At 33.5% G+C, this 63,184-nt stretch overlaps 1 pseudogene; it reads left to right on the top strand.

Moving 5' to 3' along the window:
• Nucleotides 1-24,531: 24,531 nt before the first annotated feature.
• LOC104852022 lies at nt 24,532-42,300 on the top strand (annotated as a pseudogene).
• The last annotated feature ends 20,884 nt before the right edge of the window (nt 42,301-63,184 follow it).

Below are 63,184 nucleotides of genomic sequence, written 5' to 3'. Positions count from 1 at the left end.
GGCAGAGGTAAGGGGAAAAAAATGAGAATCAAGACTTGCCATGTAAAGGTACATGATCCCAACAATGAATGTAACTGTACTGTATCCCTAAATGTACCAATAAACTCAATAAAAAAAAAATAAATAAAATAAAATAAATAAATAAAATCAATTCTTCTTAGAAATACAATATTTACATTACCCTAAATTTTTCCAGTTATAAAAATAAGTCACCCTATATCTGTATTTTGCCAAATTTTTGGCTCTCGGGATTAGCTCTGTACTGTATCCCTAAATGTACCAATAAACTCAATAAAAAAAAAATAAATAAAATAAAATAAATAAATAAAATCAATTCTTCTTAGAAATACAATATTTACATTACCCTAAATTTTTCCAGTTATAAAAATAAGTCACCCTATATCTGTATTTTGCCAAATTTTTGGCCCTTCCGGGATTAGCATTATTAATTAAATTGATATTTTTCTTTCAATTACAATGGCAGAAAATATAATTCCTTAGTTACTAAAATTATTTGTGCTTTTTTCCAGAGCTCCCTGAGTAGATATCAGATGGCAAGGTACACTACATAAACCTACTTTAAATTGTCTTTCCAGATTATGACTCACAATAGACCAAGTAGAGCTTCTTTTCACTTCATGGTTATTGGAAATTTCCAAAGAAAAATCACCGCAATATGGGCACCACCAGGCAGGAAGGTGAAAACTGTAGGCTTGTGTCTGCCCTTCAAAGTTATCTTCTAGTAGGCACAGGCAAATAGGAGGTAAAAAGGACACCTAAGAAATCAATTTCTACCAAATGAAAACACTAACACGACAGTTTATTGGAATGTTTGTAATTATCATTTATGAGAAATTAGAAAGTAGTACAGAAAACATCATTCAATCCCATTATCACTTCAGGCAAATAATTACGCAGAATTATGTTTTTCAAACCTAGGCTATATATTTCAGCAAAATGAGGTTTTGTAAAGAGTAGTGGCTCAGATATTTAGCATAAAATAACTTTGATAAAGTGTTCTTTTGTGCTATGACTTATGTCTAGATGCCTCCATAACTCCTCATGAAGGCACAGGTTGGACCTTTGGAAGCTAACTGGATTATAAGTGCATTGTAGCTGCTTTACTGGAAGGAAGTGCCAGCTGGCTGTAAATGGGGTTTCCATGTCCGTGACCCTTCCCAGCTCCTCCCTTGACTGCTTTCCTCACATTGTGACAGGAACAGCTTCTGGATGATGTCTCTCTGCCATCCTGTGCTGCCTTTGAAACAGCTGACCTGTGACTGAGACTTCTACAAACCAAGAAGCTATTAAACCTCCTTTAATCTGCAGGTGTCAGGCACTGTATCTTAGTCATGAGATAAACAATATGTATCTTCCTCTCCAGGATGACTGTCCTCAAGCCTTTTTGCTTTAAATACCTTACCACTTGGGCTCCCACCTCTCTGGTGTGATGGATTCAGCATACAGAGCCAGACCTAAAATCTCTTCAGTGAGCTCAGCAAAGGCTTGTGTCCCTGCCCACCCCCACTTGTTTGTTGTGAATTATATACTAATTGCTCAGTCTTTTCAACCTGCCTTATACCTTAAAAAATATAATAAACTGAAACATGCCTCAAAATGCAGTTTATTTTTGATGTAAGTCATACAGTGAATTTTAACCCATCAGACTCTGGATGGTATATACATGCATAGCTAAAATTTTTATGTTCTGTTGCCCTGCACTAGCTCACAAGATCTCACCAGACTCCTATTTTACTATTTCCAGGTTGGCTTTTATTGTGTCCATAAGGACAAAGAGGTTAACCATGTTTTATTTACCTGTGCTTTAGATTGGAAAAAAATATTTTGCCCAGTTGGATCACCTGTGTGTAAAGAGCACAGCGGTATATTCCTGGAATCTAAAAATAAACTGAATAGTCAAACTGTTACCCTGATACCGAAACCAGAGAAAAACACAATGGAAAAATAGAACTATGGGCCAATGTCTCTAATGAACATAAATGTAAAATTCCTCAGTAAGATATTCGTGAACAGAATGAAGATCATCAAGAAGTTGATGCACCTTCATCAAGTAGAATTCATACCAGGGATGCAGGGATGGTTCAACATATAGAAATCAATAAATGTAATCTACTCTAGTAACAGAATCGAGGACAAAAACCATATGATCCCCTCAGTACATGCACACACAAAACAAGCACTCAGCAAAATCCAACACCCACTCATTGTAAAAAGCCTACATGAATTTGAATTGGATCATCTTTATCTCAGTCTGATAAAAGCTATCTGCTACAAACCCAACAGCCAACACCATATGAAATGGTCAAAAACAGAAAGCTTTCACTCTGGAATTAGGAATGAGACAAGGCTGCCCACTATCACCACTCCTATTCGATATAGCTCTGGAGACATTAGCTGGAGCAATTAGACAACAGAAAGAAACAAAAGGAATAAAGATAGAAGAAGAAGATGTTTCTTTTTTGTTTGTTTTTTTTGTTTTGTTTTTAAAAAATAGAGGGCTACTCAGCCAAAAAGAACGAGAAACTAGAGATATTCATAGCTAAATGGATGCACATTGAGGCCATACTCATAAGCGAAATTAATAAGTCGCACACGTGTAAATACAAATAGTTTCTCTGGTGTGAAGTACTAACATTTTAAAGATCCAAATGTTATTTAAAGATGTTGTGTAATAGAAAGAAAAGGCCTAAAATAGTAGAGAAGGGATACAGGAAAGGTAAAAAAGGTAAAGGAAAAAATATGTGAAAAGGAAAAACATGGAAACAATGTCTTTGTAAAAAGGGAAGGGTGGAGGGTGTGAAGAGAGGGCTGAGGAATTGGGAAAAAATAAGAACCAAGATACATCATGTAAAGGTACAAGATCCCGATGATGAATGTAACTGTACTGTATACTGAAAATGTACCAATAAACTCAAAAAAGATAAAAACAAAACAAACTAACCAAGTGGGTATGCACAGTGGCACTCTATCACCCAAAGGAAATCATGAATCTGAAACCAAACGGAGCAGATGGAGAAGGAGCAAGCAAATTAACGAGCAAATGGCCCCAAAGCCCAGCTCCCACACCTGCAGCTCGGCCTTCCTCTCTTGTTCCACAACTAGGTGCTCAAGAGGAACTTTCTACAATCAGATGGCTGAGAGAAAGCATAAAAAATTAATAGCACTTCTGTACACCAATAACAAATTCACCGAGAAGTTAGAGAAACCACATCTTTCACAACCATATCCAAAAAAGGAAATAGATATGAATCTAATGATGGAACGAAAAGATGTTTGCATTGAAAGCTACAATACTCTGAATGGAGTTTGAGCAGAATATAGAAATTGGAAAGATATTCCTTGCTCTTGGGTAGGAGGAATCAACATAATGAAAATGGCCTTACTTCCAAAATCATCATACAGATTTAGTGCAATCCTAATCAAAACAACAATAACATACCTCACAGATTTAAAGAAAGCAATCTTAAAATTCATTTATAACCATAAGAGATAGAATAGCAAAAACAACACTGAGCAACAAAGGCAAGGCAGGGGAAGTCAAAATCCTTAACTTAAAATTATACTACAAAGCTACCATGATAAAAACATGGTACTGGCAAAAAAAAGATGGGAGGACCAATGGGACAGATTAGAAGATGAAGAAACAAATCCAAACACAATCAGCAACTTTACTGTTCACAAAGGGGCCAAATACATTCACTGGAAGAAGGGTAGCTTCCTTCAAAAATGGTGCCCATAAAATTGGCTTTCCACATGCTAATTATTAAAACTAGTCCTGTATCTCTCACCATGTACTAAATGAAAATAAAAATGGATGAAATATGTGATATCTAATGTTAAAAGAGAAACAAAACACTAAATCTGTTGGAGTATAGAATTCTTGAACACATAGGTGTAGGCAAGGTCTTTATAGATAACATTCCAATCACAAAGGAAATACAAAGAATCAACTGGTATCTCATTGTAATAAAAAGCTTTTGCACAATGAAAGGTAAACCACCAACAGAATAAGAAGACAACTAATGGAGTGGGGAAACTTTTGCCATCTATTTCTCAGACAAAGGACAAATATCTAGAGTATATAGAGAACTCAAAAACAACAAAAAAGTCAAACCTCCCAAATGTAAGGACCAAAACTAAAAAATGAGGATCTTAAATGAATGAATACTTCTCAGATGAAGAAGTAAAGATAGCAAATGAAAAAATCTTCTACATCACTGGTCAGTCAGGAGATGCAAATTAAAATAACACTGAGATTCTATCTCGCTCCGGAAAGAATGGGTATTACCAAGAAATCAACCCATAAGTGATGTTGGCTGGCAGTAAAAAAAAAAAGAGAGAGAGAGAGAATTTTTCTCCACTGTTGGTGAGAGTGTAGACTGGTGAACCACTATAGAAATCAGTGTGAAGAATTCTCAAAATATTAAAACTACAGCTTCCATTAGACCTAGCTATTTTCCTACTTGATATTGTCCTGAAAGAATTAAAAGCACCATACCACAGAAATAGATGCATCTCCATATTTACAGCAGCACAATTTATAATATCTCAAGCTTGTAAACAGCCCTAATACCCATCAACTTATGAATGGATTAAGATACTGTGGTTTTTTTTTTGATACAATGGAGAACTACTGCGCCACAAAGGATAAATATGATTCTTCTAGCTAAATGAATGCATCCTGAGACTGTCCTCTTCAGTAGAATAAATCAAACACATATGTCTAAATACGGCATTGTTTCTCTGATGTAAGAAATTGAAAGGATAAATGAGGACCAAAATGCACCATACATATATGAAATAGAAAGAAAATGTTCAAACTGGAGCCAGAAGAAGGGGACAGAGAAGGAGATTAGAAGAGAATAGAAAGAAAAAAATGGAAACGACGCTTTTGTAAATGAGGAGAAGAGGGGTTGAAAGGAGAGGAACAGGATGGAGAAAAGCAAGAATCAAGATACATCATATACAGGTACATAAATTCTCTATAGTAAATGGTATCACACATTTAAATGCATCGATAAATTTTAAAGAAAACTCAAATATTTTATATCGGTAATTTTTGTTATAATAAATCTAGTAGCATACTAAACACTGGATTTTTTTCACTATGAAGTTTTTACTTTGTAACTGCATCATTGTGATATGTGAGAATAGATTATGGTAATAATGTTTATCACATGAAATTCCTTTATTAACATTATTGTGAAAACATTATGATCACTTTTTCAATGTAAAGTGTGTGAAGACTGATTTTGCTTATCCACTTGAATATGAAATCCTTTTGAGATCAGCAAAGCACACTTCTAGATGTGCCTGTGGAGTGATCGCACAGATGGCAGGTAAGCCGCAAAGCAGGAGAAAGACTCACCCTGACTGTGAGGCACCAGTAGCCTTGAAGTACAAAGAGAGTGAAAGGAGAAGAGGGAGAAGGTTTTCCTGCCTTTGAACGACTCCATTCTGCTTGAGCAAGAGTGTCTTGTGTCATCGCCATCACCTATGGACTTTGCACTTCTGTGCCTCAGGCTTTTCATGCAGATTTAGACCAGCAGCTCTCCAGGAAGGTTGGGCCTTCACTTTGGGCCTGGGATGTGTCTTTGAGCTCTTGTTCTTCAGAGTCCTCGTCAAAATGTTACTGAATCCTATGGCTGTCAAGCAAAAGCATGCAGAAGGCCATGGTACACCAGCCTGACTCTGGTCCTGTGAGTCTATCAGATCGAAACTCCTCATTCTTTCTCATTATGTTCTATTCTAAATATTTCTTTTCTATTCACCTAGACATCCCTAAGTAATATAACGGGTTTATTATTTTACTTACTTAGAGTTAGTTAGTTGTTGTTAATGTATTTTATATAGCCTTGCAGTCTTACAAAATTTTGATTCCTATGTTATTCATTATATAGTATATTTTTCTAGAATAACATGTTTGTGCTTATTTTAGTTACTGGGCTTTTCCTCAGTTAGGAGTATATTTATGTGACAGGACACTTACTATGTAGAATGAATACAATTAATCTTATCATATTCATAAGCAAGCCTCATGGATACAAGGGAGGGACTAAGGCAGAGGCAGCAATATCCATTGAGGAAGAAACATCTGCATTTGTTCTGCAGGAGGAGAATAGAGTTGGATTCTTCTGAGAGCATGCTAGATTACAGAAGCCGTTAAAGGAAATAGCAATAATTTTATAAGTATAATTAGAAGTTAGCTATAGAGGCACAAGTTGCTTATATTTTAATTTTAATTTTTCTAGATTCATTTTTAAATTTTTTTTAATCCTAGCATTAATCCAAGCATAATTCAACAGATATTCTTACTTTTAGTGCCACTGTGCTTCTCAAGGAACTCTCCTGGGTTGTGAAAATTAAAACGTTTTTAAAAATGTATTTCTTCATTTAAGGTATTTAGAAGTAGGATGCAAATTACATCCCCAAACAAACAAATGAACAAAAACTATCCTGTGGCATATCAAAGAGTACAAAGTATAATCTAGAGAGAGCATAAGAATGTGGGAAAGAGGCGAAGAGGAAAATCAAGACAAATTTCAAATAGAAGTGGTATTTATATTGCATCTCAAGGCATAAAACAGATTTAGATGTGCAGATAGAGAAGGGCATATTCAAAGACATAAATCAAAATGTTTAAAATGACCTACTCGTTGTGCACTATGTGTGCACCTTAGAATATAGTGATAAAATAGCAGTGGTTTTGCATTCATGAAGCATTTAGTCAGTAGCAGCTGAGGCAGGTAACATCCATGCGGATCCAAGCCATCATCCACATTCTGTGCTCCATTCAGCATCAGCAGAATTTACTTCTATAGGCACCATCATTCTAGGCACCCACGCCCTCTGATTTCAGTAAGATTTAATTAATAAGAAGTCCTCAGGCGAGGAGTCTTAGGTATAGCTGAAAGTAAAGAGCAAGATATTCATGGTCTAAATCACCAAATTTCATTTCCTTTTACAAAGTAGATATTTTCCTAGAAAGAGATGTACTAACATGGCAGCCATGGAAAGGGTAGTTCCTGCCTTTGAAAGCATTCTACTTACAAGGCAGCCATGGGAAACAGCTTCTGCCTGAGCCTGACTGGTACTGTATTTCTACACTCAGAAAATGTTCTGAGATAATAAATGCAATTATTCCTTCTCTGGAAACAAACAGATACACAAAAAACAAAGTGACAAACAAAGACAAAAAAAATCAGTAAATGTTTTCATATAAATCAAATTGTGATAATCCTGATCAAAAGTGCTCAGCTGGTACTGATTTGACTCAGAGTAAAGATAGAAATATTCACAATGGTCAAAACTAGGCCCTCTGCTTCTCTGTCTTTCCCTGTCTTTCCCTGCTGTGCACCCACCACCCATGACACATCATTACATCCTGTGAAACACCAATGACTGATCTTTATTGCTTACCTGGTATTCTATGAGAAGTAGATTTAAGCAATCATAGAACTCATAGGATTTTTTTTTTTTGCCCCCTCTATGTTGCCTGCTATCATTCCATGCTTTGTTTAGTATTTTAGTTTTATCAGTGGGAAGGTAAGGCAATTACCTCTTACTGTGTCTTGTATAGAACTGGAAATTTTAAGACAGTAAGAAAAAGTATATAAACTGTATAATAGTTCATTGCTTAATATTAGAAATTTCACAAATAAAAATTTAAAATGCTTTCAGGCAACTTCATAAATGTTGTGTTAATGAGCATAGAGTTCTCTAAAATTGATGTCATCTATGGTGCTATGAAAACCATCATGCATTGCTCACAGTTGTGGAGGCTGCTTTTCCAAACAAAGGTGCTGGAAGATTCAGTACCTGAGGATGACCTTCATTCTGGTTTGCAGATGGTCAACTTAATGCCATAATGAGAAGGGAAGATCTATCTGTTATCTTCTGATGAGGATCCCATCATGGGGCTCCAAACTCATCGCTTTATCTAAACTGAATTAATTTTCAAAGACCTCACCTGCCAAAATGGACATGCAATGGGCTAAGACATCTAGACACTGACTTTGAGACTGAAAGATACAAAAACATTCAATCCACAACAAATGTACATTCTCCATTGAGAGATGATAGATGTATACAATTGCCTCAGAAATCCATAGATTTATCTGAAAATTGCTGATTGTATTTATGAGAGTTTTGAACAAAGATTGAGAAACATATATTATTGAATATCATAAGTCTTTACAATTAGCAAATTGGAACAGACTTATTTTTATTTTTTTATTATTATTATTATTTTTTTTTTTGGTACCTGGGATTGAACTCGGGTCCTTGCGCTTACAAGGCAGGCCACTGAGCTAAATCCCCGGCCCCAGACTTATTTTTAAACTCTCAACCTATATATGTTGATACAATTATGTTGTATTACAAAAGGATAGCCAAAAATAATTTAAAAAGAACTATCCTATAGAATGCATGACTACAAAATAACAGAAAAAAGTCAATAATATATATTGTTTTGGAAGAAATATATTATATTCTACACCCTGACTTGAGAAAGAGTAAGGAAAAACATTTACAGGGTTTTCTCTAGTGGAATGATATAAAATATTTATTACAAAAATTAAAATTAAAATAATGCATTATTTATATGCTTTAATTTCAAGTTTTTCATTTTTTAATCTGGGTTGAACTTTTTTTTCAACTATTTTTTTCTTTTATTGAGTTTATTGGTACATTTTAGGTACACAATACAGTCACATTCATTATTGGGATCCTGTACCTTTACATGACCGGTCTTGGTTCTCATTTTTTTCCCCTTGTCCCTGCCCTCCCTTCCCATTTCCAATTCCCATTTTTCCTACACCTTTAGCCCTTTTCTTCCTATTTTACATGGTCAATTATCTCATTAGGATCTTATGTACTATTATGGGTAGAACTTTTTTAAATGTTTTGATTTTCAGGCCATACATTCATTTGTATTGTTTTATTTAAATACAGCTATCAAGTTATCACAGCACAATTTCATTGTTGAGTCTTATTCATTCATTCATTCATTCATTTATTTTGGTACCAGGGATTGAACTCGGGTCCTTGTGCTTGCAAGGCAAGCCACCGAACCGCTGAGCTAAATCCCTGGCCCTTGTTGAGTCTTATTTAAACTTCCAAAATATAATATTTTTAAAGTCTCATAAAACAATCAAGCAGCCATATGCACCAGAACATCAAAATTATTTTGTGCAAAAATTAAAACATTTTAAATTGTAGATTTCATTTAATGAGCATGTTTGTCCTGATTCCCAATATATGATGTATTTTCACTCAAAAGCCAAGTGACATTAGGCTTTTCCCTATATCTTTCAAATCTCCAAAAAACGTATCCCTAGATATAGATTCATTACAAAATAATTATATTTTTGTAGGCTAGATTATTTAAATTCATTTGTTTGGAGTTGGTTTTCTGGCACCATGTTAGCAGTTAAACAGATTTTATACTTGGACAAGGATATAAGTACAATAGGAGTAGGCTATTACTAAATTTCTTTAAAAACATTGTAAAATAATTATCTTGTAGGCTTTACTAACTTTAGCTTAATTATACTGTCTTATCTATAATAAGATGAGGTATTAACCAACCATCAATAGGGAATGTGCTTTGAGCTATTTTCTTCTAGTAATTAGTAAAGTGATTGAATATCCACTAAATAAAGTTGGGGATTTTGAGAAGACCACTTGGGAGAAAGTGCACATTAAACAAACATAGTCCTTCTATAATCATTATGCTGTAAACCTAATTAAACTCAAGAGAGTCCAATTAAATTAAGGGAAAACAATAAGGAAGTAAAATGATTTGAAGAAGAGTTTGATACTTGTAATCCCAAATTCTTTAAGAATAAAACCTATGATTAAAGTTTTAAGAAAGGGTAAACGGATGGTTTGTGAAATGGTAAACTTTGCATTTCAATTGAATTCTGAATTTTACCAACTTTATATCACTGAAGAGAGACTTAAAAAGAATCCTGGGCTAAAGATGAGTTCACAGGGTAAAACGTATGATTAGCATGTCCAAGGCCCTGGGTTCCAACTCCAGCACTACATAGAAGAAAGACGGTCCTGAGTGATTGCTGTCAGTGGCTCAAGGACAAATACAGTATTTTCCTTTTCTCATATTAGTGTATATTAACTTGTAAATATAGGTGATGTAGTTTAGAGTATGACACTGAGCAATGTCTCCTGAAGGGGAGACATAAGGTTCCACTGAAAATGACGTGAAAAAGAGTACAGGAGTGAAAATTATTGAAAGGGAATAAAATTTTGCCAAGCATTCACTGTAAATCTTGCACAATTGAGGAAATCGTCATCTACTAAACAATAAGGTAGACTGATGTTTTCTAAAAACAAACACCGAGAGCTCTGAAAAATGACAGTGTCAATATAAACAGGAATGATATATCCTTGAAATGTGGCCAAATTCTCTACAATATCAAAAAAACAAACAAACAAACAAACAAAAAATTCAGGGCCTGGTGGTGCACGTCTGTAATCCTAGCACTAGGGAGGCTGAGGCAGGAGGATCGCTGTGAGTTCAAGAACAGCCTGGTTTATGTAGTGAGTTCCAGGTCAGTCTCAACTACATAGTGAGATCCTGTTTAAAAAAAAAAAGAAAAAAAAGAAAAAAAGGTCTCTGCTATGTTTTGAAGATGATTCGTTCCTTAAAAGTTCTTGTGCACAAATGTGACCCCCAGTGTGGAGATGCTCAGAGATGCAGACCTGTTAGAAATGGGACCTGTGGAAGGTAACTAGGTCATCCTAGGTAACTAGGATTAGGCATTGCCCTAGACAGGAACTGATGCTGATCTTTCCAGGGACTTAGGGTTCACACGAGTAGGTTGTTATAAGTGAGGCCAGCCCTATAGAATCTGTCCTTTCTCTATGTGGCCAATTCCCCGTTTGTTCATTGTGTTGTGATTCCTTTCAGAGGCTAAGCAGAGGAGGCCTTCTGATCTTGGAATCCAACTCTTCAAAACTGGGAGCTAAGTAACTCATTTTTATAAGTAGACAGATTCAGGTATCTTAAAAATGATAATAGATAACAGACATGCTTCTTCTTACCTTATTCAAGGCTTGAACTTGGTAGGCAAGAATTTGGAAGTTCTTCTTAATAACAATTCCGTGTTTAATTTTACCTGTGTAAGTTATTATGTATTGATTCTGATCTTGTAGACTTAAAAAGAAAACATTTCCCAGATGGCCTTGTAGATAGGATTACAAATTAAAATTTAATTTAAAACTTTACTAAAATTCATAAAGTAGAAATGAGATGGAATTTATCTGTACATAGTGATGTTACAAAGAAATATTAGTTAGAAAGCATAATTACTGAGTAAAAGTTGTGAGAGTAGAGTGGTCCAATCATTCCCATAATGGACCTGAAATTTGGTTTCAATGGAAGCACTGATTTCCTGATATTACAAAGTACCTAATCTCTTAAAATTCCTTCAAAATTGGTGTTTATTACACTCTGATCTTGCCTGATAGAATAACTATATGCTTTATATTTTATGCCAACAATGTTTTTCCAATAATATCTGCCAAGAACACAGGGGCACAGATTCCAGGTGGAGCTTTTGTGCCTCCTAATTTAATACAAATGAAAGGAAGTTGACTTATGCTATTTGAGCTACAATCCTCCCTGCCATAAGAATAAGAAAAGTATATGTACAGGTGACTCATGAAGACAGAAAAATTTAGAACTATGAAGATAAATACAAAAATTAAAGCAGCTGCTTCTTGTTGGAAGAAGCAATAGAAGAATGTGTAGGTTATTTACATAATGTACTATACAAATAATAAAATGTAAACATTTTTTTAAATAGATAAATACAGTAGCAACATTATCCTCTCAAACTTGTACATAGTTGGATAAGTTATTGATAAATATTAGTTATCGAAGTAAGGCTATGTATTGATACATTTATGAATAAATTCTAAATCAAGGATATATGTAATTTCATATATTGTGTGTATCTAGGCATAAAGTGTTTGCTGACTTTCTAATCGATTGGTACTTTGCTAAAGTTGTACACAATTAGTTCAGTACAAATTATTGTTCTATAAACCTAGACTTGAAAATGTGAAATTTATGGTAGATTTTATACCATACAGAAGAAAAGTGTGTCAGCTGAGACAAAATGGTTTTAAAAAACATGACCTTTTCTATTTTCCACATTGTGGGCTTGGAGTTCCATAATGTTTTATGAACTAAAAAGATTAAAATGAAAGGGCTTAATATTGAAAGTAAAGGAACAATAGTTTATTGATTTTCATTTTAAAATGAAAACTTGAGCCTTAAAGACATCAGCCAGTTCCTTTATTCTGTCTTCTTTAGATTTCTCACATAGTAATTGGAAAAAGTTTGTGTCCATTGGGGACGTAACAAAGAAAATCATCAATTTTCTCATTTTTAATAGAACTTTATGTCTTTTATTAAAATGAATGACTACACAAATCAGAAGCACCTTTAATTTTCCCATGTAACTCCAATCACAATTGACTAAAGTTATCCTTTGTGAGCAACATTAAATAAATCTTTGTTTATTCAGAGTCTTTATGTTCTGTCACATGCATCATCAGTGTTTTTTCCAGGTAGAAGACTGGAAACAGGAAGATAGATTAAGTGATGGAGGAAAGGCATAGGGTGAGGAGGGTATAGAGACCTAAAAAGTACCAAGATCTGTCACATATATATGTGTCTCTAACAAGCATGTTGCTCTTAAAATATAATAATAACCCATGTTGATGAGTAGACAATAAGGGGCTTATGGAACTACATTAATATGGGTAAATGCTAGATATTTGGAATTATACATTTAAGATTTTAACTTGTCTTGATTTTCCAAGGCATCCTGTATGCCACAGCTTGAATTTTTTTGAATTAATAGTAAGAAAGTAAAAAGTATGCTGTGCTTAGACATGAAGAAGATAAATATAATCATGGCATCTGGATGCTCATGGGAAGTCATCTATTGTGAAGCCCCACTGAGAATAATTGACATAACAAGTGAGTTGGGGGGTAGTAAAAGCATTAAGTTCCTGGGGATGGGAGAACTTTGTTACCTTTGTTACCTATTGGTGATGGTTTTCTTATAAAGAAAGTCTACAAGTCTAAAAACTGTTGAAAATCTAGTTGGCAGTTGTTATATACTGTAGAATTTTGGTATGCTTTTGTTTGTCCAACTCTTTATAAATGTTTCATTATTTTTACAATATAGGTTTAAAGAGACCATTAAAATAATGATGATGGGGGCCGGGGATTTAGCTCAGTGGTTCTACCTCCTGACTCTCAAGTGCAAGGGCCCAAGTTCAATCCTCGATACCAAAAATAAATAAATAAATCATGATGATGATGATGATGATGATGATGATGATGATGATGATGAATTTTCTACTCATAAATAGTTCACATTGGTTAAATATGTTTATGTAATTATGTTTAAAATGACTAATTTGCTAATAAAATCTGATATTTAACTAATTTATAGTCTTCACAGGTCTGACCACATTCAACACAATCAATAACTTTTATAGAAACTAATGGAAATTTCCTGGAGATGGGGGATAAAGTGAATCAATGACCATTCTTCCAAAAACAAAGAAAAATATATGATAAATGTATATTTGAAGAACCTGAAAGAGATCAGAGGCAGGGGAATATTTAATCTGTCAGGTAGAAAAGCATACTCTTCAGTTGTGGTACTACCAAGTAGAATGGCTGTAGGTAATCATTATGCACTATCCATCTCAGAAATGAGAAGAAAGGCAACTGAATGCTTTCCTCATGAAGGAATTATCAATGATCAAGGAGATAAACATGGTTCACCTTGATATATGTATCAAAATACCATATGATACCCTATTAATATGGACAATTTTATGATTTCATGTATGACTTAAACCATGAATAAATAATATATTGTCATATTATCATGTGTACTTTTTGATGTTTTATCTATCAATTAAAAAGTAAAATGAAAATATACATTACAAACTTCAGGGCAGATAACAGACTGCAGAGCAGCAGAGTCATTGTACACTTAGAGTCATCCTGGAAGAGCATACATTTTATTTCTATCTCTGGGGGACTATGATGTTTTGCATGTTGTGTGAGACCTAAGGAGGCATGTGCAAAAGTAGACATATTTCAATGCACAGCTCAAATGACAAGCAAAAGGCTTCCTGAACTCAAATGGCAAAGGACTTAAAGACCTAGAATGCAGAGATAACCCAGCAGAAAGGAAATTTTAAAAGGACCGATCTAAATACTTGAGTTTGCCCACATCATTAATTAGTAGATTGAAAGTAGATTGAAAAGGTGCAGAGATCACTTCCTGAAATTGACATCTAAAAAAGGAGTCAAGTGAGCTGAGTGGAGATACTAGCATTTGCATAGGACAGAGGAAGTATATTTTGTAGGTTGGGACCATTCAAACCCACTGGCCCTCACAGTGGTTGCTCAACTAAAAAAAGATTCTGGAGTCACTGACATGATATGTATGATGTCTTGTTTGGAACTAAAAATCTATTGGACACAAAAAAATGCAGAAAGTACCATCTTGCGTTTAGGATTTCACAGATGAATATTTATAAAAGTTTGAAACAATTAAGTGAAACGATACAAATAAGAAAAAATTCAAGGACATAAAGCTTGCATTAGCTTTCTATCACAGCTATAACAAATTATCACCAATTCAATGTCATAAAATATTACAAATTTATTGTCTTACAGTTCGGGAGAAAAACAAACTATAATCATTCTCGCCAACCAAAAATCAAGGAGCCAATAGGGCCAAATCTTGTTGCATGCATAGAAGAAAAATGTCTATTGTCTCTTTAACTTCTGGAGGCTGCCCACATTCCTTATTTGTTGGTGTATCAATCAAATCACCCTTTCTGAGTTCATAAAAACTTTTCTCCCTTTTATGAGGAGGTCCATGATTATATTTAGGGCCTACAAAGATAAGCCAGATTAAATCTTCATCTCAAAATCTTACCTAAAATAATCTTTAAAATTTCCCTTTTCCCATATAAAATCATATTTCTACATTTCTTAGATTAAGGCATAGCATTTGTAGAGACCTCTGTACAAGCTAATTTTCAGGAGAATATATAGTAGCCAAGTAAAAGTTCTAGTGTTAAAATTAAAAATGTATTTTAGTTTTAATAGCACCTGGTGTAACTATATGTAATATGGTAGATTCTACCTTTTTTTTTGACATATAGTTCTACATAAGTGATTACTCTCTAGTGTTTGTGGATAAATAGATGTTACATTTTTAGAGGAAATATTGTGCCACAGCAACTCTGGGCAGAAAGCATAGATAAATCCCGTTTGCCACCTACCCCTGCGCACACACAGATTCTGTCATAATCTGTGCGCCACATGAACATAGGACAACTGTGAAGATCAGCAAAACCGTGTCAATGTCGCATTAGCACTGGAAGTCTAAGGTATACACACGGGTCACTCTTAGGGTTACATAATCTCATTTGAGTCTAAAAACACATGCAGTCGGTAATCATCACTCTTAGTTTCTCGGTCCTGAAAAGTCTCTGTAGTGTCACGGAATCCCTCTCTACCACCCCTGACCATCATCAATCACTTAACTCTTTCTGCGATTTTTCACCTTTTCCAAAATGCCCTAGAAATGAAAATAACTTGTAGTCTTTTCAAATTGCCTTTCTTTTTCTATTATTAATTTGCATTTAAATTCTTTTGAGTCTTTCCATGGCGTCAGAGCTTATTTATTTTAGCACTTAATAGTGTCCCAATATCTGCATGTATCATATTCACCTACGAAAAAGGCATCTTAGTTATTGCCAAATTCTATCAATTATGAATTAAGATGCTATAAACTTCTCTGTGCTGGATTTTATGTGTATCTTACATTTCACATAACTTGGTACATATAAAAAAACCACAAATCCTTAAGTAAATGTTTAGTTTGTAAGAAATAGACAAATTACCTGCCAAATGGCTGTGTTATTTTGCATTTTCATCAGTAATGGATGGGTGTTTCCATTATTCTACTATCTTGCAATAATTTGGTGCTTTTAGTGTTTTGAATGTTAGTCATGATCATAGGTGCTAGTCCTGTCTGAATGAAAAAAATAATTTTAATATCCTCAACTTTAAATTTTCAAAAAATACAGAAACCTGCAGAACAGATTTATCTTCAGATGAATGAGTTTTAGACTTTTATGTCTGAAGAAAAATGCTTGGAATTTTGGCCATATGTTCACCTGTCTGGAAGCCCTACCTCATTTCTTGTATAAAGTTTGCTTTTATACTTTTCCAGTTTTGTTACTTCCCATTCTTTCTCTTCCTGTTCTTCTTTCACTACCACATGGTATTTTAGCTCTGCCAAATTTATGTATATTTGCAAAGGAAGCTTATAACTTCATTCTACACAAAGTAGAACTCTCAATGTATGTGTACCAGAATTTTGAAATCTCACAACTTCGAATATATGCAATTTTCTTTTCCTGCAATCGCTTGTCATCCATCTTCACATTTTTGTTATCTGAAGCCCAGGAGTATGAAAATCTTTTTCAATAAGAGATAAAGAGGGACAACTCCTAACCGTACAGATACCATCCACTTGTTTCGATTTTCAAATCAAATTCGTAATTATTTCTTCCTTAGCTGGCATGCATTTCTCCCTGCCGTTCTCCCAGATCTCAGGAGTATTCAATCTTACTTTCCACTTTTGTCCATAACAACCCTGCTCATCTCTGGGTACTGGAAAGAAACCTTCTTGTTGTTCCATTTATTTATCTCCAGATATTTCTTCTCACTTTTCAGGTTCCCTGAGATAGAATTCCTAGTCTTAATTTGCTTTAGACACAGTCTACAACTTTTTTATTCAGTTGTTTTCTTTTTGCTTTTTCTCATTTTCCATTTTCTGTATCACTTATGTATGGCTCACTTTTAATTAATGGATATACCAGACTCCTCCTCTCCTCATTCCAAATCACTTATCTAGATTTGTTATTCCCTAAATACATTAGATTTGATATATCCAGAATTGCACTTCTTATTTGTAATAACCAAATTTGTTCTTTATTCCCCTTTTTCCCACTTCATCAAATGTCATCACCCTCAACAAATTTGCTCATGTAGAAATGTCCCCCTTACTAGCTATTTAATTATTTTTATAGAAAACAACTTTATGAATTAGATGCCATCATTCTCATTTGAAAAAAATTAGAACTTATTAAGAAGGCTTTAATAAGCTTTACAAAGTCACTTAAATTTGAGCCCCGTATAACTTATCATTTTCATGCTGCTTTCCATAAGTAATTATATAAAAATTAAATGTAATCTATTTTAAAAGAAATATATTACTGTTTTCAGAATTGTTTTCTTTTCAAGCAAGGCAGCTGTGTGTCTGGACGTTTATTCTAGTGATGATTCGATTGTTGAAAATATGTCTTAGCATTTGAGTATGTTTACCATTGTCCTTTCAAAAGTCAAAATAGTAGAAAATATATTAAGAATTTTTCTGCCATAGCAAAAGAAAAAAATTTCAAAATTAAATGAAACAAATGCAAGTGATCAAATATAATTGTAGACTTGTCTTTAAAATTAGTGTAAAAAGATAATTCATACAATTTGATGTGTTAAAATGTTGGCTTATGGTTACATTTTTATATTTAAATAAATTTTCTTTCAATGTAGTCACTTTCAGAGGCAAGTGAATATTCTATTGATGTGTTTTGCTTAAGTATGTTTAGAAACATTTTTGGGATTGTTGACTCTGATAGTTTATGACATATAAAATCGATCATAAATTTGTATTTATATTTCAGTTTTGATTACAAATATATTTGTTCTAATTTATAAAAAACACTGTGCTAAATAATAAAGCATTTTATCTATGCATTAAGTTGTGCAGGGCAAAATATATCCCAACTGGGTATGGGAAACTATTGGTTTTAATTACTAATTTAGGCCTAGTAAACTACTATCCTCCTATGTGCCATTAGGAAAATGAGTTCCTACTTGGCTAATCTTTTGGAAGGACTGGTAAGAATATTCTTATGGTGTTTAGATTATTTCTTTTGCTCAACTACTACCTATAGATATATTTTAAGGAGAGGGAATATCATTTGTTCTTAGGAAGGTACTCTTCTTCCCCCTCTTAGAAAGCTGTCTGATCATTCCTGGAAAAGATGAAGAAAAATAAATCTCTCTTAAATGCTAACCATCATAATGTTAATAAATACTGAAAAGATATCACACTCTAGATTTTCTATGCAGTTCAGGGACTTCAGGTCATCAATTCCTTTATGGCCAATCCATTTCTATAGTTCCTTCTTCCCTGTTTTAAGGTCAAAGGAGGAATTTAAAAAGCTAAAAAGTTAGACAAGTTAATCCAGCTATTAGTGGAGAGCCAGTAACCAAAACAAATCTCTTTATCTTCAAGTTCAAACATTAAAAAAAAAAACCCTTAATCTAATTAAATTTATCATTCCAAAATTGCTTAACTATGTAAAACTTTGTTTCATTTTACCCCAATAATCTATATCAACACTGTGTTCATTTACTGTTCTATGGATGACACCCTAGAAATGAAAATTGTTTTTTATTTGTTCATTTTAGTATAAATATGCCTCATTTAGGCTCTATTAGATTATTTGTCCATGGTCATAAAGGAAGTTAGAACCAGAACATCATAGCACATGCCTGGGATATAGTAAGCATTCAGAATATTTTTTTCTGGTCTCTTGAATTATTCTGATCTTCAGTCTTACCACTTTCTACTATAGACTGCATGTTTCTCAAGCACAATACTGATAAAATGTTCATTAACTTAAAGAATTTTCATGCCACTAAAAGGAAATTACTATTTGTGATTCAATTGTTCTCTATAATGCCACTTGTCCATGTCTTTTCATGAGGATTTTGTCACTTCAGTTCTGTTTCTTTGTCTGGTGTGACAAAGCTCTGCTATCCTGCCCAGGCTGACTCAAATCCCAAGGTTCAAGGAATCTTCCTGCTGCACATAGCAGATCATTTGGAACAATAAAGAAGTACTAGGCTTGGCTTCATTTACTTCTTAAAATTCTTGTAGGTCAGTATTACCCCCCCTTTTTTTTCCATGTTCAAGAAAACTGATTCCAGCCAATGTCATTTGCCACAAGAAATAATTTATATGTGACATTTTCTTCATAATAGACTTGACTAAATTCATATTCTGTAGTCAAAGAAACTTTTAAGAGACAGAAAATGAGTTTGTGATTAAAAATTCAGAAGACAGAGAAACAGCAGGATTTTGCCATAGTTGAGTAATTTCCTTTCTTTAGGCATTAAGCAAATTAAGACCCATGAACTTTTAAGCCAATACAGACATGTGTACTATGGACTGTTACCACAGAGAGTCCCAGACCAATATATTTAAGACTTAGATGGCTTTAAGCCATTAGAATGGGAATAATAATTTTTTCTAATTTTGTGAAGATGTTATTATGTGATCATTATGCAAGTGAGGCACTCTTGTGCAGTAATCAGGTCACTAAATCATTTCCTCAGTCCTCACCATAATGTCCAGGACTTCATAGGCAGGAAAATATTTATCTTTTTAAATATCTTTTCTCATGCATCAAAATTTTTTTTGCTGATAGATATGTTGTCCAGTAATGCAGGAGCAACATAACAACAATTCAGTTATACTTAAATAATACCAAAAATAGTCATGGAATTTATATATGAATGCATTATGCATATAGGTTGTAAATTAAGTCCCCCTTGTTAAAGAAAAAAAATATTATGATAGTTACTGATAATTCTGAGATTATGAGGAGGCTTTTATTCAGGACTATGGTCATAGATTTCACAAATATCACAATAGGGAAGAGAGATTGCACTCCACAGTGAATACAATCAGGACACAGATGATTTATTAAGGTGAAGTAGCCTATGGGAACTGGTAAAAGGAATATTTCTAAGAAGACATCAAAGTTCAAGGGATCTGTGTTACTCTACTTACAGGGATTTTTGTTGAAAGCAGGACATAATAATCAGGTCCAAAGGTGAGAGGCAAGGAATTGCATCAGATATTTAGAATACTTAGCCATTCTGTGGGAGCCCGCTGGCATTTGACATTGGAAAAGTAACTTCTGCTACCATTGAGGCATTGACACAATCTATGACTCTATTTGGCTTTTCTGAGATAAGGGTCTCAGCTATGCAGATGAGATTGACCTGGAGCTCATTGTGTAATTCAGGCTGGGTTTTGACCTGGAGCTCACTGTAATCCAGACTGGTTTTATGGGATTACGGGTGTGCACCACCTTGCCCGGCTCAAGGACTTTGTTAAATTTGACCTTGTGATGGGAGGAACTCCGGATAGCCAAAGATCTGATCTCCTCCCTAATAGTTGCTTGGTGCTTCCTGTTGGCCTGCCTTTAAAAGGAGCTGTTTCTGTGTAATAAATGGGACCTCTTATCTCCACACTATTGAGTGTGCTGACCTTTCTCAATCCTCACTCCCCAACTCAGGTACGTTCGTGCTGTGATGGCCGGACTACCACACCATTCCTCAGGATTTTTTTGGTATAACTGGTTTATACTGAGTCCAACAAGGAGGCAAGGATGTGGGTAATACTAAGGCCTAGTCAAGAAAATTTCTTAGAGAAGCCTCTCTAAAGTTAGGTAAAGGAGAGCATGTTTTTATGTGAATTTTAATTTTTTATTTTATTATTTATTTATTTGTTTATTTATTTATTTATTTTGGTACTGGGGATTGAACTCGAGTCCTTGCGCTTGCAAGGCAGGCCACTGAACTGCTGAGCTAAATCCCCAGCCCTGTGAATTTTAATTTTTTAAATTTTTCAAATGGAGGAAAAAATATCTTTCCAAGAGGTATTTTATAGTTTTCCTTTTCTGTTTTAATTTGAGGACTGATAGACCTAGGTTTCATTACAAGCTGCCACATATTCTTTAGTCAGTAGGCAGACTTTGAATTCTGATTGTCAAACCAAAGGAAAGGCAGTCTTTCTAGAAAAGCACAAGTTGACACAGAATTCTACATCACAAATGAGATAGTAAAAGGGTATGTCAATATAATTGAACTATATTTCCACCCAGTGGTTGATCAGGAAAAGTAGATATCCTAAACGAAAGTGTTTCGCGCAACACATACATTATTTTATTTCAGGGTTATTTCTAAATTTGCTTTTTTGGAACTTAGAAAAATTTAATTCATAAGGATATTATAATTGCTGTGGATGCTATCAGAGAGCCACAAATATGGTGGCTGCAAATTTCACAAAGTAATTAGGTATGTTCTATAATGGTGTTCAAGTTTACATGGAAGGAAAAATACTGAAATGACAACTAAATTTGAATATGCTCAAAATGAATACAGTAGGGGTATGTGTGCCACTGTAGATGAAACCAGAATTTATGGGCAGGTAAAGATAATAAGTGACAGAAAATATCAGCCCCTGTATTTTTTTCAGTAAATATAAAATCAAAGGAAGGAGTGCATGGGCCATAAAATAGATGGTTTGGTTGAAGTAGGGTTACTGAATTTTAAAAATTAATAAATGATACTTAAAGCAAAAGAATTAAAAATAAATTATTTTAAGATGCCACTGTTTTTGCCTCCCTGATTCACTTTTTTTTGTCAATTGCTTCATAGAATTTCAGATTACTGTGACAATATTCATTTTTTATGCTCAGTGTGAATTATCAGACAACTGTACTCTTTGAGATTAAATTATTAATAACTTCCATAGATATTAGAAGTTAACACTAGCAATTTTATGTTTTATTTTCTTGTATATTTTCAAAATGATTTTCATTCACTCAATATTTGTGTATGGTATTTTTGTAACATTTACAATAATGTGATCTTTTTGTCATGGAGTGGAGATGTAACATTCTAGTTTAATAATACACATACTGGTATGTGTATACCTGTGTTGAAAAAGAGAAAACAATTTATAGTCTGATCAATTTTTTTGAAAATGTGCAAGTGTAAATTTGGATAGCCTTCAAAGAAAAAATGTTTTTCATATTATAAAAAATGCAATTCAATAAACTTCTAAAAAAATCTAATGAATTATATTTCCTTCAATATTAAATAAGTTTAAATGTATTTAAAATCAAGAAAAGAAAAGGATATTATCATACTCCATTTAGAAGTGAATTATTTTTTTCTCAAAATTCAGGAAAGTACATTTCTTTTGTAGAAGAATAAACAAGTCACGCACATATTTCTCTGCAAAAACAACAAGATCCTTGTATATGTTTTATTTCCAATCACAAGATGTCAAATTTCTAAAAAAATTGCATTTTTATACTAAAAATACACAGACTGAATACATTTTCTGAGATTTCCTTCACATTAATTCCTTTGTAGGACGAGTGTTGTCACTGCAGGTATAAAAATAAGATTGACTATGAGCTAAAAATTGTTGAAACTAGATGGCGGATGTGTGGTGTGTTTTAAAAATATATATTATTTTTTCCATTTATGCACTTTTTGACAAAGTAAAAATGATTTCAATGTTATTTGATATTTTCCCGTAATGAGTAGTTAACTCTGATAAATCAAATTGTCAAATTGAAAAAGTCATGTCAAAAATGAATTTTTTCACCAGCTATATTTCTAATATTGTCATTTCTTCATGCTCAATCACCGCTCTGGTACAGAGCCACAGTCCTCTCATCTAACCTTAATATGGCCTCTATACTCAGGCAGAAATATCTTCTTTTCAAAACAATGTCATCTCCTCGGGGATAGTGGGATGAGACTATTTCTCTTTTGGTCCACAAAGACCTCCACCTCTGACCTCTGCATGATGTGCTGTATCCTCTCCTCACTGTACTCAGTTTCTGGGCCTTGATGTTGTCCCCGGAAGACGCCCCGATCTCGGACTCAGCTCCTGTCCGCAGCACTGGCACAATTCCCTTTATCTACATTTTTCCCTTTGTTTAATGTATTTTACCCCTCATGTGACAAAAAAAATCATTGCTCTCATATATTTCCCCTTAAAATAGTAATAAGGGTACATCTTCAATTGCTTTTTCACGGTAATGTCAATATTTCTCGGATTAATGTTAGGGTTTTCCATAATTTGTAACGATATGATTGTGCAATCATTTGGATAAACTGACTAGTCTGTTCAATACCACATCTCACAGGAATTACTGGAGTATAGGCATTCGGTATTAACAAACATGGGCCGAGGATTTAGCTTAGTAGTACTGGGTCTGCCTCGCAAGCACAAGGTTTTGAGTTCAATCCCCATATTTTTTTTTGACAAACACAAAAAAAAAAAAAAAAAAAAAAAAAAAAAAAAAAAAACACAAAAGGAAAAACAATTAACAAATATATCTTTAATTAAAATATTAGTGAAAGTCCTTCAATGAATCTTTTGAACCAAGAATATACTGTAGGAGAAAAATATAATTTTAATTATGGAATGATCAGATTGTTTTTTTTTAAATCTGACTTGTATATACCTAAGCATTATTTACTAAAATAGAATTACTAAAATAGATTAGGTACACATCCTATTACTTATCCATCAATTCAAAAATGTGTCTCCTAAGAATATATCATAATGGAGTATGTAATCAGAAACTTGCATTGTAGTTGAAGATAGTCAAGTAAAATCTAAACTAGTTTAATATGGTACATATGCCAGAATTCTGGAGCTAAAACTATTAATAACTGGCATTCTGGTACTATAATGCCAGCATTCTGGAGGCAGAACATAAGCTTAAGGACTGTACGGTCTACATAGTGAGTTCAAAGCCATCCTGGACTAGAGAGAAAGATGCCTCACTTTTGTGTATCTCCCTGAAAGAACTAAAGTCATCTTATCAGAGTGATACATGCATACTTTTTTTTTTAAGTGACCACAACTCACAAAAGCTAAATATTGTGAGCAGTCTATATAACCATCAATGATGAATGGATAAAGCAAATGTACTATTTATACACAATAGAATAATACTCAGCTTCCGAGAAAGATAAATTTGAGGGATTTGTAGGAAAAAATGAGGGCTCTTAAGACTGTAATATTACATGATATAAGTGAGATACAGAGCATTAAATGTTGCATGATTTCTCTATGATGAGAGATTAAAAATATAAATAAAGAGTAAAATAGAAGATATATGTTAGAAACAATAAGGAAGATTCTGTAGAGATTGTAAGGGGACAGGTAAAGTAGGGGAAAGGGGCACTTTTGGAGCAGAGGAAGTAAACATCAAAATGCAATGAGTATAAGTATCAGTCCTCCACTGTATATGTATGCATTGCCCAAGCTGAAGGGAAATATGTATAACAAACATGTACAAGTAAAATTACAACCTCATAAATAAAAATACAAATCAATCTCTGAGATAGATTCGCTGGGATAAAAGAAGTGCGTAGGATTGAAGTTAAAGAGTACAAACAAGTGGGACATTTTAGTAAAAATGTGTGTTCGTGTATGAAATTGTTATGAAGGGCCCTTTTGAGCAGAGCCACGGTGTGAAGACATGGGCCATGCTGCTATCAAGGAAAGAGTCGAGACCAGGTGAGATTCTATGGCCAAGGACCCAGGCAGGAGGGCGACACCATGATGGGGCAAACGGGGAGGAGCTGAGTGTGGCGGAAATGGTAACAAGGACTTTACTGTGAAAGCTTCCAGTTTTCATGAATTGAGTTTAAATAAAAACATATTCCTCCAAACTAGGTGAAGGAATTATATTCTCATTCTATGTCATTTCCACAAACAAATTTGATGTTTTTAGTCTTATTAATTATTTCTAAGTATAAGCTCTACACAAGGCAGAAATACTTTATTTCTCCATTGGGAAGACACCATGAACAGCCTTAGTGACTTTGCTTGCTGGAATTAAATGCTACTTGCTGTGTATGACCTTTTAGTTGGGCGAACATTTGGTAGATGTCTAAATTGACTGCTAAGATTTATCTTACAACTATTTCTTTATTGATTTTATTGGTACATTTTAGGTATACAATATAATGACGTTCATTATTAGACATTTGTACCTTTACATGATATGTTTTGGTTCATATTTTTCCCCATTCCCCTGCCTTCCCTTCAACCCCTCTACACAATTCCTATTTACAAAGATTTTGTTTCCATTTTTTCATTTTCTCATATGAATTCCACTCCCTTCTTTACTTTCCCCACCCCTTACAACTTCCCCTTCCCCTTTTCTATTTTTAATGAGTATTAGTTTAATTGTGACCTTTTTTGAATATTCACATAATTATGATCAATCTGAATAGAAGTGTTTCTAAGAAACACACAAGTATTGCACAGATTCAGAACCCAGGAGAAATAAACCCATATTTAAAAAAAAAAAATCACAAGATCAAATAGTATAGAAACTAAATGTGAATTTAGGCCATGGCAGGGGAATGGTGTAATACAAATACTTAACAAAATTGTTTTAAATAACAGCAAATTAAATAATTGTATATCCTTGCTGTTTTACTCGTGCCCTGAAATAATTGACTGTGAAGAGTATAAATCACTTTAAATTTGGCATTTTCTTATGTAGTTTTACACATACCTAAAAGAGTAACTAGCAATGTCACTCCTGAAAGTCTACCTGAGTTCACCTCAAATTTGTTATGTGACTGTTTGTTCATGATACTGCTATATTATTCATTGTTACCAATATTTTCATTGGCTATGTCAGCAACCAAATTGGGACATATCTTTGGAATGGAATACCAACCAGCAATGCAAAATGATGAAATCCAGGTACACCCAAAAACAGGATAACACTTAAAAAGAGAATTATACAAAAAGAAGGCAGACACAAAATATTACATCTTGTATGATTCCATTTCTATGGATTTTTGCAAAAGGAAAGTATACGAATGGGAATACCACGTGAAAAGTATAGAAATGTTAGCAAATATATCGCAGTGGGCAATGTACTAAGACTTATGATAGAGTACAACTCTCAGATCCACTCAAATTTGATCTGGTCAGGTTTGGAGCTGTGCCCAAAGTACCAGGCATTGGGAAATGTGTGGGATCACAAGGCTTGGCCGGCTTCGGTGCTCGCTGTTATGAACCTGTTGGAGAACACCAAGAGACTCTGAAAACTATAGAAGACACTGACAGAGAACTTTTTATACCTGGAAGACAAAAAGCACCTCTCCCGACAAAATTTGATACAGGAACTTTAATTAAAGTAACCATTCTGACTAGTTCTGTGTGAACTGCACACTTACTGCTTTCAAAAAGAAAATCAAAATAAATTTAGCTTCTAAACATTTTAGGTGTAAAAGAAAATTTGGGCAGAAGTTCTCTATATCACTGTGAATCATATATCACTCCACAATTCCTTAAATACTCTGCTCTTGACAGCAGATATTGTTTCAATCTTGATACTTCCTATATACAACCGATTACACTCATGTAATACCCAGGGTGTTTTCAGATTCCTTCAATTGCTGCATGAAATGTATCACCTTGGAATGCAACTCCATTCTCCCTGAGATGCTTGCTAAACTATGGCAGATGAGCTTGTCCTGCCTCCTAAGCTTCTGTCTGTCTGTCTGCTCTTGCTGCTTATCAGTGTATAAGGAAGTTGCTTGCTTATAATGAACTATTCTGTCTTATTTCACTCATGAATATATTAGCATAGCTGTTGCATAGTGAACCAAATGAATGGCAAGAATCAAGCTCAAAATAATGTGATCTCAACAAGGAGGCTACAAATGGTCAAATCAGTCTGTATGTTTGGAAAGGTGCGGACTGGTCTCCATTCAATTGTCCAGAGCTTATCTACATGTCTTTTTTTCCTAGTAAATTCCAACCACACATCCTTTGGTGGTATGGACATTTAGTGGTTAAGTGAGAAAATTTTCCAAAGGTTAAGATAAAAGTATACAGGGCATCGAATCAGTGAAATTAGGAATGTTAGGCCCCTGGTAATCATTCTAAGAAGGGAGGAAAACCACATTTCTGTTTGGGCATCAGAAACAGCGTTCTTCTTGTCTCCTCATTTTTGTCTGACAACTCTGCATTTGGTACCTGTGCCAAGCACCTGGTGTCCTGTAGGTGTGATTCAACAGTTGGTAACACTTGACGAAAATGACTAATGAGATGAAAGTGACAGCAACAAGTGCGGAGAAGTAAATGCACACTGAATTTACAAATAAAAAACATCTTCTCAACTCTATGCTTCTTATGGTGCCAATGGCACACTTCCTTTTTGTAATAACTTTTTTATTTTTGTAATGTTTTTATGATCTACCAAGAGGAGATCTTTATGACTTTGTCTTAATACATTTTCATTTGCAGGCTTGAACTCCAGTATTTTAAACATTAATAATTTTGGAACACCGATAAAGTAAAATCTCACTGAATTTGGATGAGATAGACAAATTCATAAAATCAGTGAAAGTAAAATCAGTATTTAACTGCACGGGAGTGTTGAGGGTGAGCTGATGAGCGTTTCAAGAGACTGTGTTGAGTTGTTTCTGTAAGTTTAGTTGTTATATTTTGATCGATATCTTAAGAGCAAAATATAAGACAGTTTATTTTTTAAGACCGATACACGCTAGCAGTTGAGGGCAGCAGTGTTGTAGGAAAAACACACACTAGAGATATACATTATATAGCCACCTACCATGAAGTAATCCTGCAGGACTGCACTAGGAAATGACACAGAGCACATACTTTTAATGCATTATGGTTGGGAGAATGGAGACTGAAAATAATCAGTAACCCCCATACCCATCAAGCGCTGCTGGGAGGCTATCTTTTGAGCAGATGTAATTTTTCCCTTCATTTCTAGTATTACCTATCAGCACACAGTGTGTGTCTCTGCAAACCAAGGATACACTACATACTGGTATGTGGTGACTATTGGAAATATGGCTAGAAATCTTAATGGTATTATTTTAGCCAGCTCAAACTGTTTTAACAAAATATAGGCACTGTGTGCCTGAGACAATAGACATTTAGTTCTCACACTTGTGTAGGCTGGCTCTAGTGGCAGATTGAAAGAGAGCTCAGATCTCTCTTTTTATTATTAAAAGAACAAGGTAGCCCATATTTTGCTGGTTGCAAGTTACAGACTAAATAAGTGTGTTTCATTTATTCTACTGTGTAGGCTGGCTCTAGTGGCAGATTGAAAGAGAGCTCAGATCTCTCTTTTTATTATTAAAAGACAAGGTAGCCCATATTTTGCTGGTTGCAAGTTACAGACTAAATAAGTGTGTTTCTTTTTTTCTATATGGTGATCAGAAAGAAAGCCATAACATAAATAAACAGAAGAAAAAGGAAATCAGAAAATATTTCTCTGTCTTTCTTTGTTGACAGAGACTCGCTTTTGTTTTTATTTGTTAATTATTGCAAAGTGCTCCAAATTTATATCCTGAAGCGATGGATGTACAGTTTATGTGTGTCTCAGGAAAAAGATCCAGAGTTTGTTCAGTACAGTCATGGGCTCACGTTTGTTTACTTCTTTGTATAGGTGGGTGAGAAATGTTCATATTTAAAAGACAGATAAGTCCTCTCTGCAGTCAGAGTCAGTCCTTACATGATATGGGGAATAATCAATTCCACAGGGAAAATTTGAGGAAGTCTTGTTTGAGGAGTGACATCTGAGCTGGTTTTGGAAAGATGGAATAACTCAGTGCACCTCAACATGTATCATGGACTTATTAAATGCAAGATACTATGCTAAGGTGCCGCAAAGCACAGAGAAGTGAACAAAATACAACTCCTTCGATACAGGGACTTATGATCTAATGAAGGAGACTGACACACACACACACTAGCCTCCCCGGACGTTTCCTTGACATCATTAAGTTTAATCCCCAAACCTGCTGAAGTGCCTGGCATTTGTAAATGTCTTAGCAATTTCAACACATGCTGTTGCTACTTGGGATATATGCTGAATAAACATGAGAATGAGGAGGATGGAGTTAGCTATAAATTGGCAGTGGGTCAATTCAGTAAATAGTTACTGACTACCTTCTGATCAGAAAATGATGAGATCTTGTGGGTACAGTGGTAAACATCTAGTTTTATATATATATAAAACATCTAGTATATTGTATATATTATAGGCTTCTTTGGTTTCTTTGGGGAATCCTAATCTATTAGCTAATGATGCCAACACAGATAAACACCTAATGTCACATGACAACTTCTTCATTGTTTCATCCTGGTGCTCAGGCATCAAGGTGTGCTTTTCTGTAAAATTTGCCTTACACATCATTTTTTCACTCTTCCTTTTAAAATATCAGTGTTGTAACTCTTTATTGTGTAAAAAAATTCTCTCTATTTCATATTGTAAAATTATGCTTCCTAAACACTTTTCCAGAGAAGAAATATTTCATTCTTTGGATTTGAACTCTCTCTTGTAGTCATCCACTGTTTGGTCTACAGAGTTCGGTTCGGAAGCTCAGACTAGGAGGGTAAGGTGTGGAATCACTAGGCAACCTCAGGGGAGGTTTCTGGAACATTTCCACTTTATTCAGAAATGAACAGGATTATATAGGGACAGCATGGGGGCGGAGCATGGGAGGAGCATTTAACATTTGGCGATATCTTATTGGAAGCACGGTGGAGTGATTTTTCTCTGGCAAGGCACGGACTGGGAGTGGTGGTGTAGCCTGTTAGACCCAGCATCTACGGACTTAGTTGTCTAAGCTCAAGAGACAGGAGTGAGGCGCACCTGGCCCAGCCAGGATTGAACTTCTCTCACACTCTCTAATTAATCTTACTCTCAGGGTTCATGTTGCACATTATATATACTGCATTCTTCAAGTCTATGTGAGCATACGCAGTGTTTGTTTCTCTAGTGTTCAAGGACTTATAGATTTTTGGAAATTTTACCATACTATCAATTAGATGAGATAATTTAGTTCTGCACAAATATTCTTTTATGCTTGTTTCTTTTAAATGTGAAGATAAATCAATAGCTTGTTTTTTTTTACTCCTGACACCATACTGTGCTTACATTTTTTCCTTCCACATAAATTCCATAGATCAGCAGAGGTATTACATTTTCAAACACACAAAGTCACATCAGCCTCCTGGGAAGCCTGCAAGATGCTAACATTCACTTGAGAATATCTCAACCTTCCTCAGAATGAGTGATATTTACTAGTGATATTTCAAAGAACTGATAGCCAGGGAAGTCTGTCTTCATGACTTCAGGCTTTATGCTGTGCTCACTGCATGCATTTTTATTTGTAATTTAGAACCATTTCTATTTCTCTATTCAGAGAGTATATGGTTGTGAATCCCAAGAGTTTTTATGAGGAGTAAATGTGCAATTATTTCTAAGGAAATTGTTTAAGTAGGATAATGAGCCTTGAGCTAAGTTATGAAGGATGAGTGAAAATAGATTCATAGAACTTGGGTCAAGGAAGGTCCATGAAGGCAGAGAAAAAGTTCATTTTATGCAAATATATGAAGACAAGAGAATAGACCACACACAGGGAGCTGCATATTAAAATGTATCATTGTCAATAAAATTAACCTTTCTTTTTAAACCATTTTAAGTTTTGTGTTCAAATAAATGTTGATTTTCATTTTTCTATATCATATGGTCTGTTGTGCCTGAATGTAGGATTTTTTTTTATTCATTAACTTTGTTGGTACATTTTAGGTATACCATATGATGATAATCATCAATGGGAATGTGTACCTTTACATGGTACAACTTGGTTCTTATTTTTTTAAACTCCTTACTCCTTGCATTCATTAATTATTGATCTTTTTGCCAAAAGTTCCTCCCACAAACTTCTAGAAAAATAAGTGTGCTGCTTTAAATAAAAATATCTTTTTCTCAACTATATACTTACAAAATGCATGCTCATTGCCAAGATAAAAAGATATGTATTTCCTGGTGAACGTTACTATGATTCTCTTCCGTTAATAATTGCCTTCTGTCTTCCAATTTGAGTCTTTGTGTGCTCAGGAACATATCAATTTCAGGAAGTCCATCAGAAGAGAAATGAAAGCCCTAGTAATTATCTGAGGAATTCTATGAGGTAACATGTGAGCATCTGCTATTGAAATTTTGCTCCCTGATCACTGCTTTTTTTTTTTTAACTGATACATTTTAGGTATACAATTCACTGCAGAGCTACCAATATGAGTCTCTACCAGAAAATGAAGAGTCTGCATTGGAAAGTTGAACATTCTGTGCTGGAAGCCTGACTGAAAAGCAAAGTCTCAAAGCAATAGCAAATCCTGGCGCTCCCAAATGTAGTGAGTCTTACCTCTCTCAGTTTGTGGCCTACCTATTAATTATGGGCAGACACACCCAGAACTTACTCATCCTGTTGGGTGATTCTTCCTCAAGTCAAGTTGACACCTCACGATTAATGATCACAATCTATCCCCTGTCATTTGACAATCAGCTACATCTCTTTAAACTGTACTTAATCTCCAAATACAATTGCAAGTTCATGATTGTGCCTAATATGATAAAGCTATCCTGCCTAAAAATAGAAACCGTCTACAAATTCCTTACAAGAAGCAGAAGGCAAATTTTCTTCAGGTGATACTTACTTTTCACCTGATATCCCTTAATTTAAATAATATAATGTAGATTTAACAGTATATAAGTACCAATTTAAGTTGATCAATATTATGCTGTAATGAAAGAAAACATATCTGCTTAATATATGTGTGTGTGTGTGTGTGTGTGTGTGTGTGTGTGTGTGTGTGTGGAGAAACGTAGTACTGAGAGAAAGGAAGTTCTCTGGGCAGTTAGAATCTCCTTTCTATAACTACTCATGCTATAGTAGCTGAACTGCTTCCACTACCTGTTCTTTTTATAAAGAGCCCAACAATGACAATGAGGACGTCCTAGCTTCTAATTCATGTAATCATTGTGGTGCTTCCTCCCACAAACCTTCCCTCTGGAACCGAGACATCCAGCCCCACAGATCCTACACTACTAAGAACAGGAAGCAAAAGCTTTGCTAGTGGATCACTAGGTAATGATGAACACTGCCACTTCTACCTCTTGATTTCTGGACCTATGACTCCTGATTATGGGAGAAACAGTGATGTATACTGGACACTGATTCAAAGTGTATACAGCCTTCTGGAGAAGCTTGCTCCAGTCTAGAGTCTCTTTTTATCATAACAAGAAGACACACTGAAGAAGGCAGGAGAAGGCAAGAGTTATGTAGGCCACATCAATACTCCTTCTACTCTAAGCAGCCTATCTGGAGATACCTCCTCCTTTGGAGAGTGAGAAAGGATTAAGTAGAGGCATTAGATTTGAAACCCTGTGCCAGGTGATTCATAGTAAAATTCAACTTGATTTCTCTTTTGGGGGATCAAGACAAAAAAATCAGCATGAGACATGATCTTAAAACTATGTACCCAGCGAAACTTTATTAGAAATGGAGAATGGACAAAGGCATTACCTACCATACAAAAAAGCCTAAAAGAATGTATCTCCAATTTGCTAGTATAAAATAAAAATGTACTTTGTTGACTTTATAAAACAATTTTTATAAGTAAGTGTTAGACAAAACTTTAAATTAAGTATAGATACTTCAAATTTTGTATATAAATATAATCATATATATATATATATATATAAATGCAATTAAGCAGTGTCATGATTTTTAGAAGTAATGCATTTTATAACACTTTTTTTTACCTTAATTTTTAATGAAATAAAGGTTGAGAAAGTAGAATGAAGCTTGCCAACATACAAATAAATATGGTACATAAGATTTACCTTTTCATAACTTTGTTTCAGGACAATGGTGAAAAGAACAATTAGTCGGTACTGCTGCTTTTTCAGATGGATCAGGAAAGATCTGTTTTTCTCTATGTCTCCAGTTAATGCCCTGAAGTAGACCATTAGCTTGATTTTGAGTTTTTAAGGCAAATTTATTAGGTTTGATATTCTAATGATGCTGACATTCGGAAACCACAACACAATGTCATGGTAGGAAAATTGTGCCTTACTAAGATTATCATCAATTTTTCAACCAAAATGTCACCACCTATTTCAGTTTCTCATAAACCTCACTGTGTGCAATAATTTTCCAGTAGCCATTATTAAAACATTCAGGATTTAATATTATGGTAATTTAGGGAGTTTTATTTCTAAGATAAGTATTTCTATGCTTATTAACAGAAAAAAAAATTACCCTGTTAAAGACTGTTGCAGGAGAAGAAATTTCTTTTCAAAATTTTATGTAATTGAAATTTCAAAATGGATTCAATGCAATTGTAAAATACAATGCTATTGGAATAAATAGATTGCAGGGGGTTTCTACATTTCAAAATCAAAGTTTCATACTTTTCGGTCTCTGTATTTTGCCGAGTATATAAACCACAGAAGTATAAATTTGAAATTAGTAGAGCATCTGAATGTTCAATTCACTGTAAACAATGAAATGTTATCGCTATATGGGTTTGTGACACCAGTAATTATAATTCAAGTTTTGCAACAACAAATCTGTAACCAATATGCTGTGCTAAATATTAAATGTTCTCTTGTATTTTGAAATAGCTTACTACCATCTGTATTTATGTAATTTTTCTGCCAAATTTTCCCATTTATTTGTGAAAAATTTTAAATATATTTCATAGGAATACCGAGTGAAGTTTAAATTGTGGTACAAATGATTGTGTACAGTCTTATTGAATATCTGGTGTTTTAGCTATGTCTTTGGAGGATAAATGAATATACATATATGTTAGCAAATTTAAAATTGTTCCATATTTCTCTGCCTTTGCATGTTTATAATTCCATAACCTCATCTAGTCTGACATTAGTTATCAACTATTCCTTAAAAATTATTACTTTTAAAAGCTATAAAATATGGTATATGTACTTTCCATACATGTAGTTAATGTTTATTAAACTGATATAGTCATTCATCATTTAATTAATGGGATAGGTTTTAAGGAATGTATAATTCAGCAGCTTTATTATTTTGTTGCTGTTCTGGACAAAATTGAGATAGCTATGATATCACTAGGCAGCCGGATCTTACTGACACCACGATCTCACACGCAGTCCATTGTTAAATAAAATAATATTATGAAGCACTGGATTGTATTACTGTTAACCACCATACCTTATGATGTTTGACATGTTTTATGTATGTTAAGGCATTTAATTCTTGGAAAAACAATAAGCTACAAGATAAAGATATTTAATATGTTGATAAATAGGTAAGAAAACAGATGTAGAGCAGTTCTATAATTTGCATGAGGTCAGTAAAACTGAGAATGCAAAACACGTACACCAACCTAAATCCCATCCAGAAATTCCAAGACTTCCTTACTTCACAGAGCTCTTAATTTGTTTTCTTGTTAAAAAGACTCAAAGTGTTCTTAGTTCTAAAGTGTTTTAAGTTCTTAAATTCAAAATCCTTTACAGAAACTTAGCATTATGACAGCCATTTCATATAATAATATATGCAATTTTAAAAAAGGAATAAATTTTCACAGATTATTCACACCAGAGAAACTATTCGGTATTTACACATGTGTGACTTATTCATTTCACTTAGGAGTATAGCATAAGATTACTGACATTTAGAAATGGGAAGAAAGGAGCTAAAGGGAAGGTGAGATGGATAGGGGAAGGGTAATAAGGGAAAAGAAAAAAATGTGAGATAATGATAAGATGGAAATAAAGTGTTTGTAGATGGGGAGGGGAGGAGGGGGTGAAGGGAGGGCAGAGGTAAGGGGAAAAAATGAGAATCAAGACTTGTCATGTAGGGGTACAAGATCCCAACAATGAATGTAACTGTACTGTATCCCTAAAATGTACCAATAAACTCAATTAAAGCTGAAATAATACCATATTTATTTTTATGTTGGCAAGCTTCATTCTACTTTCTCAGAAATGGTTGTGCATGCCAGTAATCCCAGCACTCTGGAGGCTGAGGCAGGAGGATCACTGTGAGTTCAAGACCAGCCTGGGCTACATAGTGAGTTCCAGGTCAGTCTCAACTACATAATGAGACCCTGTCTCAAAAAACAACAACAACAACAACAACAACAATAATAATAATAATAATAATGGGAAAGATGAGAACCAAGACCTGTCATATAAAGGTACAAGATCCCAATGATGAATGTAACTGTACTCTATACTTAAAAACACCAATAAATGCAATAAGAGTAAAAGATAAAAAGTTATTATTTAAAAATAATACTATGAAAAATAATTTGGATTTTAGTAATCATACAGTGTTTTTTTTTTACTTTAGAAGAGTTATTAGCTATTAGCCGGGGATTTAGCTCAGTGGTTCCGTGGTCTGCCTCGCAAGTACAAGGACCGGAGTTTAATACCCAGTCCCCCCCAAAAAAACAGAAGAAGAGTTATTAGCTATTCCTAAATCAACTAAACTAACAAAATGTTTTAAAATTTGATGGATTTTAAAACTTGTTTGGAGCTGTTTTTTGTCTTCTAGAAGATTTCTAGCTATTTCCAGACTTTGTAATTTGAAAATAGCAGTCATATTTTCCGACTTTAATCACATCAATTATCAGTGTAAAGGAACTTCCAATGGTCAATATGATTTTTTCTCAAAAATAAATTTTATCAAAAAAGAGGAAGGGTTTATAAATTACAGACCATGATCACTTTATATTTATGAAATACCTAAAATAATGTCTATGTTTTTCTGAACATTAGTGGTGAACACTTTTTTTCATAAATCAGTGTGATCTATGAATAGACTTTCTAAAGAACTGATTTAGATCTAACTAAAGAGGAAATAATTGCCAGCATATATTATTCAATATTCCAAAATGAAGACTATCAGTGAAACCTATTTTAATTTTATGAGTTGCTAACACAAAACATTCCCAACTAAGAGCATGTAGGCTTTATGGTAATACAGTATAATAAATATACACATGGTAAAAACATTTAATCCACTTTTTAGCTTCATTCTTTAGTATCTACCTACAATTATAAAAGATCTCTCAAAATCACTTTTTTATTATTTGCTTTCAGTCCTAGAATGCAAGAAGTATTAGAACATAGTTATTTGGTTTGTTTCTGCATCCTCAAGGAAAGAAAAGAACTTAGTAATTATTCAGCATTGAGTGATTATTTTTTAAATTGAATGAATTCTTTAAATTACCTGCTCACATTACACATCTCACTTTAATTGATTGAACTTTATAATAATTATATATGCTTTACTGATAATAAAAGGCACTTTCTGTGACAATGTCTGTACATCATAGCTTTTTTATATATCTTTCTGTGTCAAGCATGTTAAAGTACCTCTGTGTGTAAAACTGATAATCAAACAGACTTAACATATTCCAAGATTCTGTGCATGGAAAACCTCTAAGCTTCAGGTGCAGCCCAAAAAAGCAATAGCTAGAGGTTTTATCCATAGCTGTTATCTAGGAACTGTCATAAAATCTGTTCTTACTCAACTGAGAATAGACTTCATATAAAATGAATAGAGTAAAAAGCAAAACCAACCAGTATTTTATATCAAAGATTCACAGAGCAATCACAGAAAACAGATATGAGGCAAAGGAAAACTAAACTTTAATATTTGTGTCATAGTAAGCATTTTTAGGATGTATTTGAAGGAAATGAAGTCTACCATTAATGCTTTTAATAAAAGCTATAAACAAACAAATAAGTAGTCAGGAACAAATTGATACAGGTGCAATAATTTGAACTCTCTCTCTCTCTCTCTCTCTCTCTCCCCCTTCACTTCCACTCCCTTTTCCTCTCTCTTTCTATATCCATTGATGTTTGTGCTTTACTTTATTTGTGGTCTGATAAACAAGCTACTATGCTGTGAGCTGAACTAGCGGAGGACATGTGGCAAAAAACTGAACATGAACTCTGACCATTAGGAAACTGATGTTCTCGGTTCAAAAGCCTCAACAAAATGAATATCATGAAGAAAAATGAACACACTTGAAAACTGATCTTTTCTCAAAAAAGACTTCAGATGAGAACATGCCTGTAGCCTTAGCTCTACCTTGTGAAAGAACCCAATATACAAGTCCAAACAAAACTCCCTGACTAGATGGAAGACAAATGGACTGTGAGGTAATAACTGTCAGTTATTTAAAGCCATTGAATTTGTAGACACTTTAGTATGCAACAGATAACTAATAAACAATATGCTATGGGAGAGAAAAATTAAAATATAGGATAAAAGAAGTCATTAAATCTGAATCACATAATGATATGTAGACGTTGGTAGCTAATATTATATTTTACTCTGATTTGCAGCTCTTGTAGAGTCTGGGCACACAATTGTCCTGCCATAATGTATCTTTAAAAATGTTATATCAGACTTAAATGCTAGCTAAACAATACAAATTTGAATGCAAGTTATTATATAGAAGAATTTTCATTATATTCAGTGCATAGAGATAGGATTTCCCAGGTGATAAACTTAGATGAGGAAAATCAGTGAGATTCTGGATTCATTTTGAAGGGAAGTCAAAATTAATGCACTTGCTCTCAGATGCAGTTGAAAAGAGGATGTAGGGCCAGGGATTTAGCTCAGTAGTGCCTCCGCCTGCCTCGCAAGACCGAGGTCCTGAGTTCCATTCCCTGGTACCAAACAAAACTAAAATAAAAGAGGAGTCAGAGACAACTCCGAAGAATGCTACTGAATTTGGCCAGAAGGAAAAAAAAAATAGCCGTTTCAAGAGATTGAAGGAACAATGATTTCAAAAGATTCATTCAGGATAAAATAATTTGGGCTAGAAAGAGTGATTACAAGGAATCGCAGGTGAATACATGATGTATTATGAAAAGAATAGTTTGAGATTTCACAATTTAGAATATTAATCTTTCCCTATGTCATGTAAGAAATGGAATTCAGGGGTTATGTGTAAATAGGTAGATGGAAAATAACCATTTCTGTTAAATATTTCAGATGGAACGAGGGAAGAAGATAACAGAATTTTATTTTCAAACAGACGCTTAAAGTATTACATAAAATAGTTCCTGAAGAATGTTAATTTAAGAAATCCTTCTCTACTCATTTTCCAGATGGAAAGAAAATGTTCAAATGAGAAGGGGGGTAAGGGAGGGGCGAGGTGGACAGGAAAGAAGGAACAAGAAAACAAAAGAAAAAATAGAAGGAAAAATCGGAACAAAGCTTTCGTATATAAGCAGGGCTAGAACAGTTAGCAGGGATGGGAAGAAGGAGAAGCAAGATATGTGATGTCGAAGTCCACGTTCCCTATGGTGACTATCATTACTACGTATAACTAAAAGGTACCGCTAAATGTTTTGCTTTAAAAAAGAAAGAAAAATAAATAAGTATTTCTCTAAAGATTAAATTCTGTGCAATAAGTACTGGTTTACAGAACAGTTACGGCTGAAAAATTGTTGATGTTTGGCACATGGATAAAAAAAGAAGTGAGCAAGTACACATTGTTTTAATAGTCATCCCGCCTTACTTTGTTGTTGAGTTGTAATCCAAAGTACAGGAATTTATGAACTATCAATTTACAGAGTGTCAGAACAACCTTCGTTAGGGGACTGAATCCACCACTATAATTAGTTTGTCATTGTTAATTTACAGAGCTTTGTAATGTTGAAAATTTTCTTGTTACCTTTACAGCTACACTATCTTGAAAGTAAATATGTCAAGCAAGAAATTCTCTCTCTAATATAGAGTAAAATTTAGTTTAGACAGTTTTATTACATGAGAATTATGAACACTATAAAGATAAGAGTTATATGTTAGACATAATTGCCCATTACAGAGAGTAGGAAACATACTGTTCATCTTAAGTAATTCAATTGGCCGAATCTAATCTTAAAATATATGCTAAGGTAGGATTAATGCCAGTGAAATTTGAAATGACATAATTTACCTTCTTATCATTAATTTTACAAGGTTAATAATCTCTTGACAATGCTTTGATGGGGTTTTCTTTTGTCTAATAGTCACTATTAATTTATCAAATAAGAGTAAAATTTTATTATTTTTATTATTTATTTTTGCATGTGTTCTTCAAAGTTTTTATTATTTTCTTAAATCTTTGAATAGTCCTTGAAGGAAGATTTTATTATCATCACCCTGCCTAAATAAGTAAATAAACGGAGGCAAATAGCAGTTAATTTATCCCAAGTATAATAGCAAATTAATTTTAAAATCTGACTGCATTAATTGACTTTTTTCAGAGTCTACTTCTTAATATACTTCAAGTTTTTTAAATTAAATCAAGTAAATTCGTATTTGCTCAGATGATTCTAAAACTTTTTTTTTTTTTTTTTGAAACCGGGGATCAAACTTGACACCTGGCGCTTGTTGGGCAGGTGGCAGCACCACTGGACTAACATATGTAGGCCTAAAAATAACTTTTTTTTTTTATACCAGGAATCAAAGTCAGGACCTTCCGCTTGTGAGGTAGGCGGTGGTGCTGCTGAGCTAAATCCCCGGCTCCCCAAATCTAATTTTAAAAGAAAGAAATATGTCCAACGAAAGTAAATTTTGTCTATTAACTCTGATTTAAGAGTAAACAGAGAAAGCCTGATTATTTTAAATGTAATTTTATAAAATAGCCATTAATATTAGTTACAAATGCATTTAAAACCTTATAATAGTTAATTAAAATGCCCTTCCAAAATTAAGTATCATTTGGCATATTGCACATATTCAATATCTAGAAGGCATAGAGAAAAGGAAAGAAGGGAAAGGAATAATTATGAGAAAAGGAGAAAGTGGAAACAAACTCTTTGTAAATAGGGAGGTATGGAGGGGTTGAAAGGAGGGCAGGAGAATGGAGAAAAAAATTAGGAACCAAGATATATCATGAAAAGTTACAATTTCCCAGTGATGAGTGGCATCATATTGTATACCTAAAATGTACCGATATACTTAATGAATAAGAAATGAATGAGATAAAACTGTTCAAAATTTTGAAATCATATTCAGATTTGATAGTGTATCACATCTGTAAATTTGTATTCTGTGAAATGTCACTTTAGTATCAATTTATTTTAAATAAAATGATTATTACACTGTAAACTACTGTTAAGAGGAAATTTTATTGTTATTTTTTAAATGCAGGTGTATGGGCAAAAATAAGAACACAGATCTGTCACGTAAAGGTACAACATCCCAATGATGAATGTAACTGTAGTGTATACGTAAAAAGTGACAATAAACAACAAAGTAATTAATGAAATGAAATGAAATAGTGCCCAATAACTTTTTCAAACTCAGGTCCGTGTGCCTGTGAGGCAGGCAGCGGAACCACTGAGCCAAATCCCCAGGCCAGTGCCCATTAACTTACTAATCACTGACAAGATATTCTAAAGATGCTCTAAATAAAATAATTATAGATCTTTGTTAGTTTTATATTCCAAATAGCAATTATTTCTCCAATTCAAAATTCTTCTAATTTGTATAGCAATAAATTAAAATATAATGGAAATGGATTCAATTAAAATCAAAATAGTACAGTCATATTGCACATATGTAATTTTATAGACTTTTGGAAAAGACTAAATGGAAATGTTTTACAGGAAGTTACATATTAGCAATACCAACCCTGAGAGGTTCCCAGGGAATTAAATGTTTTCATGACTAATATCCTCTTTTAATATGGCTTAATTACCCCCAAAAAATGAAAATCATTTTGGTTAATTGGTAAATACAGAGAATAATTAAGGATTATGCTTGGCTGTTATAAAATTGAGGTTACCTATTGAAAAGTTGGTTTATTGATGTTATTAATATTTTACATATTAATTTATATGTTATATATGTTTTATGTATATGTTAAATATTTAGTCATTTTAATAACTATGTCCTCACACCATTTCATTTTAACAATTTACCCTTACAAGTTTGAAAGCAAGTGTGGCTTTGTGTTATACTTTTTGGCTTTGTAAGAACCAGTACCATTATTTTTTGTGTTTGGGGTATTCTAATATAAATGCTTATCGAGTTAGAAAGTGTAGCCAACCAGATGAAAATACTCAAATACCCAAAGCACATTAAGATAAGGATGTCTGAGTTTGGAAACAAGCCCTAGATCCCTTTTTTGCCTTTAATTTTTTAATGATATTTTAGAAATAAGTGAGGCACACAATATACAAGCATGGTGAGTCTGTTAGTTTTACACAGGTGTATTTTTTGAAAGAAAATTGTACAAATAACAGTAAATGAATATGCAAAGCAACCTGTATTAAAGGGTTAGCAGATATTTGCACATGTGATGCATGCTATTGCTCTTCTCAGAACTAAAGCAGTTTCAAGTGATTTCCTTGACAATTCAGTAAACAATCTATAAATAAATACAAGTATGTTTACAAAAAAGACTTTTACCCTACAGATATAAATTTCACTTCATATACATTTATATTTCATCCTTCGCCAAGGAATACAAGGGTATTTGTACTTTTTCCCATCTCAATTGGACTAAATATTTATTACTACTGTGAGTTGGCCAAATTATACAAAATTGTATTCATTAAAACTTAATAGTACCTCTTGTATTGATGAATCTCTCTCTGTTATTTGTGCCTCCAGAAACAGATGAAAGGTTGGTAATTTATTATTGAAAGGATTATAACCCATGCTGTCCGTTTCTAATAAGATGTTTCCGAAGCAGAGCTTAGATAACAGAGAATGCAGCTTCAAAAAGGGATTGCTACCATTAAGGACACTTCATAAACACGAAAACTAGTTACCAAATTATTATTATAGTTATTATTATTATTGTCTCCTATATATATTTTTTTATTTATTTAAAATTTAGATTCGTTGTAATTAGATGATTTAAAAGTGAAAATATGTACAAATTCATTAAAACAATTAGGAATGTTAAATTTAGTGTTTGTTTTGTTTGGTTTTTAGACAGGGTCTCACTATGTAGTTGAGACTGAAGTGCAACTCACTATGTAGTCCAGGCTGGTCTCAAACTCACAGTGATCCTCCTGCCTCAGCCTCCCGAGTGCTGGGATTACAGGCGTGCGCCACCACGCCTGGCTCAGGAATGTTAAATTTAAATTGGCAATATTGCCTTCCCGGCGGTGACGATCTCCCCACAAGAACATACCTCTCGCAAGATATCTCCTTCACCGCTCTCCAGAGGAGAAAAAGAGAAAGCACAAGAAGAAGAAGCCCTGGTGCAGAGCCCCAATTCCTATTTCATGGATATGAAGTGCCTAGGATGCGATAGAATCGCCACGGTCTTTAGCCATGCACAGACGGTAGTGCTGTGTGTCGGCTGCTCCACTGTCCTCTGTCCTAGGGGAGGAAAAGCAAGGCTCACAGAAGGATGCGCCTTCAGGAGGAAGCAGCACTAACAGTACGCTGAGTAGCGATGAATGGGAAGCCATCCCAATAAACACATTTTGTGTCTTTAGCCATGCACAGACGGTAGTGCTGTGTGTCGGCTGCTCCACTGTCCTCTGTCCTAGGGGAGGAAAAGCAAGGCTCACAGAAGGATGCACCTTCAGGAGGAAGCAGCACTAACAGTACCCTGAGTAGCGATGAATGGGAAGCCATCCCAATAAACACATTTTGGATAGGAAAGAAAGAAAAAGAAAGAAAGAAAGAAAGAAAGAAAGAAAGAAAGAAAGAAAGAAAGAAAGAAAGAAAGAAAGAAAGAAAGGGAAGAAAGAAAAAATTGGCAATATTTTGTGTTTTATTATAAATCAAGTCAAATTTTTGCAAAGCACTGTAAGTGAGTTTCTTTTATTTACAGTCTTATACTGGGCATGAGCAAGAATATTTCAAATCCATCAGCTCTACCATCTTATTAACTAACCGTATAGTTATTTTTAAAAAAGAAAATTGGTTGGGCAGTATTTAGCTGAGTGGTTCTGCTGCCTGCCTTCGATTCCCTATACCAAAAAAATAAAAAAAGAAAAAGAAAAAAGAAAAGAAAAGAAAAGAAAATTGGCCATTTCTGCTCACATCAACTCTAATAATGTTATTATGAAAAACTTTTCTCCATAATGATTCTGCGTTAAGTATGAAAAAGATCCTATGTAAATATATGCATTTAAATCTGCATATGTTGAAAGAATGATTTACGTCTGGGTGAATCTTGTGCAGTAACAGTGGGTTGGTAAAGAAACATTAGGTACAGACAGGTCGGTGCTATCATGGATGAATGAATGTCTTGCTCAACAGACTGTGAACACAAATTAAAAGTTACATTTTACAGTTTTAGTTATCACATTGATCTTTTCCGGCTGGCAGCTTGCAATACCCAGAGGAGTCAGACCTTCTCATGTTCCTTTTGTGTTAAGTGTGGCCCTTTCAGTAACCTGATCCAAAATGGGTAAATTCTAATAAATTTTGAAAGCAAATGAATTTGAAAAGTTCTCCATGATTTTTAAAATTTTTGATAAACTCTTAAGAATTGTAAATAAAGTAAGGTAATTTGTTTCACAATTCATGATTGAGATGACACCATCTGTGCTTGACTGTCTCACAAACAAAACGCACTGTTGTATTTAGCAGGGAACTCATCAGCTGTGGCACACATGTACAGTGGCTAAGATTCAAGCTCTATTACCGCATACATATGGACTTTGTATTCACCTGACTGCATTAAACTGGACAATCTACTTCATTTTTCATCTATAACAGAAATAAATCTATCTATTGTTACTAAATGGAATTCAGGATGAAGATTTAAATATGTTGAAATATGTAATATAGTGGCTGCAATACTAAAAGCATTACATATTTATTAAGTTAGTTGATTCTTTAGGAACTATTGAGGGTTATCACATAGTTCTTTTCAATATTTTTCAAAGTGCTAATCCATTTATTCTTCAGAGATTCTACTGAGTTAGTTACAATGTTCATCCATATTTTACAAATTAGAGTGAAGAAAAATCAGTGCCTAAGGCATTTGAGCTCAGTAGGCTCTCTTTTCAATCACTAAAAATAAGTTTTATTCCCTCAAATTTCCCTAAACATTTACTTTTGATGACAGTTAAATTGTTGTTCATGCAAGGTCATAAATTTGCCTATTAATGTTCAAATTAGTTGCATACAAGTAACTATTATGTACTTAGAATAGACAATCTACTTGTAGATCGTTTTGTTTATAATTTTTAGATTATTTTAATTTTTTTTCTTTTTGGTACTGGGGATCAAACTCAGGACCTTGCACTTGCAAGACAGTTAAATCCCCGGTACTATTTTTAGATTATTTTAAAAGCTACTACTAAAGTACTAAATTTGAAATGTAGTTTTCATACACATAGGTAAAGCAAGCCAACACATTCAGAGTACATTGCTGACAAGAACTTATTAATCTCTGTGTCAGCTTTTCCAAATATGGATCTCTCTTATTCTCAATTAAAGCTTAAAAATTTTTTAGAAAATATTTATTAGTATTTGGTGTAACAAATAAATTTCATTATAATTTGTCAGTGCCACCACTCTTCCTGAGGTTCACATTGTCCCAAGTTTGGCCAAAGCCAGACTCTTCTAGCTGGTGCCGAAGTTCTGCCGCATTCCCATATGGTATTTGCAGAATACTTACCAGGCTAAATTTGAAGCTGCACAGAAAAAAAAAAAATGATATTTTGCAACACATTTAATATAGCAAAGAATTGAAAATGTCCAAAATTATTGGCACAAGATACTTTAAATATAATTGCTTCATCATTTTATATTCTTATATTGCTGAAATATTTTGAAGAGACCAGTGCTGATGGGAACACCAGAAAGCCACAAATTCAAGTTTAGTTTTTAACCTATCTTTCCCTTTTCTATTGGAAATAACAATTAATATTTCTGGCTGACAAAATAGAAACAGTAGCAATGTATTGGTATGACCCTTTTAGTTTATAGAATGTGTATTGTTTCATTTAAACATTTCCTAAAGTAAATATGTTAATGAAATTCATTAAATTAAAAGTTGTATCAGATAGATTTCCATATAGGCATCCATACGTACTTTAAAAGTATACTATTGAAATTTAACTTGTCCACTTTATATTATACAAAGCACTAATTTCTACTCTAGTTTAGTCAAAAACAAATCGAAGTTTCAGTGTATTTCCAGATATGAGAGGAAAATTTTCTCCATAAAGATACCGGAAATAAGGGCCGGGGATATAGCTCAGCGGTTCTGTGGCCTGCCTTGCCAGTACAAGGACCCGAGTTCAATCCCTGGTACCAAAAAAAAGAGAAAAAAAGAAAGAAAAAAGAAAAAAAGAAACCAGAAATGAAACCTTGTTAGTAGTAACCTGCTTATTTTTAAGTGTCTTAAGCTTCTGGGCAGTGTGTCACTGTCAGACTTCACATTTGCTCATATGTGCTTCCGCATTCATCTCTTGGATGAACTGCAGGGTCTAACAGAACCAGCTTCACACAGAAGTATCATGTAACAGTGTGTGAGGTGTCCGGAACAAACTGACAAGATCATCCCACTGCACACTTACCGATTTCCTGTAGACATTGCTGCAACATGTGTAGTTCTACAAAGGATACATCAAATTCAGTTTTATTTTATCTTCTAGTGCTCTCTTTTGTATTATAGTCTGTCTCCTACATTAAGTTCTATCCATGTGCATTCTTAATTTTTTAATTAATAAGTTTTTGATGCACTCTGAGAATTGGCATTTCTCTTTCCTAACACGAAACAGAAATCAGTTTGAGGAACACTAATATGAAGGAGTTGTACACACTTAACATTCTTTCATAAAAATAATATTTTCATAATAGAAATATACTATTTTTAAAAATCCATGTAGGCATATAGGTATACAGAGGCATTCAAAGAGAAAACAAAATACAATCAAATCAATAAGGCAAAGTAGAAACTAAGAGGAAAATAAAGAAAGGATGGAAGTAGACAAAGGGATGGTTCTCTTGCTAATAGAAAGAAAGGGGTCCAGGAAACAAGGCCAAGGAGAGGGGAGGGCATGCAGAAGTAGACAGAGTGAAGATGTTCCAGGAACAAGGTCCCAGTAACAGCCACGGCTGTGGACACCGTACGCCATAATCATGAACTAAGAGTAATAATACCAACACGAAGGAAAGGGGGATCGGAGGACTAGAGGAACAGGAGAGAAGGGAAAGGCGAAGGGATTCAAATATCAAATGAGCTGATTTATGTGCGTGTGCCAACTCCCCAGAATGATTATAAAATGCATATGCTGCAAGCATGTAAACAAATACAACATACATAATAAATTAAAAATCAAATGAGGTAATGTTATATCAATTCAATGTCATTCTGTCTGAAAAGAGTTCAGATTTATATTTTGTTTTGAAATCTCTGTGCAGTATCTGTATAGTCTAGAAAACCATCTCCAATATCTTCATATATGTGTTCCTTTTCTCCCTGTTGTGGAGGGCCCAACAGCTGCTGGACTCTGATCTGGTTTCCTCTTAAGAGACCCGTGAAGGACCATAACTCACCCCATGATTCCTCCTTGCCCTTCTCCCTTTCAGGCTCTGGAGGCATATTTCTTTATTAAATGAGCTTTATTTTGATTGAGGCAGTATTTTTATTTCTTTACCATGTACACTGTGGCAGTTTAATACATGTATATAGTTAGTAATGTTCAAAACAGGTAATAAATATCTCCTACTCAAAAATTAATAATTTTATGTGTTTTTCATTTTTAAATCATGTTGATTTTATATTTTGCATTTTCTTTACTTTTTATATTATATGCTAGTTTATATAGTTAGTAATGTTCAAAACAGGTAATAAATATCTCCTACTCAAAAATTAATAATTTTATATGTTTTTCATTTTTAAATCATGTTGATTTTATATTTTGCATTTTCTTTACTGTTTTATATTATATGCTAGCATTATAAGCATTTTATATGAATATCTTGGGAATGTGGAAAGTAGGTATATATTTCTATAGGAGCATTTCATTGCTATGTGAGGAGGCACCTTGGGTCTCTGTCAACTGTTTTATGCTTTTTTGAGTCTTTGATAATACCCATAATGCCTATTGCTTTTATTTCAAGTGGGGAAACCATCTTATGTGTACTTTGAAAGTCATGGTGATGTAAAAATATAATATATCTTATAAGTTAATTACTTGCTAAATGTTTTTGTATATTTGGTTCCATATTTTACTGGGATTAATTATTGTAAAAGTAACTAAAGTTACTTTTGTTTAATTTTTACCACCCACTAAATAATAACTACTCTTTATTTTTGTACTTGGGATTAAACTCAAGGTCTTCACACTGAGTTCCATCCCTATTTTATTTTATTTCATTTTATTTTTGAGCACAGGTATCCCTAAATCACTAATTTACCTAGACTGGGCTCCAAATGGTAATCCTCCTGCCTCAGCCTCAGAGAGTTCTGGGATTACAGATAAAGTTGGCAATAGCTATTCATTTTTTAAATGTAGATTCTACATCTAAAACAGAGTATAACACTTCAAATATAATATTGATGCAAATCATGTGTGATTTTTTTACAGATGGTAGATGTTAAAGGAATTTCCTCCACGAAGCACTTTAAAATGGCCAAGATATATCAAATTAAAAACACCCTTGAGTACATGATGGGAGAAAATCAATGAATGACAACTTTGTGTACTTTATGCATCTTTTAAGATCGAACTTGGGTCCTTGAGTTGCAAGGCAGGCAGCAAAACCACTGAGCTAAACCCCCGGCCCCTTTGTACTTCTTTTTGAGAGTCTACTTAAAACAATGAATCATAAATTTTTGTTAAAAAAGTATTTAATTTGCCTTTTCTTGTCAATTTTTCCATAAAGGCAATTTCTGACACTGTGGTAGCAAGAAGTGCTGGAGTTCTTCTGCCCTGCTTCTGTCCTTACTTCCTTCCACGCATACACACAGAAACTGATGCATGGGTCTGCGGAAAAACTGACACCAGTTAGGCACTTGGACAGTCAGTGAGGAAAACAGGAAAACGCAAAAGCTAATTAATCCTTCTTTCACAAGTTCGTGTCATTGTTTTTTTTCACTTTATGTTCACAGATACACAAGCATATTTATAAACTCACACAAATACAGGTATTCTTTGGGTGAAGAAAATAAATCGTATTTCTTACAGATTTAAAAACATATTTAATATTTGCCTCAAGACTGCTTTTCTTTGAACAGACTAAGGAGTCTGAATTTGGGAAAAGTATGGGCAGAGCATGAGGAAGTGTAATATATAATTGTTACCTTTTTTTAGTATATCTAAATCCGGTTTTTAGATTTTTTTCTTAACACAAGACCCTTTTCAGGTGTGTAAGAAAACTGAGGAAAAGAAAAAGGTGGTTAGTAGAGTCAGGAATCTTACAAAATTTGCGTTTGCTGAGGACTGAATGCTCCCTCATTAATATGTTAAAAGTTTTCAATGTGCTGCAGTTAGGAAGTGGAGCGTTTGGGAGGTGATTAAATCACTGAAGTCTGGAGAAAATAATTGGTTCTCTGACAGTAGGAGATACCAGAGAGATGATCTCCCCTTCTTCTCCCTCTCCCTGTCCTTCTCCCATTTTCTGTCCCTGCCTTTCCCCTTCTCTCTTCTCCTTGGTTTCCCTTGTGAGGAGTCAGGATACAAGAAGAAAACATCAGTCTGCAAAACAGAAAAAGACCCCCTGCCAATGGACACGTCTCCCCTAACACTGATCTGGAAACTCACAACCTCCAGAACTCAGAAACACATTTCCATTATGGAAATCATTCAGTCGACCCTATTGTGTTACAGTAGCACATACCAAGGCAATGATGTCTCCACTCCAATAAAGTAACGCATTGAACTTCTTTCCAATGTTTGAAAACTTTACAGTATTTATGAGAACCAGATTTTATTGATAGCTTCGCTTTTTTTCCATTTTTTAAAAATCAGTGAACATTCATGGTACATAATGGTTGGGTTCATTGTGAAGAGTTGGTACATGTACATTACATCTCTTAATCACTTTGTAACTCCTCTCCCTCATCTTTTGAACTTCTTACATACATGTCTGTAGTACATGAACAGTCCTCCTATGGACTTGGTGCACTTACACAGTATTTCACAATGGCCCATCCAACTGTTTAAATCTCATTTCCCTTCCCTTTATCTGCGGTCTCTATGAAAAGAAACGGATATGTAAAACCTAAATGACAAGCCCATGCTAAATGACAAAGGGCCTAGGAGACAGTGCTCTAAGCCGCTCCCATTGTAGCCATAGCCCCGACCTTTGTTCTAACCCGGGCCTAGGAATGTAAGGCAATCTTGTACTGTTTGAAGTCCGGATCCAAATTAATGTGTAAATTAGTGGCTCTAGACCTAGAGACCCCAAGTTAACGGTCAAGCTGTTTGCTCATCCGGAATGTCTTGGTGACCTTTGAAACATCCTATAGGTGGCATCTGTTACTCATCAATACGTGACTACGGAGTTCGTGGCAGCTGACCACCAGTTCAAATCAGCAGACCTTTGTTCCCTGCCTGCAAGCCTAAAATGTTAATCCCCCTTTTTACCCCCCTATAAAAAGGACCTCAGCCCCTGAGCTGGAGCCTCTCTGAGCCAGCTACTTGGTTCTGAGAGAGCTGTCTGGCCAGACTATTAAAGGTCTATTTACCATCTAGCCTGGTGTGTTCCTTCCTGGGTTTCTCTTTCCTCCGTCGAGCTCCCGTCCCAGAGCGTCGTTGGGCGATAGAACCCAACATTGTGGAGGCCTTTTTGGGTGTTCATGCTCCGTGGAGTGGAAGTGAGACTTTGCGTCTTACAGATATATATATATGTAATTCACCTGAAATCTATTATCCATTTCTATATTTTTCCAAAATTGTCTGTGAAACCTTTTTGGTGAGTGAGCACATAAAATTATAGTTATAGCAATAATGTCAGTAAGAAAGCAAATAGTGTTAATTTGCGATGTATCCCTGCGAACAGTCCAGGTGCATAAATTTTTAACTATTATGCTCTGAATTTCCCTCATATTGAATACTTCTGTTTGATTATTGCTATGAAATAACCCAAGTGAAAAATTTTATCTACAATAAAAAAACATAGGTTTATTTCATTCTTAATACCTTCTTTTCACCAATCACTGTACATTTATGTGGTGGTGAGATATAGAGAAGTTATGTAATTAGCACTCTTACAGTCTGAGGATAAAGGACCCCTGTTAATATAGCACAAGAGTTCAGAGGGAAAAAGTTGACTCTGAAAGCAGAAACAATTTTCAAACGATTATCCTCCTGGTGCTTAGGAGACTTTTTATTCAAAGTCATAGTAATGGCAAAGGAAGTTAGTTGCTACTTGTTTTACCACTGGCATAGCTTTGTATACTTTGAAAAAACATATACAAATTAATAGAATTAAAAATCAGCAAACACATTTGCTGCATCTTAATTTATGACACCTTTTGCTAATTCCTACTACAAAGCCTATCCCCAAAGTGATACTGATTATTAAAATGTCTACCATTTAAAATAAATTTGACAATGCATTCAACATCGAAAAATATTTTTGTTTCATAATAATTTACAAATAGATGAATTAAGAAGATTTACTGACTGCATTTGAAGAAAAAAAGAATAAAACAAAGCATGCATAAGCGAAGGCCACATGCTCCCCATAGACATGGAATGTATTCTGGAATAAGAGTGAAATCAGATTCTTGTAGGTTCAATCTTATTTTCATTCAGTTGACCTTCATCCTATGTGATTAAATATTTTTCTGAGGTTACACTTACAAATCTGACTTTAATGGTTATATTTTATATATCCTGTCTTCTGAATATAAACTGTTTCACACAAATTATTTGGTACAAGTTTTTAAACTGAAAGCAAAACTGTCTGTCTGTAGTGGACTTTTTATAACAAAAAAATAGTCTTATAGATGAAGAAAAATATCAGTTCTAATTCAATATGTTTGTACAACTAAACACTGAATAACAGAACAAGGTGAAGGACAAGAGCTAAATGCTAAAGCGTTTATATCGGTAAGCAGTTGATAATAAATGGTGTTGGACATGATATATACATATTTCTTTTTTTCTTTATTTTTTTTTAATTCTCTCTCATGCTATTCACCCCCACTCCTTCTCTTCTTGGTGTACTAAGGATCTAACCCAAGCAGCATTTAACCACATTCACAGTCACTTTTACTTCTGTTGATATAGGGCTTTGTTAAATTACTCAAGGTGGCCTCAAACTTGAAATCTCCCTGCCTAAACTCTCCCAGAAGCAGGGATTACATAAGTGCAACATCATGCCTCATTTGTCTTGTTTAATTCCCATAAAAACATTTATATCCTGAATATCATGCACTTGTTAGAATTTAATACTATGTGGGTAAGATTTGAGAACACTCAAACAGAAATAGACAGAGAAACAGTGTCATAAAGAGGAGATGAGCATAAATCTATTATAAATTAAAAGCTGAGAAGAATCAGAAACATAAAACAAAAATTAAGATTTAACCAATTTAATCTACAATATTGGAGTTCAAGAGTTAGATATTAGTATAACATACATATTATTGTACCAAAAATTGTTCATTAAACATGAAATAGAAAAATTGCATTTATCCTCAGGTCTCGATGTAACAAACATTGTGAACAACATTATATAAATATGTGGAGTGACACATGGTCACACTCATTGCAATTTAGGATAAGAAAGGAATAATAGGGAAAAAGATAAAGTTTAGTTTGTGTTTTTGAGCTTCAGGATGGTGTTTTATATTTTTTGGTATGTATTTTGGAAGCTAGAACTGTTCTATTCTGGAAAATTAGCCTTAGGGGACAGCTGAAGTGAAGTGCATGTATTTTAAAGTTAAGCCATCTCCCTTTCTGTTGTTCTTAGTTTTCCTCCTCTAGTGGAAAAAGAAAACTTATAGTTGTTTCAGTGACTAAAATTTATGTGGTATGATTTGGGAAAGTAAAGACTCCATGACATTCATTTGATAGAGATTTTAAAATGATCCAAGGTTATATTCTTTCTAATTTTGCAATGGAATATTTCAGTCTTGATACTGGTCTCTAATATTGGTACTGGTCTCTGATACTGAATATTTTGGTCCCCACAAAATGCATGCTGATATTTTCACTTCCAAGATATTGGTGTTAGGAGATGGAGCCCTTGAGAGTGGATTAGCATGTCAGAGAAATATATACTTACAAAAAAAATTAGTGCCCTTACAAAGGGCCACATGTATCTAGGTTGCCCCTTCACCACATGGTAACATGCAAGAAGGCACCATCTATGAAAAAGGGACTGTAAGCATCCTCATCCTGGATAGCCCAGCCTCCAGGATGGGGAAAATATACTTCTACTGTTCATAAGCTATTCATTCTACAGCAACTTGCTGCAGCAAACTGAGCAGTCTAAGATATGCATGAAGCAAGACTGACATTGTTAAGGCATGACGAGTTTAATGAGCACCTCCTCAAAAAATTTCAAACATTTAGGTTATTGAATTCATGACACTGTTCCAGGACATTTTACATCGAAAATCTAACAGCTCCATAGCAATGGCATCACACGGATGGTAGAGTATGTGCAAAACAAAAGACTGTATTGTGAAGTAAGAAGCCATAGAATGCCTAAAGCATCAGGATCAGGCTTTTAGAACAAATTCTGAAAACAGATGTGTATTTTCTACCAAGGGCAGTGACTCTAACAGCCTAAACAATTGCTTGTGGTCCCTTACTCTTAAAGATTACAGCAAGCCCTACATTACTGGACTGGGTATTTTGACTATAATGTGGGCCCTTGAAGGATGAAAAATATTCAAACCACTTTTCAAATGAACGGGGGACCACGAGACAGAGGGAAGGGAAGGATAGGCGGGAAATAGCGGTAAAAATGAATGGAAAGGGAAAAATGCTAAAAATAGAGTTTTTACAACTGTGAAGGAAGGAACGAGGATGGAAGGTTATGTTAGTGGATTTAAAAACAAAAAGAAAAGAATTAAGAATGTGTTATGTACATATTCCAAACATATACCACTAGAAAAAGAAATGAGCCTTTCAGAGATCTCAAGAGAAAAACTCCCAGTGGAGACTTGTATTTCCCTTTGGTTATGTGCTTTGGTTTTCTAACAGGTATGCCATTTTAAAGCTATCTATAAACTAACTCTTTCCATGGTGTTTCTGAGGATAAGCAGCATGTCCTGATATATCCTTTTATGTGTCATATGACTGGGTATTACAAAACCCCTGACAAAATCAAATAACACAAATCAAATGCACATTTCCGGGAAGTCCAGAAGACATATCCAGTCAAATTGCCATCAAACCTCTCCACACACCTAGAGTTTGTGAGGCCCCATTCTAAACACTAATGGCAGAGCAGTTATCGAGAGATCTGATTTTCTTGATAGAAACAAAATACACTGGTTAATTAAGTAATCGTGTTTTAAGCTGTGTAATGATAATTTTATAGAAAAAAATAAAAGAAGAAAATATGTGATTCTTATGTTGTCAGGATGATGCAAGTATCATTTTAGATTGAATAGCCCCAAAACTTCCAATGTGCAAAATCTGTGCAGAGCAGTGAAGGAAGTGAGAATATAGCCTGATTTTGTCTTGAAATAACATTCTAAGATCAAGGAAGAACAGACACAACTGGTTTGTTCCAAAAGATGCAGGAACCTAGTGTAACCAGAAGTGGGTGATCAGGCAGAGGAGTTAAAGCTGAATTAAGAGAGGAACTTGTACACAGATTATACAGAACCTGGGCAGTTCTGGCTAAAATTCACTGTTCCTCTGACTGATATCGGAAGCCTCTGCAAGGTTTTTAAAAGGAGACTATATACAGTCATTCATTGTTTCATGACAAAGACATGTTTCAAAAAGTACATTCTTAGCTGACTGTCTTGGCCATTTTCTCCTGTGATACAACACCTGACACTCACAATTCAAAAGTGAAACTGGTCCATGGTAAGCTGGTTTCAAGGAAAAAAGGCATGGTGGATGTGTCTGGGAAAAGAAAGCTGCTCACTTCATGTCAGCCAAACCCAGAAAGAGAAGGCGGATCAGAGAGGAAGACACAGCGTTCCAGGTCATCCTATGGTGATCTGTCCATTCAGTCAAGACAGGCCAGCTTTATTAGCTCTGAGTCTCAATCACCTTTCCAAACACCTGTCTATAAGACAAAAGCTTTAGGAGCTACATAAACCATAACAGTAATAGATGAGAATCATAGATTATATTTTAAAAAAATAGATCCTGTGCATAGAAGGATCAGGTATCACTGACAGGACCATTATGAACAAAGTGACCAAAGACTAAGTCAAACAGAAGAGAAAATGATGGAATGAAATAAGGACAAAATAAAACCAAGGTTTGAGGCTGCTGCAAGTTAACTAGTTTTTTCATAGCCAAATTTTTTACACTCTAAAATAATAGAGCTGTCATATAATCATACATAAATCAGTAATATTATTCTACTCAAGTATTATATACTTTGCAAAATAATACAGTTATCTTTATATATAACTAGCAGAGATTTCTACCAGTGAAGTGTCAATTGACTGGCTTTTGGTGCCTGTGATTAGTGGAGCACACTTCTAGGTGCGTCAGGGTGAGCCATAGAAGTCTGGCCTTGGGATGTGAATTTGGTGCCTTCTTCATTTCCCTCCAGCTTTGTTCCCCTGCTCTGCCTCCAGGTCGCCTTAAACCTTAGCATCTATGCTGGGCCTTGGCCTCCACCATAACATTTCTTTCCCATAGCCAATAGAACCGATAAACTGTGAAACAAATTAAATTTCCAGACTTTAAATGATAGGAATTGGTACTATGTCCAGCAGATGGAAAGCACTTCCAGGGCACGAGGATGTAATGCACTGAGGTATTACATTTGAATAATGATGATATCATTAGATAATAGAAAATTTCAGTTTCCTTATGATCTTCTACAAATACAACTGAATACTCAGACTGTCCTAAATTAAAATTCTTTATATGGCTTGAGATGGTGTCAAGACATATTGGCATCTGTGCCTAAAGAGCAACAACAGGACGCAACAGCAGAGGCAAGTAAATTGTGTGTGTGTGTGTGCTTGTGTATTACACCAATAATTCAGATTCGGAATACCATTGGTCATACTTGTGCATATGTAAACCATGTTTTCTTTTTCAGAGCTGTGCTGGCCCCAAAGGACAGTCCATCATTAATTATCCTCAGGAGAATATCTCATCCTAATATCAGCTATAGGTTGGTAGCAGGCTAACTTGATATAATTTGAAATAAGCACAGAGCTATCCTAGGCACATGCGAATTAGCAGTTTCTTACATACTCCAATTTCTTCACTTAGCCAAATAATTTTAACTATATACTGACTTTTTATTACCTTTTTTATTCCTGTATTTTTTGGGTTATTTGTAAAACACTAAAGTCAAAAGGAAGAATACTGGATAGCTATGCATATCACCCAACGAGATAATACTTTAGAGATAATTCATAGACCAATGCAAATTTGTCTATCATCATGCACAATCTGGACAGTTATTTTAACTTTTTTTAGTAGTTTATTTGTTGCTCCATATTTTTCTAAATTATGTTTCTATTTATTGTTGCTTATAATTTTAATATCTCGGTTCATGAATACTTTTAGCAAACAATTTGATTTGCAAATAAAGAGTTTGACAAGATTTTCAGGAGTGACAAACATGATCACAGCCATCTTCCCCACACAAACACAAATGCAGCCATCTTGGCTGAAAGTGTAAAACAAATTCAGTTCGTAAACCAGTTACTACTGTCATTCATGATTCTCTTACAAACCCTAAAACTATTCAAGATTTTTCTTAGGAAGACATAAACTCCAGATGATTCCATTCCTCTTTGAAACTCTGGTCTTAATGTAATTTTACAAATTTCTACTCATGCCACACAAAAAAAAACCAGAAAGATTTTAACCTCTCTAACATAAATATTGATATAGTTTTATTTCTATCACTATTCTTATTTTCAAAATTTCTTTAAAAATATAAATATATTTGTCTTATCATTGTTTCTTAAATGTTAGTGTTCCCTTTCTTTCTTTTTAAATTTCCCTTCATATTTAAAGTCCACCTGTTAGTTATTCTGTCAGAGTGTATGGGAAACAAAATATCTTGACTTTTGAGGCTCACATATAATTTTTATATTTATGACCTAAAGAAGTAGTGCAATAATTTTAGGCTATTATCCAAATCTGGTCTGGCTTCCTCATTTAGGCAGCAATTCTCTTCCTATTTTTTTTTCCTTTTTAAATTAAGAGATTTTGTGAATTTGACAGCCATGGCTATTCCCTGCTACAATCTCACACACATGGACATTTACTAAATTTGTGTTTAAACACACCTAAGAAAGCACTTAAAGTTTCTTCTCATTGAATTTTAAGGTTTTTTTTAAAAGCTCTCTATGTGTTTAGCAACATAATATTATATTTTCTGTGCACCAGCAAGATTTTAAACATTGGAAGAAGTAAACTATTGAATGTGATTCTCCAAAGACTTCCAAAGACTTATGATTAATTGGTGTTTTCAGGTATATGGTAGACTGCTTAAAAAATGACTCCTTTTGAGCTTTGAACTTCAAGTTTAACATATTGTCAGGTTCAAAATGGTACTCGATAAATATTTGATGAATAAATATTTCTGCATAATACTTAAAAATTGCCAAACAACAAATTGTCAAACTGAATCTCAAGCATATTTTTATTAGTACACATTTTCTGTACATAGTGATCACATTCCCTGTGGGAAGTTTATACCTAAAATATCTTAATTCTTTTTTCATCCCTTTTTTCCTCCTCTCTTTTCCACTCCACCTGACTTTCCTTGAAAGAAAACTTGAGGTGATTTTCTCCATTAAAGCTATTAAGTATCCCTTAACCATAAATAATATCACAGAAATTGAAGAAAAAATATTGGCATACTCTAAAAACATCCCAATTCTTTAGGTAATAAACAATTCACTTTTAATGCATAATAAATATCTTATTAATCTTGTTCAAGCATAGTACTCTAGAACAATGCATAATTAAAATAAAATAACAATATGTGAAATTAGATGCAATGATAAAAATAAATTAGATACAATGGAGGGAATTTTATGAACCATATTAAACTACACAAAAGAAAATAATTTTACATTTACTGACAAAATGTTTATTGTGCAGTTATATTTTTTCTGTAAATCTGATCATTCAAATATGCAAAATTATTTTGTATGAATAAACTAATAAAGATGTTTTAAAAGTACACCAGTTATACATTTAGAAAGAAAAGAGTTTTGTATTTCAGTATTATATTGATTTATTATTTTATACATGCCTAGGAAATGAACTAATAAAATATATTTTTTCTCAAATATTTCCCACTAGATGTTTTCTTTTGAAATACATACATATATATATGAATTATAAATAAATATATCCACCAGCTATTAAAACACCATGGTCCAAAATTATTATGTTCCCTTAACCTGGTTTTAATTTTTATTGAAATTGTACATTGTTTAGGTAAATTACTACAGGCTTCAATACTGTACTTTTTGTAAATATATCTTATAATTTGTGTTTATAGGAATTTAAGGTTCCATTAGTCTTCTATCCATTTTAACAAGAAAATAACCTTTTATTGTCAACAAAGTGAGAAGTACTGAGAATTTCATCAATTAACATCCTACATACATAGCTTCTATAAATATTTTAACCTTTTGTAATCTTGTTATTTTTTTCATTCATAGTCATTAAACAATAAAGAAAATCATTCAAAAACATATCTATAACATGTCTTTCAGCTACGTTATTTACTTATGCTATGAGTGATACAAATTGAGATTATAAATTTATATACCACTTATAATAAAATTGGATGCTCAAGGACTTCCAGGGAAATACGACTGCATGAATGTATGGACTTTTCAAATGATGTTCATCAAAGAATAGTTATTCGATAGAAAATCAAATGAATTCATAAGAAAGCAGAAAAATGGCAAATCATTTTGTAGAACACAGAATGAATTTTATCATATATAATTATTTTAAGTAACTTATGATGTTAGAAAAAGCAGCAGAAATATTCACATAAAAAGATATTCCATAAAATACTTGAGCTGTATTCCAACTGCAAAGGTTATCAAAAACAAAAAGACCCTACTGTAATATCAGGAGTAAATGAAAGTGTTGTTTTAGATGAGAAATTGGAATAAAATGAAGGCATTAAGGGAAAAAATAGGAAATCTGAATAATATTTGAACTTTATTTAATAGTAATCTATCAGTACTGATTTATTAATTTTCATAGCTTTATGTTACTAATAACTTGAAATATTAATAACTCAAGAAACCTAGCAAAAGTGTACTATCTTCACATTTTTCTATAAATCTGAGATGATTTTAAAATAATTTTATTACAAACTTTAACAATATTTGATCAGTAGGATTTTTGACTGGTACAAATATTTAAAAGTATGGAAACTGCAATGATTATTATTATAAATTACATAGTGTCTAGTAGTAGAAAAAAGCAAATTCTGTACACAGATAATTAAAAGATTAAGTCTTGACAAATAAAGGTACATCATATGCATTGACGTATTTAATTTAAAAGATCTTTTCTTCTTTGTTCAATGAAATAGGTCTGTATTAGCTTCACAGCGCTAAAACCAAATAACAGACACAAGCAATTTAGGAGAAGATTTAATTAAGAGTCACAGTTTTATAAGTTTTAATCCAGGGTGTTTTACTAAATTGCTTTTTGTCCAATTGTAAGGCAGAATCATCAATGGCAGGACAGTTTGGTGGAGGAAAGCTACAAAATAGATGACAACCAGAGAGGCTGAGGGGAAAAAGTCAAGAACCAGATATTTTCTCCCAAGTGTGAACACCTTCAATTGGAAACCACTTTCCATATCCTTTATCTCTCAGTAGTGGCCCGAAGCAGTAGTTCTTTCATGAATTAATCCTTGATGAAGTTAGAGTCCTCATGATCCAATTGCTTCCAAAGTCCATAAGCATCTCAGCCTCCATCACAATGTGTCTTTTGGGGACTCACCTTTTCCAGACTGAAATAGAGTCTAACAGTATAATTTTATTTGATAGAGTGGAAATTTTCTAGTTGTCTTGTGTTACATTTTTCCCTTTTTTCTGCAATTGCTTAAGGCCAACTGTTGATTTTGGTGTCTTCCATATGCACAGAAACATTTGCTTCTAACAATTGCTATTTAATAGATGTTCAAGTTAAAATATAGGTCAATGTTGTTTTGTGCAGACCTTTTAATAAAGTTCATCTGTTTGTTACATTGAATGTTAATTGGATAAACTATTTTATTTCTCTCAATTTTAATAACTAATAGCATTACAAATTTAATGCATATATTTTCAACATGTTATTGAGCTCTACTTTAAATCTATAGTGCTAAAAGTATTCAAATTTTTTAATGTGCAAGTTTAATCTCTTGTCTACAAATACTAACAATACAGTTGCTGTCATTTAGCTCTGTTGGCTAAAAGTCAATATTTATAATAGAGACTGTTCATGTAGGGGGTAAATTATGAAGAAAAAGGAGTGTTTGCTATCTTCAGATTAAATCTCTGTCTTTATCTCAGGTCTGTGACCACAAATGTTTCTCCAGTGACATCGTTTGTTTCCCCCTTTTTTCCATTTTCCCATCATTGTCTGCATAAAATATTTTACCAGCCTTATTGATATAAAATATTGATACACATACTTAATGCATCCAATTTATTTGAAAATAAAAACCAATTATGTGAGTTCATTAACAAAGAAACCTGTAACAAAATAATCTTTAAAAAAATAACAACAGGAAAAATGAAGGAATTGAAATGATTAGATTCTTTACCTACAAAAATAGTAACAAAACACTGTGACAAATATAATCCCATTTGAAGTTTTTGAAGTCTCGTGATGCAAAGTAACAAATTTTCTCTCAAAACTAAGCATTTTAAAATCCTATGCATTTCAGAAATTAATATTTAATATATAAAACCAACCACAAATAACACAACAGGCTATGTGATATTATTTGTGCATTGCAGCAAATATTTATGGAAGGAAAGTAATAATCACATGTAAAAAGCCAGACATTTGAAAAACACAATTGAAAGAATAATTCAGCATAGTCTGTGTTAATCTGATAAGAAAATGTGAATAAAGGTTATCATAATTACAAAACAAAAGAACATTTTATAGAAAACAGTTTTAAACAAAAATTTTAACCAAACTGTTATAAAAGAGGAAACATACCGAATGATTAATTTTTTTTTTATTTCTAGGAGGCAGTAGGCTTAGCATTTTAATCAGTTAAATCCACTCTATTACTAAGCAAATACAAAAGTATTAAAAGTGATCACATAAATAGAAAAATCATCTAACACAACATAAATTCCATTTATAATAAAACTTTCATTAAAAAAGAAAGAGAAGTTTTTCAATTTGATGAAGATGTTTTAAGTGAAAACTGTAAAGAAGAACACCATACTTAGAAAAAGACAAAAGGTGTAACCTTATCACCTTCTATTCGGTATTGTCTCTGAAGTTGTAGTCGGTGTAATAGGTCAATAAGAGCAAACAAAGGTTCACAAATTTCAAAATGAAGAAATAAAATTGTCTTTAGTCACCAAAAACCTGATTATATAGGAGAGGAGATAAAATCTAAAGCAAAGACACTAACTTTATTTAAAACTTGTTTAAAGGTACAGATAAAATAGTTCACAAAATTATTTGTATTACTGTATCAACAATTAAAGTGGACAACTTGTGTAAACAATACCATTCACTGCAGCACACAAAAATATGTTGGGATAAATAGCAATTTATATTTTATAGTGAAAGCTCTGGTAATTAGAGGCAAGAAGCGCTCGGAAAAAAACGATTCCCCCAACTAAAAACAGAGGAGTTTTTCCACTCCCATCTATCCACATATGGCTATTACCTAATAGGACAATTTTCTTTGAAAATAACTGGATAGGAAATTTATACATAAGCATTCTACAGAACTTATTTGTTGAATCTATGCAATCCTTTCCTTTGACTCCAGCATTTCACTTTCCCTTCTCCTGTGAACATGTTCAAACTCAGAGAAATCTTAAGCCTACTTCTACTTCCACTGCACGGTTTAGCGTGGTGACTTCATATCCTATATCTAGTAGTCATAAAAATTCTGTAAACCTACATGCCCTAAGTAGCCCCAGAGTGCTGTGATTGTTGTGTGTGGACTTAGGTCTGACTTAAGAACCAGCTTACTATATCCTTATTCCTAACCATATTTTATCTTATATCATCTAATGAAAGCAAGGGTAGTAAAGATCATGGATTCCAACCAGCAGTATGCAAATATTTTATTTATAATCAATTTTCTATTAATTTTATTTGTACATTTTAAGTATAGAATATAATGACACTCGTTTTTGGAAATTTGCACCATTTCATAGTGTATCTCTTTTTTTTTTTTTTCAGAAGACCCCAATGTGAGCAGCTAAATTAGATTTTAATGTGTTGGTATGTGAAAAGTTGTCTGCACTCAAGTTCAATGATTTATTTGCTAATTGGACACTATGCCTTAGTAGCTATCCAGCTTGTATTCGATAATACAGAATCCAAACAACATTGGAAATGAACTGAACATCCACCAGAGACCTGTTAGATAATACAACCTACAATGGACTTTCTAAACATTTATCAATAATTGGTCCTTGGGAACTGGTTCCTTTCTTTCTGAGAGCCAGGTTATCTTTTTCTGAAAGCATCGCGTCTTCAAAATCTACCAATGATACTAGAACTCTGAGATTTTTACTCTACGTGTAAGCTCAGATTTTTAGCCTGTCACAATTTTATGTATGGTAGCAGAAAATAGAAGACCACTGTGTAAGACAAACGCCATTATTACCAATAGCAGAGTAAGAAAAATGAGCTTTTTGTTCACAAAAATGTGCCTTCAGAGAGGACTGTATATACAGTTGATTCATGTCATAGATGATGAACTTCCTATTTTGGGAACTTGTATCTTTTATAGTCAGCTGCAAGCAAATCTACCAAGCCTATACCATGGGCAAGTAGACTTACCTAACATTTTTCTTGAAGTGTGACATTGTATTTATTTTATTAGACAAGAAAAAACTTTTCTTCTGTTACAGAAAAACACAGTCCATATGTAAACATCTTGTACAATGCCTTATGTAAATATCCGTACAATGAAGACTCTGGAATGAATGTATTTAATTATGTTTAGACAATATGAAAAATACGATAATCTGTAATGCTTGCATTTGTATATAGTTTATATGTTATGTTTACCTCTTTACCTTTAAGATAGTATTATGATTGTATTATCTACAATTTATGTTTTTACTTTCTTCTTATAATGAAATTTTGAATTATACAGCAGGTGTTACTGTATTTTTAAATTTATATTCACAAGTATACACAAATAATAGAAACATACATTATGTAAATGTGCAATTCTATTTTAAAAGAAATTCTTGATTTTTCTAATTAAATTAGTTTCATATATATTAAGCATTCTTTTAGTGTAAAATAATAACTTATCATAGGTGTTGCGCATTATTTGGGTCACTGAAAATTATAATTAAAAAAATGTGGAAAAAATTGTTCCCTAAATACCTGTATTTAAATATTATTCTCTAAAATTTTAATTATTTTCATAATATAATCATATGAAATGTTATTTAGTTTTATAGGAATTTAGATAATTATTGAATTATTCACTTTGTTATATTCTCTGCTTGCAAAAGAAAATATTTCATTCCACAATAATTAATTAATATTCAGAAGAAAAAACTGACATCTAAAATAACTCTTACCTTTACAATTTTTACAAAGAAATATTATCACTACTTACAATGGATATTATATTTAGGAATTTCAAGCACAAATAATTCATTGAATACTAATTTAAGGCAGAAAGTTGTATGAAACATTTGGAGGTGACGATGCACGAGACCTAAATATCAACTTTAACCTAAATTGTCTGCGTAAATTATATCATTATTTTTTTCTGATTAGAGTGTCATTTAATAAAAACCAATGAGAATTCTAAAATTACTTGGACTGTACTTTTATAGGTAACTTGCAACAATTATGAAATAAAATATATGTATAGACCCTAAAGTTGCCTACATATACCTGAGGAATCAAATGAGAGATTGACCATCCTCAGGCTAGTAATATTTTCTATGCTTTTTTATCATTTTAAAATATTTTTCTGATTTTCATTTTAAAATTTTTGAAAATTATTTACATTTTGAGCTTTAAATAT

The sequence above is a fragment of the Fukomys damarensis genome, unplaced genomic scaffold (genome assembly GCF_012274545.1).
Source record: "Fukomys damarensis isolate Sample0158 unplaced genomic scaffold, DMR_v1.0_HiC HiC_scaffold_1, whole genome shotgun sequence".
Taxonomy (NCBI): Eukaryota; Metazoa; Chordata; class Mammalia; order Rodentia; family Bathyergidae; genus Fukomys; species Fukomys damarensis.
Note: the sequence above shows the minus strand (reverse complement) of the source record. Positions and strands in the feature narration are given on the sequence as shown.